The sequence below is a fragment of the Dryas octopetala genome, chromosome 2 (genome assembly GCF_963921425.1).
Source record: "Dryas octopetala chromosome 2, drDryOcto1.1, whole genome shotgun sequence".
Taxonomy (NCBI): Eukaryota; Viridiplantae; Streptophyta; class Magnoliopsida; order Rosales; family Rosaceae; genus Dryas; species Dryas octopetala.
In genome coordinates, this window is record NC_141367.1 from 3,693,696 (window position 1) to 3,765,384 (window position 71,689).

General features: G+C 36.9%; 2 protein-coding genes and 1 pseudogene across 2 annotated transcripts; 2 read left to right on the plus strand and 1 right to left on the minus strand.

Annotated features, from left to right (window-relative positions):
* Positions 1-2,795: 2,795 nt before the first annotated feature.
* Positions 2,796-23,825, minus strand: LOC147292558 (putative acyl-activating enzyme 16, chloroplastic). Its single transcript, XM_086231300.1, has 18 exons — positions 23,429-23,825; positions 22,483-22,674; positions 20,737-20,851; positions 15,333-15,420; positions 14,519-14,724; positions 12,872-12,990; positions 12,321-12,470; positions 11,993-12,060; positions 11,127-11,232; positions 8,383-8,541; positions 7,831-7,884; positions 7,671-7,751; positions 6,690-6,827; positions 5,314-5,473; positions 3,850-3,929; positions 3,555-3,700; positions 3,308-3,365; positions 2,796-3,228 (listed from the first exon to the last, which is right to left on the minus strand). The coding sequence occupies exons 1-18, from the start codon at positions 23,654-23,656 to the stop codon at positions 3,136-3,138; spliced, it is 2,241 nt and encodes a 746-aa protein (XP_086087426.1). The 5' UTR covers positions 23,657-23,825; the 3' UTR covers positions 2,796-3,135.
* Positions 23,826-26,205: 2,380 nt separating this feature from the next.
* LOC147292559 (uncharacterized) lies at positions 26,206-26,701 on the plus strand (annotated as a pseudogene).
* Positions 26,702-43,920: 17,219 nt separating this feature from the next.
* Positions 43,921-46,460, plus strand: LOC147292560 (uncharacterized). Its single transcript, XM_086230880.1, has one exon. The coding sequence runs from the start codon at positions 43,921-43,923 to the stop codon at positions 46,432-46,434; it is 2,514 nt and encodes an 837-aa protein (XP_086087006.1). The 3' UTR covers positions 46,435-46,460.
* Positions 46,461-71,689: the final 25,229 nt, after the last annotated feature.

A 71,689-nucleotide genomic window follows, 5' to 3' on the forward strand; every position in this document is an offset into this window, starting at 1 on the left:
TTAGTTAATAATATATATGTTTCGCTTGTAATGTGTTTCCAAATGAGCTATGCAATATATGTTTCTTTATGTTACTTATATTGTATAAATTATTTATGTTCATGAAAATGAGTCATCCGGATAATAATACAGATACTAATATTAATCCTACTAAGAATACTGAAAATTTGGTAAATGATCATACTTCACTGTGAAAGTATGTTAAGAGGCTTGGAAAAATGGAAACGGAGGAGTCAACACTATGTTTTTTAATTTTCTAGAGTTTGGATGTTTTAAATTTGGATGATCTTTTTAATGATGAATTTGAATTTTTATGTTATTTAAAGTATGTTTTAAATTATTCATATTTTTATTATTATATATTAATATATATTTTTAAAGGTTCATTGATTTTAACTACTAAATTTTAATAACTTTTTAGTTTAAGTATCCAAATTAAATAGCATTTTAGATTAGGTACTAGTTGAAAAGTCAAACAAAATAATAAAGTAAAAGGTATTAGAATTTACAAATATTACATCACATGCCACTACAATAAAAAAAATAAAAATAATATTACATCACAAATATTATATTAATTTATACTATATTGTATTTAAAAAAAAATTAAGCCGGTCACAACTTAATTGTGACTGTCTTGGTAAATTAAAAGAGACAACTCACACCACTATACTATGTATTATTTTGAGTAAAAATATTGTTTTGACCTCTATTTATACTATATTATAGTATAATTTATCTAAAAAAAAATTCAATTAAGCCACAACTTAATTAGATATGACTGTCGTTCAGTCACAACTAAATGTGAGTGTCGTACAGTCACAACTAAATGTGAAATTGAGACTATATTAGCAAATTTTTAAGATAATATAAAAGCCAAGGGCAATTTTGTCAAAACCTTATAAATTTTAACTAACAACCATCATAAGGGCAAAAATGTCAAATGGAAAAGGCTCAAATCAAAAGGGCTAACATGTTTGTGACCTAATCTAAAAAACTAGATTTAAATTTAGTAGTTCAATTGAAATATTATATAGTGTTCATGCTATACTAAAAAATTATTAGGATTTGATATTTAATCCTAATTTTCTATATTTTTAATTGTCGTATCCATGACGTATTGTGTCCTAATTTTTAGAAATTTGTCCTAAAACCGTGTCGTATTGCGTATCCATATCCATATCCATATCCGTATCCGTTCTTCATAGGCAGAAACACATGAAGTTTGGTGAATGATCCCTTGTTGTTGGTATAAACAATGAGTGAATTCATTGCTTAAACTTGAATGAATACAACGGATTTATACGAGAGCAACAGAGTCTCATGTTACCAACAAAATTCTCAGCAACTCTATCAGCTAGAACCTATCCTCATCGCAATCTATATCTTATCCCTATAATATGACTGAGAATACAAAATTAAACTCGAATAACCAACACCAATCCTAGCCGCCAATAAACCCCCTCAAACGTTGCAAGTAGGCGAACGGAATGCGAAGTTTGGAACAAAAAACTCGAAAGCCTTGTGCTACAAAGTCTTAGTTAAAAGATCGGAAACTTGAGGAGCAGCTGACACATATTGGCTAACAAGATTACCAAGAGCAACCTTCTCACGAAAAGATGGCAATCAATATCAACATGTCAAGCACAACCATGAAAAACGGGGTTGATAGTCATATAGAGAGCAGATATTTTATCACTGCACATTTTTGGCCCCGTTTCAACCATGGAAGGTTTCTCCATGTATACTAGTTCCGTTAAATAGCCATTTAAAAGGCATTTTTGATGTCAAGCCGACGAATATCCCATTTATTTTCCAAAGCCAAAGAAAGAACAATACCGAATGATGGTTGGTTTGATTACATGAGAGAAGGTCTTTACGAAATCAAGACCAGGAATATGACTTTAACTGGGTGCCGAAAACCCATTTACATCGCACAATATTTGTTTGATTAGCCACCAATGCTTCAAGTTCTTTCATAGGAGCAAAGCCATCCAGGACCAGGATGTTTCATATCAGACTTAACAGACTTGGGATTTGGTTTCACTATGTGGTCCTTAGATTGTGTAACAACGGCACGAGTGGGGCGGACAAACTGCTGTGGAGGTGAAAGCGAGGGCAAGCAAGAACGAGAAGCTAAAGAAGACTTGGCATGGTCAATGGGAAAGACCAAAGGAGAGGAAGGCGATGAAACTCCACAAGGACCAGAAGGCTGCGAAACACCAAATCTGGACAAAGAGGCAGCGTGGGGTGGTCAGAATGAATTGCCTCATCATAGTTAACAAGGCAAAAACTTTTTCACAACCTGAAACAGGCTTACCTATCACTGCAAGATCATCATAGATACCTTTGAAGGTGAGAATAAGTGGACAATGATGACTCTCCCCTCTTATGCATGTGCAGCTTTTGCTGCAAATAGAACTCCCTTTCTTTGGGAATCTTGAGCAAAGGCATGAGACAAAGTGTCCCAAATCTCCTATGCGGTCTCTTGATTTTATTTTATTTTTTCTATTTCTTAATAAGATATTGTATGAATCTTTATACAATTATAAGATTTCACTAATGCTTTTTCTAGTATCTAGATCAAGTGAATTTTATTTGATGGGAGGTGTATGAGTGATGAATTTGGTTCATAATTAAAAAGTTTTTAGTTTTTGATTCATCAATGTGTTTATCCAAACATAACTTGATTAAAAAATCAGATTAGTAAGAAGTAATCAAACATGATTCACTAACAACATTGTATTAAGATTGATTACTACTAGACATAAACTCAAAATGACATGACACGAAATGGCAGGTTTGGTGCTCAACTGCTGCCGCACAATAATCCCTCACCTGTATTATTAACATACACATACAAGATTATACTAAGTATTACAAATATTACATATACACATACAATGATACAAGATTATAGCCAGTAACTTAAATAAACAGGGGGTTTTAAGTCTTAAGCTGGCCATGTACCTAGGCCATGGTACACTTTCCTTCATTTTTCCCTCGTGGCATTTTTTTTATTTAAGAGAAACCAAGGAACTCACATAAACAACACTTATTTTAAGTGCAATACTAATTTTATATAAATTACATGCAAGCATTTTATAGTGCTTCTATGAATTCCTGCAAAGAGGTTTACTTGTACAGACTCTCTATTTGCTCTTTGTACAGTGCCACAACTCTGTCCCTTCGAATTTTCATAGTTGGAGTCATTAAACCACCATCAATCTGCAATCAAAAGGCATAATTAATCACCCAACCAGTCACATCTCTAACTTCAATGCCAAAATGGGCATGGATATTTTACCGCAAAGGGCTCATCCACAATCAAGATTGGCCCAATTTGAAATGAACACCCTGAAGTCCTGCATGAATAGAAGGAAAGTTATAAGAAAAATAAAACATTATAAACTCTAGTGCAATGACCTAAAGTCTGTTATTGTTCCTTGAAAGCATCAGAAGTCACACATTCAGCTTGTTGAGCCAAATTGTGAAATGCACAGTCACGCAAATCCATCCAATATATCCAGAATAATTCAAGAAAGAAATCTTACCATTTTCTCAATTCTTCATATAGCAAGTTTGTCATTTTATCCTTACTTAGGTCAGAGGCATTAGCATCTACAATAGACAAGTTTTTGGCTGCAAGTAAAGCCTCATCTTTGTTTGGAACAATTATTGCCCCAAGGCGCCGTTGATCCTGCATATATGAGTGCCACCAGATACATAAAATCAGTATATCTCCTCTTAAAAGTGGCAGACTATTGACAACTACAATTCTGGACAGTCCAAGCAGAAAAAGAAAAAGGAAAAAAAAAAAAAAATGAAAGTAAGATGCTGAAACTCAACCTGGCCAACGACAACAATTTGTTGAATTAGACTACTTCTCATGGCAGCTTCCTCAAGCTCTACTGGTTCAACATTTTCACCTAGCTTTTCCAACAAATTAAGTTAAAGAACAACCAAAAATGGCAACAAGCGGGTGTTAATAGGGAAAAAAAAGTAAGAAAGTAAGAAAATAAAAAGATGAGAAGAAAAAAATCACAATATTATGAGAGACGCATTCAAATTCTTAAGAGTAGTCTTCAACTAAAGAAACTTTCACTAAAGGACTGTTTTCAGATTTTAGAATATAAAAAAAATACTTGACCCACTTCCAAAGAACTTAAACCTTTGAGAATAGTGGTAAACTAAACAAATTTAATATCAGAATTAGAAAGTTAACAACTAAAAGCTCTTAATTTGAAATATAAATGAATAAAGAGATAAGAGTGTCCTGCAACTTCAAAACGTAAAACTGTAGTCTGGAATAATTTGTTATTGAGCAAACAAAACTTTCCATGTAACATGTCCATTCAATATAAAATGACACTACACACCGCATACATATTACAAGTCGTAAGTTGCAACAATGCTTGACTAACATAATATAAGTTGTAAGTTGTAACAATGCTTGATTATGCAAGGTTATAAAGCACGGGTACATTATCATGAAAATATTAAAGATCTACACAATTATGAGTCCCATAAACCCAAAAGAAACAATGCTGAAAGTTAAATCAAATGGCACCCCTGGAGTTGCCAAAAACATTTACAAAACTTATAAAATAAACGAAGGACAGAGTACATCGTGTACTATAAACACTACATTTTAGAATGAACTAAGTTCTCAGCACACATAAATTCACATGACTGAGACCACTGGAAAGATAATGAATACATATTCCTATATAGCATAACTGTATAAATTGAAACGAGTGGCATACCACCAAGATGCTGGATTTCTTTATTAATAAGAAACAATGATTCAACATCCAAAGAATAAAAAATGAAAAACTTCAGTAGATTTGGTAAGTAATAATAAAGATAATTAATGACATTATCTGGCATGAATTGAAAAAACTAGGTAGATTTGGCATCTAGTGTTAACAAAAATTATATACTTTTGTATATCTTCATTAAATTTTCATGAATTTTACAACAGTGATTCTTAATTTAACAAATTACAAGCTATTCTTTTTATTTCAGCAAAAACAATAAATGCTAGATTTAAATTTCTTTCATGTTAAAATGAGCACTTACCATTACAAGGAAAATAAATGTTTCAAAACATACATTTTAAGCCAAAAAATTTTCCTTAATACACGTATGTTAATATTTTAGTTTTATAACAATAATTGTTTCTTCAAGATTGTGTGAAAGATATTACATAGTCCATGAAACTGAAACCACAACGAGATATTTCAAAGTTGTTACTCGTTAGTGAGAAGATCCATGACGGTGTTGCAGAAGAAAATTAAGCTTTTTGTATACCTGTAGAAAGGACTATAGTGTCCTTTGCCCGTCCTTCAAGCACAACAACACCTCCACAACGATGGCTTCGCCCTGTTGAGTGGTGAGGAGCAATCCAACCAATATCTCCAGTATTTAGCCAACCATCCTTATCTAATACTTGCTCTGTAGCCCCTGGATTCTAGTTCAAACATGAATAGAAAAAGGTCACTTGACATCTTAGGTAAGAAATAAGTATCTTGAATTCTGATTATAATAATTAACAATGAAATTCAAAAGTGCAAAAAATTAGACATAAATCAAATTAAATTAAAAAAAACAATAACTAAGAGATATTCTTCTATTCCAAATATACTTATTCACTATAAGAAGAGAATCTCATTAGATGAAAATGTTAGCATCTATGTGGCATGAGGTTTGTGCGTGTGTAATATGAAAATAAAAAAAACATATTGGGATCATTGCCCTTAAACCAAATTAACACTCTTTGGATGATATCTTAGATGCAAGCAGCAGTACAATGATTGTTCACCAAGATTCAGAGCAAGCACAGTTTCCATGACTCTGCACTTAAAATACATAGCCTATCTGTCCACATTTTCACCAACTCAATGCAGTAAAACCATAAAAGACAATAGTTTATGGGACACGGATAAGTAATATAATAAAGCAAGATGTCTAAGAGAGCAAAATAGGTTGACAGAGTGTGCAAGTATATGGGAGAACGTTATGGTTACTGTCAAAATATAACATCCTAATAGCTTAAGCTTTTGGCAATGATTGTAAACCAACAAATATTATCATGTTATGGGATCCCAAGTGAGGCCCACATGTGAGGGACAGTTCTAAAATATCAAACAATAGTTGAGTCCTGGTGATCAAACACTGTGCTAACCCTGCTTGCACTAGAGATATATCTGGAAGGGACAGATTTGGTTTGAATTACATGCATACATATATGTATCATGTATGCATGTAAATATACAGTACAACACAGAATCTACCTACCATAATATAATGCTAAAACAGTTCAGAACTACAAACAGTAAAAGGGCTGCAGTTTAAAGAATTCCATATGGGTGACTCCGCGACGAGTACTAGAAGACTACCAAAGACATAACAAAGGGTCCTTCAGCTAGATCATCTTTTCAGTGAGGATAAAGACTCTTAAAGAATATCACCCAAACAAAAGAAGACTCTTCCACCTTTTGCAGACTTATAAGTTATAACAAAGCATCTCGATAAGAATGAAGGAAATGAGCTTTAATAAGTTTTGTTCACACTATTACAATACCAAAAGTTGCATGTCATAACCTACTTTCCACTACAAAATTTATTAGCATATCTTTCAACAATTCAAGAATTAGAAAGCTCATTTTGATCAAAAATGATGATACCTTGTAGTATCCTTTCATTACTTGTGGGCCCCTAACTTTTACAATGCCACTTGAACCAGGTGGGAGAACTTCACCAGTTTCAGATTCTACAACTTTGAACTCCGTATGTCGAATTGGATGCCCAACTGAACCAAGAACCTTCAAACAAATAATTTGTGACATTGTCATACAATGTACCACTCTATAGAGAAAAATATATGTTTGACACAAAAAAACAAAGTAGATGGGGAAAAAAAGTCTGTCAGAATAGAACTAAAAAGAGAAGTATAAATTATTAGAGTTTATAATGCTGAAAAAGTGATTCCAATTTCAGAAGACTTGTTCAAGCAGCTAAAATACAATTGAAGATTTGGAATAGATCAATATAACCTAAAAAAATAATGTTAATATATGGTGTTAACTTTCTATTAGCAAGAGGATAAATTCTAGCAATAAAGGAAGTCAGTTCTTGTTTATGGAACAACCTATAATTTAAACAGGATTAGTGAACCTTCACATTTACTATTCATTTCAAAAGCTAAGTTGTTAAGAGACAAACCCACCAGCGTGTATCAAGCACAACTCAACAACACAAACTCACATTCCCCTTGATTTTTATGTCCACACAACTGAACCTATTTTTGCCTTACATGTAAATAATAAAAATGATCAGAAACAGAGTCATCATGACACTGGCATACCATGCTAAATTTAAAACTGATTCTCAAAACTTATGCTGTTAAAAGATAAGTCCAACAATGTATATCAAGAATAACACAAAAACTTTTGTTCAAGGATCAAGGGAAGATATAAAACCAACATAACTTAACCTCTCACTGCTAGAAGATCCCAACCAACAATGTGATGACTGCATGAAGGTGACACTTTCAAACAACTTTTTTTGGTCGGACACCTTTTTGTTATCACATGCACCATCATTGGTGCCATTAACAAACAAGTAGATAATGTACATTTTAGTGTAAATTAGATTGTAATTCTTACATTACATTTTGGCCTCCGAGCAGCACTAACAGGAGAAGTCTCTGTTAAACCATATCCATTCTGTACTTTCACCCCAATTGCCTGCAAGTGTACAACACTAATATGAGATCTGATATCAAAACCTTCTGTTTAGGCAGCAAAATATGTGTGAGAATCTAACCTCAAAAAATTTATCAATATGTGATGGCAAACTACCTCCTCCACTAATGCCAGCCTGCAGGAAGCCAGGGAAAGATCTACTGAGTCCCTTCTTTCCAATGAACAGCATAATATCTAGTTTATCAATGAGATGTACTTAAAAGATCCATTAAAGCAACAAGAGAATATAAATTCTCTTTCAAACCACAGAACTTTTGCAAATGGGAAAACAAAATGTAGAAAATAAGCCGTTCCAAAAAAATTTGAAGAAGTTTTCTGACCAAAAACTAGAAAATATATTAGAAGAAGAAAACACTGATTCTTCAGAATATTTTGTCCTGAGTATTGAGTTGGTTGTGAACTATGATCTACGAAAGCGAACCCACAATACCCAATTTCTCAAAAAGAAAAGTTCTAATTAATGAAGCTGACTACAATAAATAACTTTAAAATACAATGACCTTTCAACATTCCAATGATCTACGAAAGAACACCACGAAATATCCACTTTTCACAAAGTCAAATTCCAATAAAAAGAAGCTGACTACAATAAATAACTTAAAAATAAGACGACCTTTGATATTCCGATAGCAGAATGAATTTTACTATAGACTAGTTTATTTCCCAACATATGCAAAGGCCATAGTATTGCAGCAACAATTCTCGCCCATAACCAATCAGATACTGAAGCAAGATACGAAGGCTGCTTCTGGTTCCTCGTCAAATACATCCCCTATGAACCAAATTGAAATCATCCAGCACAATAAGTTTGGTGGGAAACTAGCTATTAACTAATAACATATTAGACATAATAAGATCAATAATCAAGTGTGAAACCAGTTGTAACAAACTGGTTTCACGTTACAACTGGTTTCACACGGAGAAAGCAATTAAAACAAGAATTAAGCACAAAATTTAGCAGAAGGATTCAAATAAATGCAGTCAAACAAAATGTTTCTATGACAGAATAGTCAAACAAAAGTTTGAAGCAATAAATACTACAAAAGACCCATCTAACTGGTGGGCCACACATTTTTTCATGGTTTCATAAATAGTTTAGTTTATTGTTATTGTTGGAGAGTAAACGTATATTGTAATTACGATTCTAGCGTACCTGATTTCCAAGTTTGTTTAGGTGTATAATATGGTATCAGTATCTGATATCACTTTGTTGTAGGGTTATAATTAATGTGTTTTGTTCCCACTTTTTTCTCAATATGGTATCAGAACATCAGTTCTGAGACCAAATCTTTATTAAAGGAAGATTGTTCCTAGGTTACCGTCCGGCAAACTTCATCCTACTATATATATATGTTTTCATATTATCCTATAGAGTTCTTTTACCTATCGTTCTTTTACTGTCATTTATTTGGTTTTCTTTTTGTTTTTTCTTATGACATCTTCACTGACTATCGTTGGTGTCTCATCATTCTGTTGTGTTTCTGATCGTAGTCCTCTTAGAAAATCCGTTCTCCCCTTACGGTCAGATCTTGTCGGTGTTGGTTGTGCATAGTAGCCATGCTTGTTTCCATGTTTTGATAGCTCCCTAGTTGACAGTTGATTATTGACTGCTTGTGTTTAATTGTTGAATTTCCTAAATTAAGTTTGATTATTGAGTTTTCTTGTAACAACTTAATAACTTAAGGCTTCCTCCAAAAGTGCCAACTCCAGTTGACATTTGGGTTCCTAGGCCTTACTTAAGTATCCTAGATATTCTTTGACGTGTAGCTAATGTGAGACTCAAGAGTATCGCAATCTCCACTTCTTTAGGCCCTGCATACTCGCCAAGGAGGGAGAATACACATATACCAATGAACGAACCTTTCAAATGTAGGACGCAACAATTTACATGTCCATTTATCCATGCTACCTTATAGCGTCACTGGCAGGGAGTCGTCATCACAAGTGTCTCCCCCAAGTCACACATAGGCAATGGGATGAGTCAACTCTAATACCATTTGTAATAACCTAAGATCTCCTCCAAAAGTTCTATCTCCAGTTGACATTTGGATCCTAGGCCTTACTTTAAAACTCTATATCTCTCCAACACATAGTTGTTGTGGGAACCAAAGTATCGCATTGTTGTTCAAAGTTTGTTTGGTTACTGATATTCCTGCACACAAAATTAAAAAATGGTTAATTACAATTTACTCCTTGTACTATAGGTCAGTTTCTGTACCTCACTATCAAAAAGTTACAATATCAACCCTAATGTGCAACGTTACAAATAACAGCCCCCCATTAAGTTTTCTGTCAATTTCTCCGACATGGCACGTGGGACTATTTAAGCCAACGTGGACAACAAATTTATGCCATGTGGACAACGTAAAAGGACATAAAATTTTAAGCACAAAAAGAAACTAACATTTACACTTTTAAAAAGTTGAAAATGAATAAACATAAACAAAATTATTAAGAAAAAAAAAACCTTGATCCCCATAGTCCCCACCTCTCTCCTCCTCCCTCCTTCTTCCCCTTCCTTCTCCCTTATCCCTTCCAAAATCCAGCCCATGGCAGATCTGCCACGACCCACTCCTCTCCTGTCACCCCAATCTCACCCCACCCCACCAGTCCTCCTTAGCACAATCTGTTTTTTTTATTAACTTTTTTATCTTTAATCCTTTTATTTCATTTTCAATTTTTTAATGTGAAAAAGGTTAGCTAGTTTTTTAAAAAAATATATTTTTCCGTTGCCCACATGGTGTAACTTTGTTGTCTGCATCAGCGTAAAATGAGACATGCACATGCCAAGTAGGCAAAACTATAAGACAATTGAACGTTTTGATAGTTAGGGTGAGCATTCTAACCTTTTTGGCAACATCACTCAAATGTTAGGGTGGGCATTCTAACGTTTTAATAGTTAGGTACCAAAGTGAAAATTTTGTTTTGATGCCAAAAAGTGTTGAGGCTCATTCTTGCAGGAAGGCACATGACATGTAAGTGGTTCAAGTGGTGAGGCTCGTGATGCTACCTGAGTTATTTATGAAAACACATGATGCATTCTGCTTCTAGGCACATAATGCCTAAGTTGTTTAAGTAGGCAATAATATTTATATTCAGTTTTCAAAAGGAGCATCTCAATCCCAAAATCTACTTTTTGTGCAAATTTTTTGAAAATTGATTCCCTGTCAATTTGAGGGATTGAAGATGTGGAATATCATATTCAAAGAAGATTCAGGACTTAAAAGTGACAATTATCCATGGCAGCACAAGCACAAATCCAATATATTTTTCTAGTTTTCATTTTATGTGTTTAGTATGTCCCATGAGATAGCAAATAGCTTGATTTAAACAAGACAAAATGCTCAGTGGTTGAACCTCATAAATCCTCTTAAACTCCATGTATGCCAAACTGATCCTTATGAATGTAAGTGCAATAAACTTACGAGCTGTAGAGCTCGTAGAAATCTGTTTCTGAATCCCACTGCAAAGAGAATGTAAATAATTTAAACATAAATAAAAACTAAAGGAAGAAGCTTTGGGAAGGAAATAGTTTATCATACCAAAAAAAATGTTCTAGATATACCAAGCTAAACAGAGGGTTCATGATTTCTTGTTATTATTACAGCATGAAATTTCAAAAATGCATATCCATTTATAATGGTGAGAAACACAGACAAAATACAAAATCTCAGCTTCACTCCAAATAAAAAAGGTATGTTGCTTAGATACGTTATATTCTGTCATTTAACATGCCAAAGTACTACCCACAGAAAGCAGAAAAATAATAAATAAATAACACAAAACAGGTAAAAGGTTACTTCATTTATAAGAAGCTAAACCTTCAAGAAGAAATCTGAAGCAAACTAGTGCCCCAATGTCTTATAAAAGTAAAAAAAAGCCCTCAAGCCAGGTCTGTTAAATTCTTTTGGCTGGTTACCATTCCCCGTTGGTCCTAGATCTATTTTGTTCCATTAAAATTGTCTTTCATCACTAGTGCATTTTTAAGGTTCCAGTAGCATTTTTAAGGTTCCACATTCATAGACAATGAAGATTGACTCAACCAATCTCACAAATATGCAATATTTTATGCATTTGTATAATTTACCCCAAAAAAAGAATCTGGACACATGTTCAAACAAACAAACAAAATAAAAGAAAGAAAAAACGAGAGTTGGCTGGAACACTTTGTAAGAAAAAATAAGAGAGTTGGCAGTAGCATAATCCCCAAGAAAAGGACATACCTGTAAAGCGTCTCATAGACTAAAGGAACTGAAATTACGTAATTTGGTTGATATTGTCGCAAATCATCCTATCAAATGATAATAAAATTAATTAGAACATATATGTTTTTTATTAAAAAATAGAACATACAAAATCATAACCAGAAATCAAATAATTTGATGTGAAATGAATAGTTTTTGCCATTTTATATCACAACCTCCCTATCATGTATACATACTAGAGACATCACATTTTCAGCTCTGGAACTATCATTTCTGAAAAGTTTAATGTAATAAACCAAATAGCATCTTATCATGCATGAAAATCAACAATTCGAAATAGAAATACCTTCAAGTTCCTCACGGTTGTGTATACTTGCTCAACTCCATACGTAAATGTGAAATACTCACAAGCTCGTTCATAGGCATGCCAAGGTGGAAGCATGCTGAGAAATCTGTCTCCAACTTCAGCAGGTACAACATCCCAGAGGTTTTTTATCTATGAACAAAAACAAAGCAAATGACCTCAAAACCGAATTAAGAGTTACTGATTAAGACATGTATTGGCTTCAATTCTAAGAAAATGAAACTGGGGAAGGTCTTCCAAAATGCAATAAATAGTCTGCCAAAAAGGAAAGAAAGGAAGGAGAGGGAACAAAGGAAAAAAATGAATCATGTTGGTTTTAATTCCCTCCTTAGTGGAGGAAAATAAAAAGGCTTGCTACATAGTTGGTGACTTGGTGTGAAGGATGACATAAGTGGAATAATGGCATTAAGTGAATTGTCTCTTAATCTTCCACTCAAACAGAAAAGATAAGATGGCAGTAAATTACTAGATGAAGTGAACATTCTACATATTATTGCTTTGTCAAAAATACCAAGATTATTGAACAAACAAACCTGATGCAACAGATTCCGATGAGTGAGCATGACACCTTTTGGGTTTCCAGTTGTTCCACTTGTATATACTAGTGTAGCAATATCATCTGAGTTGATGGCTTCATACATATAGTATTTCCCTGCAATTAAGCCACATATCCACCAGCCATATTGTAGTCCATTCACAGAAAGACAATTATATAACCACAGATGGATAAGTAGCAGTGCATAGAAACTGGAATTAACAGCACAGCAATTGTCCTGTTAAAGAAATACAGCTATCTAAGGTGCCAAACATCATATGCATTCCCGAAGTATGATCACACTATAATCAACCTTCCATACCACACCCAATTTTTTCCACCCCTGTTTGGTTTTCATTTTACCACACAGATACACATACATAAAAATGTACAAAATTATTGATACATAAAAAACATATACACCTGTAAACTAAGTAAATTCATAGTGATCTATCGATTTTAGACAAACATATATATATATATATATATATATATATATATATATACATATGGTGGGAGACAAATAAAAGAATTTTTGAGGATTATGAGGGAGTACGTAAGGAGAAACATTGGGTGAGGGTTAGATTTTGGGCCTCACTTTGAGCATCTGAATCTTCAGAATTTAGGGATACTTCCTACTGTACTGCTTTAATTCTAATGCATGGCAATGTGTTTGTCTAACAATAGTAGAGAGGCTAGTATACAAAGCTTTATTATCCTGTATTGTGATGTGCGTATTTTGGTGGACTTCTGGTCCACTAAGTATGTACTTTGTTGAGAATCAATTAAATTGTTTGTTCAAAAGAACCAAGAAAAAATATAGATACAGCTATATGCACAGATATCAGGCAAATTATTATTTAGATATGTGGCCTAGATTCACAGTCAAACAACATAACACATTACATTTCTGCAAGAGAACACTACATGTATATGCCAAATCAAGCTTTGGGCCTTGAAGATCATTGCCACCTAACTCAATCATTAAGTTTGTAATTGATGTGAATTCTTTTTATAAGAGTAATTAATGTGATATTAGGCCTAATAAGTGTTGACTAATGTGAATTCATATAAATTAGATTTAAATTGGAAAATAAAATGTTGTCAAAGACTACAAATTCAATGAAGTGAAGATGTTTTTATACATTAAAATTCAAGTTCAATGTCATATATCATATGTGTCAACGGCACATACTGCTTTCACCTTACATGTAATCTATGCTTACCATAAATATACCGCTTTACAAATTTTTCATATTTATTGATGAAAGTACTGATCAGATTAGCATTTTCTTAAGTTTCATTCAAAATTTTCATGTTTTAAGCAAATTTCAGTTGTTTCCGTAATTTTTGTTGATATTTCCATAAATCCAAAGTACCAATGTTTCTACCAACTTCACCATTTTCTTCAACCTTGCTTATATCCAAGAACTTACTACGAATTCTTACTTCATAGTTCCAGCCCAAGTCTATCACGATTTGATTTGTCTAATGCATGCTTTATGATACCAAGTGGCATAAGAACATATAGTTGGAAAAAGAACTTTAGTCCTTGAGTTTGAAACCAGAATTCAGGAAAGGGTTTAAAAAGTATCTTAAAGTTAAAAAATAAATAAATATTAACAAAAATAGATGGATGACATACGTGCATCATTAGAATCAAGCATACTCTTACGACTCTCTCGTCCCAAATCTAGAATCTCCTTATAGTTAAAAGCAGGGATCTTTCCTTCACTGGCCAGGCTTGACTTCTCCCCCCAAAGAAGAATTACAAATTTCATGACAACCTTGGAACAGAATGCTTCTGTAATCCGATTGAACAATTCAGGACTGTCCACAGCAAGTGCAACACTGTAGTAACAATGAGTAAGCTCAAGATTATTCCATGGTGTCATAAAGGAAAAAGAAAAGGAAACATTTTTTTATAAATACATAAATATACACCACATGATATGCACACTTTTGTAGGTCCAAGTGGTTTTTAAGTATCTCAAAGCCATCCTCAAGTTAGAAGGGACAAAAGAAAACTCCTACAAACCGCATAGAATGGGAAAATCAAATTAACATTTATTGTCAAACAGTAATTACTTCAACATTATGCATTAAAATAAATATGTAGAACTATCTAATTCTTTGAGACTCCTCAAATCCATTGTATTCGTGAGTCATACTGTATTCAAGCAAATTAGCACTCATTGATGCTCAATAAGAGATCCAGTGTGCAAGTGGCCTACTATCATAAGGTGCAACTGCACAAATCAACAATAACAATGGGTAGCAAAATGAAACACAATGAGACAAACCATGTTACACATCAAGATTGGAAATGAAATATAGAGATGCATTTAATACAAAACATATGGCATCTCAGTAATCATATATTTATTAAGACAATGGCGGCGGAAATTGACTTGAATAAGCAGAAGAATGCACAATTAAAGGGAAAGATTTCTCCAAACCTTTCGGAATGTTCATATATTTGTAATAACTCTTCTACAGATGACCTTGAACCTCTTACCACATTGATTGCTCCAGTGGCCATTATACCTAAACCAAAATAAAATATGAGAATGAGATTTAAATTTTGGAGATTGAGCTACTACTAATGAGATCTATCAATAAACAAAAATATAAATCTGGAGCAACGCCCACCCTTTGGTTAAGAGCATTTACTCCTACAACTAAAGCCAAAGTTAGAATTCCCCCTCCCCCTTTGGCCTCCCTTGTGAGCAAAAATAAATATCATGTGCTTTAATGAGTTTTTCCCTAGAGTAAAACTGAGCAGCTAAGCATTGTCCAACTTCATACTGAATGTAAAACAGTTTATATCTTACAGTTTCAAGCTTATTCGAAAAATTGATAGTTTTTCGCGAGCCATGTAGATGGTTGAAATGATAGCTATATGCCACACCAAATTAGCATTGCACTCCCCCAACATACTCAATATATTAAAGTTCAGACCCAAGACGTTCAAGTGTATTCTATGAATACAAATTGCTTGCCACATGGATGGGTGGACTGCCAGCTGAACACACCACACAAATTCAGTACGTGGTTTATAAGTTCTAGGGGGGCTTTTCTTGGTTTCTAGTTTCTGTGTTCCTGATGGACTTCTTGTCCATCTTGTTTTGTGATTTCTTTTTTCATTAATAAATTGTTGTTTACTATCAAAAAAAATTTTAAAAGAGAGAGAGAGAGAGAGAGAGAGAGAGAGAGAGAGAGAGAAGTGCAAAATTTACAGAAACTTTTCATGGTTTTCAAGAATAAATATAGAACACTTAGGTGTGTCTTTATTAGCAAAAATTAAAAGGAACAATACTAATTCCTTAGAAATAAGTACATCCAAGTCACACAATATGTTGGAGAAAAAATTAAGGATGTTTACGTAGCCCCTTTTGTATGATGCATTCCCAATTTGCCACCCTGTTGTTTGTAAGGTATTACTATATCCCTCGAGGATTGTTCCGCTATATTTTGCTATCAACATGGATAAGAAATGGACTTAGTCTCCTTTCAAGCATGCATTTTAGTTCATACTCCAATTATCCATAGCAGGATGAGGAGCAATAAACCTGAGGAGAATAAAGTAATGCTTTCTAAGAAATAGGGTGGCCATAGAGAAAATGAGCATACGATAGGGGCTGAAAGTGGGCATATTATGATATACACGTGATCTTTCTCCAACATCACCATTAAACCTCCTTCACTCATAGATATTAAGGCAAACAAGGGATGTAGACAGTAAAGTAGGCATGGGTATTTACACTATCAAGTCATCACTAAGGTAATTTAAAAGGAAAATATTTTTTCTAATAATATTGAATTACAAGAAAAGTGGCCAATACCAAATACATTTAGTAGAAAACATAACAAAAAAAAAAATTCATAATTCAAATGTCAAAGAACAGAAGGAAGTGACAACTAAATATTGGATGAACTGAGGACAATGAACAACTATTCCCAAAACACCATTTCAAGCAATGTGTGAAGTCTTAATGGACTACAACAAAAAGGCTCTGCATTTATGATACTAGTGATCCAAACAACACTTCCTCCACTTGATGCAGGAGCATCTCGTAGGGTTCCATGACTTATTATTATTTTTTAGTAGCTTTTTAATTTTTATTCCTAGCTGGATTTAGAGTCTAGTTTCCTTATCATTAGGTCTTTAAGGTAATTTTACTTTATGTTTTCCTAGTTAATTTAGGTTTATGCTTTCCTAGTTATCTTAGGTTTATGTTTTCCCTATATAAGCTTAAAGCTTAGGTTGTAATAGACAGTTTTTGGCATAATATTATTCAGAGATTTCTGATGTGAGAGCTTCTTTTGGGTTCCTAAACCCTAGAACTCATCTATCTACGTTCCAACTTTGATTCTATAGCTTTATTCTCTCTCTTTTCTACTGTTATTGCTGGATTTTCCTTTCTACTGTGGTTTTTGCCCTATTACTATAGCTGGACAGTAGCCCTATGCTTCTGTCCTGCATCAATTGGTATCAGAGCAAACCCTGGTTGCAAACCCTAGTTCTACACCATGGCTGGACGTGGTAGAAGCCGGGGACAAGGAAACCAAGCTCTACAAACAGAGATGGCAGAGATGTGGTGTATGATCGAAGATCTGTCAAGAGCGGTGGAAACGCTCAGACGACAGGAACGTGCAAAAGCCCGTATGGAGATTCCGGAAGGCGGACGCAACCCCTCGAACATACCGGAAAGTAGTCTTGAGGATGAACATTTTGTGGAAGAAGTGGTGAGTTATGATTATCCAGGTTCTGCTTATGATGGCGTTGAATCTAAGAATCGTGGTTCTCATGAGTTGGATAGCCCTTTTGAAGAAACTTTGGATGACTTGGAAGATGATAGTTCTCTAAATTTAGATCTTCCTCCAGTATTTGATAGTTGTCTAGAAGATGATTGTGAAGCCTGTTATGTTATTTGTTTGGGGCTTGAGAAAACTTTTGACAAAGAATCTAGAGAGAGTAAAGAAAATGTTGGGTCTGAAATTTTTTTGAAGGAAGGGAACCAATATAAATTTGAAGATAAGGTGGTACAGGAAATTCTTGAAGACATCATAGAAGATGAGCCCACAATCCTGAAGTCCCACGACTCTATAGGAAATAATGCTTCTGAATATGTTGATTTCATTGGAGTTGATGCAAGGAACTTCAAGATTGCCAAGAACCTGATCGATTTTGTAAATCAAATGAAAACTGATGTGAAGAAATTATGGAATGCAAGATTGATCATGGACAATAAAGCTAACTATTCAAGAAGGATCAAATATTCCAAATATCTCTTTGTTTGGAAAGGAAGAAATCAATTTCAAGACTATAAGTTCAAGAAGAGTTTATCAAGATTATCCGCAGATGTTGTGAAGACTTACTCGCCGGAGTCGAGTTTTTCCCAACCCGGTGGAGTTGATGCAAGAGCATCTCCTAGGGTTCCAAGACTTATTATTATTTTTTAGTAGCTTTTTAATTTTTATTTCCTAGCAGGATTTAGAGTCTAGTTTCGTTATTTCATTAGGTCTTTTAAGGTAATTTTACTTTATGTTTTCCTAGTTAGTTTAGGTTTATGCTTTTCCTTGTTATCTTAGGTTTATGTTTTCCCTATATAAGCTTAAGGCTTCGGTTCTAATAGACAGTTTTTGGCTTAATATTATTCAGAGATTTCTGATGTGAGAGTTTCTTTTGGGTTCCTAAACCCTAGAACTCATCTTCTACGTTCCAACTTTGATTCTATAGTTTTATTCTCTCTCTTTCTACTGTTATTGCTGGATTTTCCTTTTTACTGTGGTTTTTGCCCTATTACTATAGCTGGACAGCAGCCCTATGCTTCTGTCTTACATCAATTGGTATTAGAGCAAACCCTGGTTGCAAACCCTAGTTCTACACCATGGTTGGACGTGGTAGAGGCGAGGGACAAGGAAACCAAGCTCTACAAACAGAGATGGCAGAGATGTGGCGTATGATCGAAGATCTGTCAAGAGCGGTGGAAACGCTCAGATGACAGGAACGTGCGAAAGCCCGTATGGAGATTCCGGAAGGCGGACGCAACCCTTCAGACATACCAGAAGGTAGTCTTGAGGATGAACGTTTTGTGGAAGAAGTGGTGAGTTATGATTATCCAGGTTCCGCTTATGATGGCGCTGAATCTGAGAATCGTGGTTCTCATGAGTCGGTTAGCCCTTTTGAAGAAACTTTGGATGACTTGGAAGATGATAGTTCTCTAAATTTAGATCTTCCTCCAGTATTTGATAGTTGTCTAGAAGATGATTGTGAAGCTTGTTATGTCATTTGTTTGGGGCTTGAGAAAACTTTTGACAAAAAATCTAGAGAGAGTAAAGAAAATGTTGGGTCTGAAATTTTTTTGAAGGAAGGGAACCAATATAAATTTGAAGATAAGGTGGTACAGGAAATTCTTGAAGACATCATAGAAGATGAGCCCACAATCCTGAAGTCCCACGACTCTATAGGAAATAATGCTTCTGAATATGTTGATTTCATTGGAGTTGATGCAAGGAACTTCAAGATTGCCAAGAACCTGATCGATTTTGTAAATCAAATGAAAACTGATGTGAAGAAATTATGGAATGCAAGATTGATCATGGACAATAAAGCTAACTATTCAAGAAGGATCAAATATTCCAAATATCTCTTTGTTTGGAAAGGAAGAAATCAATTTCAAGGCTATAAGTTCAAGAAGAGTTTATCTAGATTGTCCGCAGAAGTTGTGAAGACTTACTCGCCGGAGTCGAGTTTTTCCCAACCCGGTGGAGTTGATGCAGGAGCATCTCCTAGGGTTCCATGACTTATTATTATTTTTTAGTAGCGTTTTAATTTTTATTCCTAGCTGGATTTAGAGTCTAGTTTCCTTATCATTAGGTCTTTTAAGGTAATTTTACTTTATGTTTTCCTAGTTAGTTTAGGTTGATGCTTTCCTAGTTATCTTAGGTTTATGTTTTCCCTATATAAGCTTAAGGCTTAGGTTGTAATAGACAGTTTTTGGCATAATATTATTCAGAGATTTCTGATGTGAGAGCTTCTTTTGGGTTCCTAAACCCTAGAACTCATCTATCTACGTTCCAACTTTGATTCTATAGCTTTATTCTCTCTCTTTTCTACTGTTATTGCTGGATTTTCCTTTCTACTGTGGTTTTTGCCCTATTACTATAGCTGGACAGCAGCCCTATGCTTCTGTCCTGCATCACCACTTCTCCTCCAAACAACACTTCATTTTTCATCTCTCCAACTCCATATTAGCTCTAAAAATGATCTGAGCATAAACAAAATCAGGGCAAACAAAGACCAAAGACCATAACTTGCAAGCAAACTCACATTGGAAAAATAAGCAATCCATTAATTCCCCATCGCACTAACACATAGAGCATCAAATAAGGCCAATCTTCTATCAATTGATCCTTTTCCTTTCTGATGCAATTCTTTAGGGAACTCTGATAGCCAACACATTTACACAGGAAAAAACTGTTTAACCTCTTTCAACTCCTTGCAAATAGATTTAACCTTAAAGATTTCTCGTAAGTGCTGGACAAAGTTGAGACCAGTAATACAAGTATGCTAGATCCCACAAAGGGTAAAAAGTAGTGCTTTAGAAATGCTTAAGAGCCCAAACCCCAAGTGGCCAAGCCATAAATCATATATAGAGAAGAATACAAGGTGCCATAAAGGATTGATTTAATCACACATTTTTTAGGGCAACAATGAAAAAAAAAAAATATTTATAATAATAATTGACAATAATAACAATAATAATAATGATGTTCATGATATGATGTTCATGATGATAATGATGCCGATGATGATAGAAATAGTGATGGTGATGGTGATGATGATGATTTGCATACCCTGATCTGCAACAAGCCAACGGCATGAATTATCAGCAAAAAGTGCAACTTTTTCTTCAGGCTTTACTCCAACAACTCTTATGCCTTCAGAAAAATCCAAAATATCCTCTTCCAGCTGCAATTTTGAAGAAAACAATTGGATTCAAAAGGAAAGTTACAAATATAGTAATGTCTTATTTTCTTATTAACACTGAAAGACAGATACTCATTTGATTTGTAAAAAGCTAAGCATAGAAATAATATTAAATGAAAAATAAAGCAAAAATGTGAATTAGGAAATCATTAAAATAATTTGATAGAGGCGTCAATTGATGGCCACCCATTACTAATAAGTTATAACTATGGTTAAAATATATACAGCATAATCTATAAAATCAAATGGTTAAAATATGCATTTAAGACTTCAGATAATGGAGCAAAACTACATTCAACAAAGAGTGTGTTTTAAGCAAAGCATGACAAATTAGATTCTCATAACTTTAAATGGTTAGATGAAATGTTATCATCCTAAAGAATTTATCTGTAAAGTCTACATGGCTAAGACCCGCGTGCTGTTTACCTGGTAAAACAAACCCCTCCCACTGAAGAAAAACAAGTCCAGAAATTTTATCTAAATTTGGTATGGTTCCAACTTAGCAACGTAGAGACCTCTTCTAAAATAAACCAAGTTTTATCATCAGATTTCTTTTAATTAGTATGCTACTGGATAGTTAAGTTTTATTTAAATTTAAGGATCAAGTGTATTTGATAATTTCCAAAAGTTCAGAACATAGTAGTAGTGGTCCATGAATTTTCCTTTAAGCATAATTATGTATTGAGTCTTTTTATTAGATTTCAGTAGTTTTGATGGTATTTGTGGTCAAAGTTTCCAACTTTCACAGTTTCTAAAATTGGTCTTCAACTCATACCAGAATTAGAACTTAGAAATACTTGGAAACCTAATCATGTGTCTGTAAAAATTTTGATATAATCAAGAACAAATTCAGCAAAATCTTCAAGCAACTATGCTTCTTTTTTGAGGAGGCAGTTCTAACCCCAGCCATGATCTCCAAAGAAATCTGTGGTAAGAAATATTTCCGTCTAACTCAGCTCTTTTCTATTGTTTATGTATTTATATATATAACTGCAATCCACCCGTATTTTCTTAAGATTCATCATCTAACTATACTTTCAAAACCACAAATTTTTCCCTGCAACTACACCATGTCCTTGAAACTAGATATCGTATGGTAGGCTTGGTAGCTAAGCTAAGTACAAGATCCAGTGACTTCATCAAATTCAGCACACAATCAAGTGTACAACAACATTAAGAAATTAGTCCCTACATTAAGTACTGAAAATATTAAAATCAGTATTACCATTCCGAAATCTTAAAATATTCACTAAAATACAAAAAAAAACAAAAAAAACAAAAAAGGAAAAATTTTTTTTTTTTAAACATTGCAGGCCCACTAAGTATATTGGTTACAAAACAGGAAGTAACCCTCTCTCAATGCATAATACCCCTATCCCTTCTGAAGGGAGAAATTAAACCCCAAGCCCTTTTGTTTTACACTGGGAGAATTTTCAAGTTATGCTACCAGAAAGCACCAGAAAATGATGCTTTGGAGCCCAAGGAATTCCTTCAGAGTAGAGACACTTTTGGATATATAGGCAACTGAATGCAGATTTTGAAAGAGATAAAGGAAAATAGTCATGATAAAACAAATATGAAAGAGATAATCAAAAAAGGAAAAGAAAATTAACCTGATTATAAGTCATTCTTGAAGGTGGGTCATGGTATGGATCCATCAATGCTACACGATCACCATATCTTTCAGCCGAAGATCTCCAAATGTCAGGAACTGCCTGCCACTCACCAGGCACCAAGGCACCATTACCATCTAGTAACGCACTTTCTAGAAATGGTGAATACCTTCTTAGCTGCATTTCCTCTGTCTGTAACAAAATATTTTGGATACAAATATGTCAGTACACTCTAGCTGTGTTTCAATCCTTATATCATACAACTTTAGACTCAAGATAGATGTTAAGAAATCCAAATTTTTTAAGCCTGTTCAAGCTAATAGAAATGAACACAACTTTTTTTAGATGTATAAACCCTATGAGATCATTGCCATAAGACCAGAATGGTCATGATACTTTTGAAAATGGCATGATGAAGTTCATTCACATTTATGTCTTGTTAAAATATATATATCTATGTATATAAACATATAAATTCATGCCCCTTTATTTCACTTTGAAAAACTCAGGAACGATTAATCCCTATATGGAAATGCAATACTTTAAGCAATCAAGCAGACACACAGGTAAGGAAAACAGACCTGGCTAATCATCTCAATACTGAAAACCTAATATAAACATGGTTGAAGCAAGAGATGATGAACACAGGACATTGTTGCCTAGTAACGTATGTCCAGAAGTACATTCTACAATAATGAAAAGTAATATACTAAACCTGATATTAAATGCCTAGGAATCTCAACACAACTATTTCAGAATACTGTCTCGTGCAGCCAAAGAACTCAACTACACATTCTCACCAACACTGACAGAATCACAGATGGGGTAATATTATGAACCAAAGCATATTAAAAAGAGCAGAAAATTACAGATAAACCAATCAAAATAACAAATCATGTTTCCGATGAAAACCTATCGCATTCTCAAAAGGGTGCTGAAGAATCACCTTTGATTGGCAGCAAAACACTCGAAACCCACGATTCAGAGGAAACCCACCTCGCCTTCCATAGCATGTTCTATGAAAGACTTGTCTGCTTCTGAATTGAAGGGCGTGCTCACAATCAAAGATGTTACCCAAGATGAAGTTGGTGGCTAAGGAAATGGTGGCCATTTGATTTGCAGTAGCAGAAGAAGAAACAGCGGAAACTGGGTTTACCACAGTAGCTCCAAACATAGCTCTCTGTTTCAGTATGTGCGTCACTATGCATATATTAAAAAAAGAGATCTTGTCAAAGTGAGAAAAGCAAAGGAAAGACAGCTGATAATGTTTGTCAAAGTTTGATGATTGGGAACTTTGAATTGTCCGCCCATTTATGAGTAGATCAAAATAGCGAGAAGGTGTAGGCGAAGATGATCAAAGTAGAGAAAATGCAAGCGAAACCTGTCAAACTCACCGACCACCACAACGTTAATGTTTGAAGGGAAAAATAATAGCCGTTAGATGGAACTAACGGCATCTAACGGCTGCGATTTGATTGTCAAAACCCCTTATTCCATATTTTATAATGGTGAAAAATGCAGAATGAAAAGCATAATTTCAATGGTGGAGGACTTGTTTGGACATTTGTGGAGTGTAGGACTGTTGCTCCATGAATTGCCATTTTATGTGAAATATTCCTAGGTACTGTCCCGAAGGCTTTCTCTGCTTCGCCATGAAAATATCAAAAACCATATTCAGTTGAGCTATTACATGTATGTTCAGATCATTGGAAAACCTAAAACACATAACATTACAAATTTTTTCTGTTATATTTTTGGATTGTCAAACACCTATAATAGTTAATTTTAAATATTGCAATCTAATAGCTATAACCTTACAGGCATATGTATATAAGAGAAAAGCTCATAAACTTACTCCCCTGTTTCTTGACTATACCAAACACAATAATGAAACATTAATATGGGCCAATGACCATTTTTGATCTAGTAAATGGTATCCAGTTTTCCTTTTGTTGGAGAATGTGTATGTTCAAATCTCATTGACATAATTATTGACTAATATAATCTCAATTTTTCTTTTAGAAAAATATAAATGCATTAAGAGTGTGACCAGGGATGGATCATCATAGTGGGCTAAACGTGCTCCAGCCGACCCTAATATATATATATATATATATTTTTTAAGCTATGTATCTATTCAGCACAGCCCACCCCAATTAAAAAAGACAAAACACTTACACACGTCCAGCCACTGCCCACCTTAATTTTTTGTTTTAAAAAGCTATGTATTAAAGCCCACTGCTCACAACCCACCCAAATTAAAAAGGAGAAAACAAAGAAAGATCACCCCAACATATTGTCGATCATCACAACGACAGAAAAGAGCAAACAGCCAAAACTTTCTTCTCGTCTTTATCGCCGACACGCAATGGCTTGTGGCCCCAATCTCTCTAGTGCTCTGCATCTGCTCTCACGTGTCTTTCTCTGCAAGTGCAACAATCAACATCTTCTCTTACCTCTTGGTATTTATAATTTCTAACTCTATTATATTTCTTTTGTTTTTAAATTTAATTTAGATTTAAATATTTGGGCATTGGAGCTGAATTTAGATTTTTTATTCTATTATTAAGAATTTAATTTAAGGTGTGAATTTAGTCATTTAGGGATTAAGTTATGCATACATTGAGACTCAATTGAATTTACAAAGTATTCTGGAATGTGTATTTTAGTATTTATCAATTTAGGGTTTTCATTTTAGCATATCCTTACACATCATGTTTATAATATATGGTGAATAGGTTTTAGTTTATCATGTCGGAGTCGAATCATCAACAAATTCTGAAGAAAAGAAAAAGTATTCTTTCATATTTTAAGAAAACAAACGATCCTTCTTCATCTACACCAATTTGTGATGAGAAACATCATTCTGAGTTTCAAAGTGAAAGAGTTGAGACTGAAAGAGTCGAGGTTGATTCAAATATTGAGATTATTACTAGTACTCTTGAACGTGATCCAGGATTATGTCAAGCAATATGGCAGTATCCTGTTAATGAACATGATAATGTTCGAAGAGCTTATATTCACTTAGGACCATGTCAACCGAAATTAAAAGATTACCCTTCCTCTTTTGACGGACGACAAATGCACCGATTTCAAGCTTCTTGGTATTCTCAATGGCCTTGGCTTGAGTATACAATTAGTAGTGACAAGGCATTTTGTTTTTCTTACTTCCTTTTTTATACTAACCCGCCTTCTCATCCTACATTTACCATGGATGGGTATCCACATTGAAAAAGGGTTAATGATGGGAAAAAATGTGGTGTTCGTAAGCATATAGGGGCTATAAACTTAACTCATTATCAAAATATGCAGAATTGAGATCTCTTGAAAAACCCCTCTACACATATTGATGTACAGATGAATACACAATCATCAAAACAAGTGGAGCAAAACCGATTGCGTCTTACGTCGACAACAATAGAAGGTGTTAGGCTTCTAGCAAATCAAGGATTGGCTTTTAGAGGTTCTGATGAATCTAGTAGCTCATCCAATCGAGGCAACTTCATTGAACTTGTTAAAATGTTTGCAACATTGAATACTAACATTGTAGATGTTGTCTTAGAGAATGCTCCTCATAATGGAAAGTATATTGCACCCGAAATTCAAAAGGAAATCCTACATATTATGGCTAACAAAGTGAGGAAGAAGATTCGTGAGAAAATTGAGGATAAACCATATTGTATTTTTGTTGATGAATCAATTGATGTATCTAGTAAGGAACAAATGGCTATTATTTTAAAGTTTGTTGATTGTAATGGCCTTATTCAAGAACGATTTTTTGCCATTGGGAGTGTTCCCAACACTACATCCATAACTCTTAAAAATCATATATGCAAGGTGCTTACTAGTTTCAATCTTCAAGTGGAAAATATGTGTGGCCAAAGATATGATGGTGCTAGCAATATGCGTGGCGCATGGAACAGGTTACAAGCATTATTCTTTCAAGATTGCTTATATGCATATTATGTACATTGTTATGCTCATCGCCTTCAACTAGCTTTAAATGCTGCAGCTAGAGGTGTGTCTAATACAAGCTATTTGGCAAGAGGAAATTCAAAATTTGTTAGATGCTAGAAAACTTGAGACAAGTACAGGGAAAAATCAAATGTGTGTTTTGTCATGAGCAGGAGCTACTTGTTGGGGGTCTCATTTTCGTTCTAGTAAAAGCTTGATTAAGTTATTTGCTTCAACTAGTACAATGTTCAAAGAATGCTTTTAAATGGAATCAACGAAGATATGCGTGGGGAAGCCAATAGTCTTCTTAATTGGATGACATCTTTTGATTTTTTGTTTAACTTGCTTTTGTTGAATAAGGTTATGGAAATCATTAACTTTCTTTCTCAAACATTGCAGAACAAATCTCAAGACATTGTACATGCTTTGAATTTTGTTTCAACAACAAAATTATTTCTCCAAGAGTTGAGAGAAAATGGATGGAATACTTTTCTGACAAGTCTGGAATCATTTTGTGAATTACATGAAATCATTATGCCTGATTTGGGTGCTCGTTATAGGGTGGGTACAGGTCGTTCTTGTCAACAAAGGAATTCTATAACAGTTAAACATCATTATCGTGTGAATGTATTTTATGCTGTTATAGATTTTCAGTTGGTGGAGTTAGATACTAGATTTAACCCCCGTGCAGTGGAAGTTCTTACTCTTAGCTCATCATTGGATCCTCGTGATAGTTTCAGATCATTTAAAACTGAACATATATGTGATCTTGCTATGAAGTTCTACCCGCAAGATTTCGCTCATGCTAAGTTAGTTAGTTTAAGAATGGAATGCCTCTTTTATGAGGTAGACATGCGTTCTTATCCCAAGTTCCATAATACATCTTCTATTTCTTATTTATGTCGTCAGTTAGTTGAAACATAGAAGTCAGATTTCTTTCCCATGATATATAGATTGATTTGTCTAGTGTTGACTCTTCATGTTTCTACTGCAACAATGGAGCGAGCATTTTCATCTTTGAAGATTATTAAAACTCGACTTCGAAACAAGATAGAAGATGAGTTTCTTGATGATTGTATGATTCTCCACATTGAAAGAGAGCTTTCGGATACTATAAGTACAGATTTAGTAATTAAAGATTTTTATGTTTTGAAGAAGCGCAGGGCAAGGTTGAATTTGCATAGTCTTATCTTGTATTTGCATTGCATGTTTCATTGTTTTGTTGTTATTTTCTAGTCTATGTTTTTGTATAAATATGCATTTTAAGGAGTAAGGCTCACTATGTCCCCCCCCTAACTAGGTGTATATTTTTTATTTATTAATGAAATTTCATTGTACTGTCGATGTTTTTTTTTAATTTAGCCCCCCCCCCCCCCCGAGTTCTAAATCCTGGCTCCGTCCTTGAGTGTGACACCTTACAAATTTTTTCGTATTTTATTTATGAGTTATTTGACTTTCGGTTATTTTTCTAAACTTTTTCTAGGCTTGTTTTGATTTTTGGTGATTTATTATTTAAATTTTAAAGGTTATTTTGAATTTCTTGAATTTTTATTTGAGATGTTGAAATTTTCACAAAAATTCTAGAGACCAAAAATCAATTTTAAGGTCATAGAAAAATAGTACTCATCGCTACAAGTTCGTAGCATTTTTCGAAGTCCAGATGTATTTTTGGCGAATTTCTGAAGTTGGAAAGAATTTTAAAAATAGGAAATTGCTGACGCAAACTAATGCGCTGACGTGGCGAGATGTAATTGGAGGAACACGTTGACGCTGTAGGGAGGATGCTAGAACGGTGTCGTTTTGATGCAAGGATCTGCGGAGCGGACCCGTTTTCTGATAGGCAACCCGCGCGATCCATTTTCTCTCTCCTCTCGACCCGCGCTTTGACCCGATTCTTTCTGCCCACGAACCATCCGTTTTGTCTCACATAATATCCGCGACGCGACCCACGAGTAAAGCAAGACCCGGTTCGCTGGCAGCCACTAGATCATGTGTTTTAGGCAGATTTTTTATGAAATCTTAGCCATTCATACCTTTTCCGCCCCTAGTAAGTGATCACAGCCCTCAATCTCACTCAAACTTATCTCAACCATCCATTTCTCACCCTAAATGCCTATAAATAGCCCCCTAAGCCCCCATTTTCAGCTGCACCTTCATTTCTTCCATTCTCCCTCTTTCTCTCTCTCTCTAAACTTCTCCTTCTCTCTCTAAAATTTCTCTTAAGGGAATCCTTCCTTTTGTGAAGGGAACAAGCTCTAATTTTGGAGTAGTTCTCATAGTTAAGAAAATTTCTTGATTTTTGGTTAGGTTATTAGTCACCCATTAAATGTGGTGATTAATTTTCACTAATAAAAAATAGTCTTTTCCTTAGGGAGACTCTTTCGGTTTTGGGGCTTGATCCTAAAAAGTGTCGTGGTAAGGTTCCTTAATTCTAGGTTCGGTTATAGTACTAATTAGCCTCTAATTTTTCTATTTTGGAGGTTAATTGTTTCTTAGTAGAGGTTTTGCTAAGAAGGTCTTCAAAAGGTAATTTATCCAACCCAAAATTTTTGTTATTTTGAAAATAAATTTTCATTTATTAACTTAGTTAAGCATGATTAATTATTTCTAAATTTAAGAATTGTTTTAAACCTAATTATTTAATCATTTTTAATTAAGTTAATTAGTTGGAGAGATAATTAGTTTAATTAAGCATGGTTAATTACCTTATTATTTAAATTAAATTGTTTTTCAAATTGTTTAATCATGCTTAGTTAAATTAATTAATTATGTTTGAGACCAAGGAATAAAATTTCGGGTTTCGAGGAAATTTCGATGAAAATTTTGACGGAAATTTCGAAAATTTTTAAATTTTGACAAAAATTTGACGGAAATTGCTATTAAAATACGGAAATTTTGAATGAAACTTTACCATATGTTTATTTATCATATTATCTACTAAATTGATAAAAAATATTGAATAAACCAAATTATATAGTAGGTTTCATGTGATATAAGATGAATATAATGCACGCTGGAGACAAATACTATTAAATAAAATTAGTATAATGAATAAATAAAATTAGTATATTATCTATACTCTATAATATGTACACTAAACCCTATACATTTTATAATCTATATTCTATATTGTTTAGGATATGGTATATGATATTAGGGTTTAAGCTCTTTAGGGTACTTTAAATTATTTTTATATAGAAATATATTAAAGTTTACTAGTTTAGGGTTTAAAACAACTAAATGAAACTCCAAAACGGCCAAACGAAACCCCAAACTATTTTTTTCTTTACAATTAACCCAAAGGCCCCAAACCCCAATCAACCCTAAACCTTTTAATTTTTTTCTCTTTTTTATTTTTTTTTCTTCTTTTTCTTTCCTTCCTTTCCCTTTCCTTTCTTTTCCCCCGAGGCTCCAGCAACTCCCCTGTTTTTTCTTCTTCATTTCTTCTTCATCCTCTCTCTCTGCATCTCCCTCCGTCGTCGCCCCCTGCCCTCGCCCTGTCGCCCACTCGCCCCCATGCCATCGCATCTTTCTCCCCCGATTTCCCCTGTCATCGCATTTCTCTCCCTCGATCTCCCTCTGCCGCCGCCCCTTCTTTCTCCCTCGATCTCCCTCTGCCACTGCTCCATTTTTCTCCAAAAACCTAGCCTTTCAAAACCCAAAACCAGATCTCAAATTCTCACCGCCGAAAATTTTGCCGAAATTTCGACAATTTCGACGAAATCAACCTGAAAATTTAACAAATATGGGTTTCGATTTTGACACCCCAAAAAATCGAAATTTCGCCGAAAACTTCGAAATTTAACACCCTGTTTGAGACCTTAGTTACTTTAATTAATCAACCTAATTAAATATTAAGATCATATCAGTGGTAACCATGCAAATGACATAATGACTAAGGTCAGTCCATGAGCATACGGGTATTGGGTACTGAGTCAGAGCTTCCTCAGTTTCTCGATGCACTAACCTAGTCATGTTGTAGATTCATATATGATCAACCTCTTCGATGGGCATTGGTAACTGAGCCAGAGCTTCCCCAGTTTCCTATGCATTTACCTGGTCATGTTGTACATTCATATCTAATCAACTTCTTTGACCTAAATTAAAATTGGACTTAGGTATGTAGATACCCTTAAGTCTGAGAAACCAAATCATTGGTAGGTTTATGGGAAGTCATGGATTGACTTGACCTAAAAGTCAAGTCAAACCCAAACTTAAACTCTGAGGAGCCTAGCAACTATGCTAGTGCCAAACCTCATAATCTAACAAACTAGAAAAAACTTTGGTTAATTCATGTGACTACGTAAAGCCGAAGTTAGGTTTTAACACCGTAAAATTTGTCGAACTGGGAATTATAATTTCCCGAGCAACGAATCCGGTGAACGAGGAAGAGTTGTAAGTTGGATTTATACTTGTGGGAATCAAGTCGAGTATTTGATTTGATTGCATGGTTTTTATCCATTATTGTGATATTTTATTTGTTGGATGACCTGACATTATTGATGACTTTAAGTTTCGATCTCCTAAACCTGCGAAGACAGTTATACGAATAGACTGGTATATGTTAGTTTTTGGCTTCTAATCTAAAGTCGTTATAACCAGGAATGGATACTCTTGCTACCAGTTCAGTTTTTACTGATAACCCAAATAGGCTGGTAGTTGGCCATTATGAGTTCGATTATCGGGAATGATTCTAAACTTGGAAGCTTTCGAAATGTTTTGTGACATGTGTGAGCATGAAAGTGGTTTCAATAACTAATATTGATTCTCTAGTTTTGTGTTTGTGCATATTTCTAACGTTTTTCATAGGCTAATAAATAGTAAATATTTTCATTACTATTTTTCAACCTAGCCAAGATCCCTTGAGGGTAAGCTATGAACGTATATGATACTTACCTCCTACTGTGCTCCTTGAGTGCAGATCACGTTCTTGTTGACGACTTGGATTGAGGGCGCTGTCTTGCCTCTTGTCAACTCCATTGTCCTATTTGGTTTAGATCCTTTCTTGGGCATGTCAATGTTGTTGCTGATCTTTTGTGACTTTTGTTGTGCTCTTTATGTTTGACTTGTATATAAATTTCGAACATCTATTGTTTATCCTTGGGTTAGTACCATTTTGTAACATGAACATATTTCTGTGTTTCTCAAGGTTACTTTTGTCTTCTCCGTAACCTTGGGGGGTTGGTTTATTTATAAATTATTTATTTTGCTGCCAATAAAAACTCTAATCTAACATGTTTTATTTAAACTCAAAGGGCTTAACCTATTTTTGGAATATTTGGGATTATAATACTCAAGGTATGCGTGTTATAGTCTCGAGTGTTCTCAAGGTAGGTGCCGCTGTGGCGTACCTGAGTTTTGGGGCGTCACAAAAGGATTGCTATATGCACCCCTTTCTCGTTACACATCATTTCACCTTTTTTGTTTTCATAATTTCCCATTTCACACTCTAACATTTCTTAAAACACCTACACGTACTACACAAAAAAACACATAGACCAAGACCCAACCCATCATCTCTACTGGTCAGCCGCCGGACTCGCCGACGCACCTCCTCCTCCTCCTCCTTCTCTCTCTCTCTTTCTCTCTCTCTCTCTCTCTCTCTCTCTCTTTTTCTCTATTTTTCACTCCCTCTCTATTTCTCTATCTTCCTTCTCCCTCTCTTTCTTTCTTTCTTTCTTTCTTTTTCTCTCTCTTTCTTTCTTCTCTCTTTTCACTTTTCCTGCTTGACAAAAAAGGAGGTTGGCCTCCAGATCGAAAGTGAGCCCTCTTCCATTCGACAGGGAGGATGCAAAGACAAGGGGGAAGGCATAGAGAGAAAGAGAAAGAGAGAGAGGGAAAAGGAAAGATAGGGAAAGAGGGAGAGTGGGATGAGAGGTGATGGGGTCTAATCGCCGACGTTGACGACGAGCTCCATGGCAGCGGCATGGAGGGAGGGTTGGGATGGTGGATACTTTTTTTTTTTTTTTTTTTTTTTTTTTCTGTTTTCTTTTTTAATTATGTTTTCTATGGTCTTTTTCTATCAGGGTAAATTTGTTATTTCACAAATTGATAAAAATGAAGGTTAGTACTTTCCTTCCATGAGTAACCACATCCGCATAGCTAGCATAGGTGTGAGGTCCTGGAAAATTTTGATTTTCAAAGGTTTGGAGATCAAAGGTTGTTTTTACAAGTACGTAAAATTTTTATGTGTATTTTTCTGAGTCCCGGAGTGTTTTTGGTTAATTTTCGAAGTTAAGGGAATTTCAAAAATTAAAGTTTATTGGGTGGGAAGATCTTGGCCGTTGATCTATTTTGATCAAATGGCCAAGATGGTGACATGTGGCAGCAACTGGTGGCGAAGGAGGAAGTCACGCGAAGAAAAGAGAACTCGGTGGAACTTTGTGGAAAGCACCACCGAGCGATCGGCATGCCTTGCCGAGTGCTCGGCAGGTCAGCGAGGGCTCGGCGGTATCGCTATAAATAGCCGCCCAGTTTTCTCTTCTATTTCATTCTTCCGCAGATCTCATACTTTCTCTTTGTTCTCTCTCTTCGCTGAGAGTTTTTCTTCGCCCATGGAGGTGGTGAGGTGGTATGGGACACATGGTAGTTTAGGATGCACGGAATCCAGGTGGGTGATACCTTGTCTTGGTCTTATTTATTTTGTGGGTGAACAGTGTATTTATTTTGTGGGTGGACTTTGTGTATTTAATTTGTGGGTTATCCCTTATTTTGGTCTTGTTGTTTATTTTGTGTTATTTAACTGTATTTTCCAGTTAATTGCTTTTGTGCTAGAATTTGGTTTAATTCTAAGATTTGAATCATGTTTGTGATTCGAGAATAATTTTAAGCTTGTTGGCTTGATAGGATAATTGTAAGCGTGAGAACCTAACGAGATTGAGCTAGGTTGATTTTAGTATCCGTTTAATGATATGAACTATTAAGATTAATAGTCGTTATTGATTAGGCTTGTGAATAGCCAGTTGTGATTTATTGGGCTGAGTTGCCTAATTGTGATTTGAGGATATCTGTGATGATCAGGTTAACCAGATTTGAGATTAATGTACCGCTTGGTCAAGATATTATGGTATGACACGACGTGAGAGTAACAAGTGAATTAGGTAGGTTGAGATATCAGTGTGATTGTATGATGTGGCAGGTAGTTTAGACATTATTGTGGGCCATTGTACATGGTTGTTGCCAGATCGTACAAATGTGCATGAGGTATATGTAGCAAGTGGCCCGGTTTACAATCAGAGATAATCCCTCTCTCTACTAGTTCATTTTTACGTTGGATTGATCGTGAGATTGTTGATGTTGGTGATTGGCCAATTTAGATCGGTCATTGTGTTGATTTGGTGATTAGTGCTTTGTTAAGCACATGAACGCTTTAGTAAGAGTGATTGTAGGGGTTGCTTGTTATCGGCTTAGTTCTTACCCTAGCTGAGTTAGTGGTAAGTTTTGGTACTACATTTGATACAGGAACACTTGGAGATATCTGTTTGTGTATAACTTGTAGTCACAGTCTTTTTTTGGTTGTAGGTGTGAATCGTTTCACCTATACGAGCTTGCGAAAACTTACTGGGTTTGTTCTTTAACCCGATGCACCATTCAATGGTGCAGTGGTTGGTTTTGCAAGTTAAGTAAGACTGAGGAAGCAGCGTGGAAGAGATATGACAATTGGTAAATCCATAAGTGGTTTTCTTTTTTATATGTAAAGAGTTTTGTATTTACTTCAGCTCATTAATATTCGAAACAGTTGTACATGGTTACTATTTATTTATGTAACCTTGGGGGTTGGTTTTTAATCAAAGTATTTGATTTATTTTATTCCGCTGCGTAGTTTGCATTTTGATTCAACCCGGTTTTTTGTTTTTAAACTCAACCTTACATTGATTGTTTGGTTCTAGATGCGAGTTGCCGAGCTTGGTAATTCTATCTAGGGCTGAATGGTTAGTGTGGCGCTATAACACACCCGAATCTTCCAACCCGGAGGTTTAGAGCGTCACAATAGGAGACCTCTTGCACGTAAGTGTCATTGTAATTGACTATACAAACTCTATTTTTATTAAATAGATGGTACATGAGATGAAAATAGCTTTATTAATCAACCAATACCTTCAAATGTGATCATAGTTGAAAGGTTGAAACCCACTTTATTTTCTCTATTTTCTGCTACGCTTATAATTGAAAGGTTTTAATCAAAATTATAAAAAATTTACCTATTGTAGATACTCTTAACAATCGAATAGAACTACGCATTGTAGAAAGAGAAACGACAAAATTTGAATGATGTTCGGATTGTTGTTTAATTTCCTAGACACACACCTATAGGCCCGAAAGGTCTAGTGGGTGCTCGACACCCAAAAGACCAAGGCCTAATCGTGGGCTAGGTGACCAAGATAGGCGAGGCTAGGTTTGCCTTAGTTTGGACGTGAGTAGTAGCCTATGATGGGCCATGGGTTGGTACTCATGGATATGAGCGCTTAATGCCACAAAGGCACGAGTGGGCCTTAGTGCGTTGAACGTGCGAGGCTAAGGATAGTTTAGCTTCTGCATTGGTAGAAGGCGTAGGCTTAAGGATCCAAGATAAGGGCTTCGTCATAAGGGGATCTTAGAGGGCCACACCCGCGGGACACCCTGGGAAAATGAAGAGCTCTGGTGATGACCCGGTACTGGTATTGGCCCAGGATTGCACTTGAGGACCTAGGAAAAGGGGTCCCAGGAAGTGAGGTTTGTGGGCAATTAGGGTGGAATAAATAGGCTTTTTGGTTAGAAGGCCTAGCTTGCACGAGAGTTGGCCTAAGAAAAGGCATGTTCTATTAAGGAGTCATGACCTATCCTAAGTTACGACTTACGCGGTAAGCTATTAGGAACCCTAATTCAACATAGACTAAGAGGCCCTCGGCCATAATCAATATAATATAGGGCATGCTAGCCCTTAGGTAAGGGACACAACTCTAAGCTCTCTAAAATACTAGAAAAGAAGGTCTCACTACAACAAAAAGGGGCTTATACCACAGTTGTATTTGCCACTGCCTAAATCCAATGGCAAATAATATGTCATAACCCACAGGTAAATAGTTAGCTATGGTGATTAAGTAAAAAACCACAGACTGACTATAGCAAATAGCTATAAATTAAGCCACTGCCGCATGTGGTTTTTACAATATTGACTACAGTGCCAATGGTATTTAATCTATTGTGTCAGTCATAAGTTCAGCTTTATGACCAAAACACTGTTGCATAGAGAAGTTCCCACGCCTTTTGTCACAGACCCAGTTGCAAATGAGTTCCAAATCAATCCTTTTGTCAAATAATATCCAATGTTCTGACAAAAAATTTTTGCATATAAAATACCCAACGCTTAACTCACTATCCCAATGGGACCTCAAATAATTACTTTCGATAAAAAATTCAAGTTAAAAATAATATTAACCAAAGACACTAAAAATTCAAGTTTTCCCCCCCATAAAAATTCAACCATCTCCATATCCAACCGTAGATCTCCTTGTAGACTCATTTCTCTCTTTCTCCTCAAATCCTATTCTTTATGTACAAATTGTCACTCTCATCTTTTTCTGAGTCTCCCCCTTCTATCACGCAACTTAGCAGAACCAAAGAAAAATATATGAGCTTTACCCTTTCCAAAACCCAACACGCGCCAGAGAGCTTCAAGAAAGAAAGACAAGGGGTTGAGGAAATGAGAAACCCAGAGGCAGTGCATTGCCACCGCTCTGCTAGATATATTCCATGGAGACAGCGCTGGTCCCCAAGGGACCAAAATGCTTCGATCTCCAAAACCCAGTGGAATCGCCACCACCTGACGCTGGGAACCCGGAGAACGCGTGTCACGCGCCTCCCTCTAAAAGACTTTCTGGCGCTACTCTGTCACTTACGGCCGGTGACCTATCGCCCCTCTCTGCGCGCCTTGAACCATCACTTGTTGCTGGTTTTGTTTATGTATAGTATTGTGGCGGTACAAGTTTTCTCATAGTTTTTTTTTTCATTTATGTATTACCTTCTAGATTTACTTGTGTCCACTGCCTACTTATCTTTGGGTCGTTGTAAATCTTCCAGTTTCCCCCCTTAATTTGATTGTTTTATTCAAATATTTTGTGTTTTTTTTTTTTTTGTGAGAAATCTCTTTTGTGTGTTGGTGAATGGATTGTTGATTGAAACATATTGAAGCTTGTACATTGTGAGAAATCTCTTTTATGTTTTGGTGAAAGGGTTGTTGATTGAAACATATTGAAGCTTGAATAATGAAACTAGTTTGGTTATGTGTTTTATTATGTGTGTATTATATGATTGTAATGATGCTTTTGACCATAGATAGAGATCATGGAGTTTTAAGTGGTGTTGGTGAAGGGGTTGTTGGGCCTGGTGTTGTTGGGAAGAAATTTGATGAACCTGACTTATCTGATCGAGTTCCAAATTTCCAAATAATTTTAAAATGTAAAATCTATATGGAAATATATAGATATGGAAATATATAGATATATGGGATAAAAAATTAAAAAGCAATAAGGAGCAATATATCACTGGGTATGGGCTGTGGTATATAAAGCTAACATGACTACTATTGTGCATTTAATGCACAAATGCCGGCCTGCAAATTCGCAAGGAAGTTGTGTCAGGCGAGAAGCAGTGGGGATGTGTGCATAACAAATACCACAGTCAATTTCCGGTGGTATTTGACTTTTCGATACACCCGCAAGCTAGGACCACTGATGTCCTTTCTGTGGTATGTCTGTGGTATATACTCAAAATACCACAGAGGGTCAGTGGTTTTTGTGCAAATACACCACTGATAATGGGGAGTGGTATAAGACCAATTTTCTTGTAGTGTCTGATTATTGACTTAAGCGTGGAAGGGTCCTTGGTGGGTACCACACCGGTGCCCCCTAACACTTAGTGTTCTTTTCTTTGGTAAGTTGGGTAAAAAAAGAGTGAAGCGGACATTGACGTGGAGGTCATAAGTTAGGTTGACCGTGTGTCGAATTTTACGCATCAACACCTACTGTTTCCAACAACTTATAAATTTTAAAACATAATCAAAATCAAGTGCATAGGACTTTTAGTTTGGTGCGGAGACCTTTATTTTTGCTGCACATGTCTTTAGTTTAGTGCGTAGACCCTGCACATCCCACTTTTGACTAATTATGAAAAAACATTTAAATGTTGCAATTTTTTAAATGAAAATAAATTTTTGTTAGTTTTGATTAGAAGAAATCCTAGTTGAAATTCTTTTTTTTTTCTTCTCAAATGACACTATATGACAAGACCGACCCCGAATTCTACCCTGGAACTTAGAGTGATCCTGTAGGCTCCAACACGGATCGGATGTCGGGTCCACTTATCTCAATTTCCTTGTGATCATTATAGAGATGTCAATCTAAGTGGGAATATATTCTACTGAAAATTCAGCGCAGTCATCCATATAAATTGGACTATCCTCACATGCAGAATATGAAGAAAACACTTCTAACTTTCAACAGCCAACCCTATCCACAGCCAAAAGGGTCTCAGACCCACCAAACAAAATCTAGAATAGCTTCACCACTTAAGGTAATTCAGAGCTTACTAATTGGATCTACAATAAACTTATTAATTATGACAATAAATACATTGATCCTAAAGTGTCCACAAATTGGGGATGGATCCGAAAGATGCTACGACTTGGTGTGATCCGACCTCAGCAACTGCTACTACCTGGAGGGGAAACATTAAAACCAAAATTGTGAGAACAACCTCAATGAATGGACAAAAATAAGATTTAAAATATTTGTTTTGAAATCATTTTCCAAATCAGCTCCTTTTCCTTGAGCTTATTTTCTTGGAAAATTCCTAGTTTTAAAACTCATTTTGAAATATATTTTGAAATCTCATAAAATTGTTGATGTGCTTAAGGAACAAGAAAAACATGTGAACATGAAATATTCTTGGATCAAAGAAAAACATTCTATGTAATATTATCATATCAAAAAAATGATTATGCATGCTTGCTTTCACATTAAAATAGCTAAGAGTTTGAAACTTGAATAATATCATTCTTAATTTGAAAAACAGTAAATTTTAAATATAAAGCACAATCATTGATATCACATTATCATCATAATCGGATAAAACAATAAGGAAATTAGCTCATTCAAATAAAATAGTTCAAAACCCTAAATGGTTATCAATCCTTTGTTAATCAAATTATGAAATAGTTGAGTTCTAAATCATGCTTGTCAAGTTATTCTAATTAGGCTTATTTTACGATTTGACACCTATAATTTTGTTTTCCATTTCCAGTTTACCACCTGAAAGTTTTTTTGTTCCAAGTTACTACTTGTAACTTATACCCGTGTCTTATTTTACCTTATTTCGTCAACAGGTCTTGTGAGACCCTGTATTTTTCAAAGATTTATTTTAAATATTTTGAGAATTTATTTTAAGGATTTTGAGAATTTATTTGGAAAATAAAAAGGTTTTAATTTAATTTTAATTTTTGTTTTAAATTGGGCTTGACCAAAAGTTGACTTTTAAAATTGGTGGGCTTTCGTCTTTGACTTTGGGCACGCTGGATAGGTCTCGAGTTCACGAGTTCGTAGACACGAAGCACGCGTAAATTGGAGTTAGGGTTTGGATTTTATAGACGTTCAAAGTGAGGGGCAATTTTGTAAAATGGCATTTAAGGAATTTTAAAAAGAAAAACCAGCTTTTATATTTTTTCATTTTTTTCTCCCTCTCACTGATCCCTCTTCTCTCTCTCTCTGTCTCTCTCTCCCTCCGACTTCACTCTCTCTCTCTCTCTCTCTCTCTCTCTCTTTCGATTTCTTGGTCGTCCGATGGCGGATGGCAGCGAGACCGGTGGCGATGGAATCGTCTCCCTCTTCTCTTCCTCCCAGTGGCCGGCATCAACACAGAAAACCCCAGACCCGAGATACCCAGCGTCAAATTCCGATCGAACCCTCCTCCTTCGGCGATCTGCTATTTCCGGCCACGACACGACCCCGGACCACCTGGGTTGCCTTCCCCTCGTCGCGGCAAGCCTTTCTGTGTCGTTCCCTCACGCCGATGACCACCGTACACGACGGTGCGAAGATCGAGAAGTCGTTCCTTCTCCGGCGATTTTATGGCTTTTCCAGCGACTTTTGGCCGTCGGTCTAGTTGTCAAAAATGATCCCCTAAGTACAAGTAATCTTTCCCCTAAGGTGTTGATTGTTAATTTTGTGAAATTTGTGAAGTTTGATTTTAGGGGTTTAAACCCATTTCGGGTTCCCTTTGATTTCGATTTTGGAAAATGATTTTGGATGGTTTTTAGACAATTCTCACCCATAAGAACCTATAATTGTCATTTGGAATTGAAAATTTTAGGAAATTATTGATTTTAGATTGTGCCGCCGCTACCACCGTCGGCTCCGCCACTTGTAGCGGTGAGTTGGATGGTTTTTCGTATTGTTCAACTTCCCTAGGATCTTAGTAGCTTAATTCTAGGTTCGGTGACTTTTTGGGGTGTTTTTTGTGTGTTGTTTATGGTCGGGCAGCCACCGTGTGTGGTGGTTGGCCGCTCGTTTCGGTTGTTTAACAGCCAGTTGTAAAATCTATTTTATATTGTTAGTTCTCTGGTCTTAACAAGTATGTTGGTTCGGGAGAATTCGTAACCCGATGCCATTTCGATTATTGAACCCGAAATCCGAAACCTGAAACCTTAGTTTGGTATTTTACCGACAAGGGCATTCGTATTCATTTCACTAAATCTAATCGATTTAGTTTTGAGATAACGTTTGAGTAAACCCTAGACTTTCGATTAAGTCCTAAGGGTAGTTTGGTCATTTTACGTAACCCTCGAGAAACGGAACGGAACGGTTGTACGATTAGACGATGGATATCATTTGGTGGTGATCGTGTGGTACGAGCTAAGTGGAGCTTTGCTTGGAATCCAAGTGGGTGATTCCTGGTTTCAGACTTGTGGATTTGTTATTAGACATTTGTTGTCTAATTTGTGTGATTTGGTGAATTGTTATTATTCAAATTATGTTATGAATTTCATTATCATTATTGGGATTCTCTGTTGTTAAGTTGATAATTGTGGCCGGAGGTTAATTTACCATCTTAGTAAGATAAAAATGAATTGGATAAGACACTTAATAACCGGATTATTAAAAGAGTTGTTTCGTGTACTTGTTAATAAATTAAAATAAGTTAGGACATACTTTAGAGACTCCACATAATCTCTTGGCTGATTGTGGTGTGACTCTACTCTCATAATTTGGAAATTATAATTTGATTAAGTAACGGTTGATAATGACATTGACAATTACTGGTTGATCACTGATTGTGAGATGTTGATTAATAAAAATGAATTAGGGCATTCTCTAGTGAGTTCTCATAATCTGTTTGATTATTGTGAGATTCTACTGTATATCATAATTGGACAAAATAGTTACTCGGTAAAGACAAATAATGTCTATTAGAGAACTATTGTTTATATGCGTCTTTGTTGAGCGATATGAGCCAAGACACAAAGTTTGTGTCAAGTTTGGCAGAAATATAAATTGATATATGATTTATTTGAGAATAGTTTATGCTGATAATTGATTGGTTTGTTGCTTATTTTGCATAATGAATTGACATGGCAACTGAGCATGATAATCAATAAATATTAATTGTTTTTATTTTGGCTCATTAAATTGTATTTCTTTAAATATTAACTTCCGCAAGTCAAATATATTTTTAATAAATTCTGGTTTTAAATTTAAAACGGCTTACGTATTTTTGGAAATTTGAGAATACAATGCCAGACAGTTATGGGTTTTATTCTTGAAATCCTTAAAGTACGTGCCGCACGTGCCCGAGGTTCGGGGCGTGACAGGTCCATCAAAAATACTAACATGACAGGGGCAATTTGGTTATTTCACACCCATTGCCATTCTAGATCACTTTTCTTTCACATGGCGCACTGGGCAGCACATGTGTTTTTGTGGGGCCCACCAGTGTGAAGAAAGAAAAAAAAATGTTTTGCAAAACCCAAAAAATCAAAAATCCTCCACCTCCCTAACTACCTGCCATTAACACCCATAAACCATTTGACAAAACCAAAAAAAAAAAAAACAAATTTGTGAGGCTTGTCTTTCGTCTTCCTTGTTGGGCCGCACGTGTGGCATTGATATAGGTGTACAACAAGTGGGCAATTGAACAGAGAGGTGAAGTGAAAGCCATGCTAATGCCTTTGGAAGAAGATGCCTTTGGAAGGTGTCATTCAGTTCGAGAAGCCCAATTCATTTGCTCATTTCAGAAAATAGGGGTAATTTTAATGAATTTAAGAACACTCAATTCCATAATTTGTCTATATTTATGTTTATTTTTTGAAATTTGTGGGTTTGGGTTGCTATGTTTCAGTCTTGTAGTATTGCTTATTGATAAGGAAGAAAAGTGATCTAGAATGGAGATGAGTGCGAAATAACCAAATTGTCCATGCCATGTCGGCATTTTTGATGGACCTAATGACTGAAGTGACAGAATAAGGTAAAATGGGACAAGGGTGTAACAGGTGGTAACTTGGGACAAAAAAGCTTTCAGGTGATAATCTAGGAATGGAAAACAATTATGGGTGACAAATCATGAAATAAGCCTTCTAATTATAACCATAGGTGAAAAAAAATTTATGATGACATGATAAGAGCATGTACAATGGGAAAAAGCTAAAAGCTATGCTAAATGCTATAATTTTTTAGCATTTTGTTATAGCTTTTGTGGTTTTTGCTCCAATTGTATAAAAACTATAATTTTGTGTACAACCAATGTGGGCAAGCCATGTATATAGAATATTGACTCCAATAACCATATGAAGTTTAATTCTCTTTCTTGGTGGACCCACATCTCCAACAATCTCTCTCTTTTCTTTCTTCCTAGCCAATTAACTCCCACCAACCAACACTAATTTTCTCTTTCCTCACATGCTTTTTTTGATGTGGGGCTACAAATTTTTTGGCATCTACAATAGTATTTGCTAATTTTTCACTATATATAGTGAAAAATATATCTTTAGTATAGCAAATGCTAAATATAGCCATGTCATTGTAGTGGATTTTTTATGAATTCCACTATATATGGCATTTAGCATAGCATATAGCCATACCATTGCACATGAACTAAGAATAGAAACTCATTTAACTTTAAGAACATACATATATACCAAACAACAAGGGTAACTTGAACAGTAAACTATTGGATCTTAATACAAGAATTAGGGTTACAAGTCTCAAGCATTTGATATCAAGTTCTCTATTTAATTAGAAAGCATGCTTAGCCAAATTTGTAAACTGAAAATGATAATTAATCCACTTTACATCATGTAAACAACATGGCAATAGTAAAACAATTTCATTACAACATAGTAATAACATGGCAAAGCAAACAATTGCAACACTTAGTGCACAAGTTCAAAAACGGCAACAAGGTCTCTAGAACCTTTATCCATTTATTTATTTGGTCAAGGTTAAACTAGTTCTTATACTGTGATACGAAAACAAAATTTATCAATTCCTTTTATTTGAAAGAAATTCGGGAAAGTAAACTCTTAGTTGACACTTTCTACTGCCTTAGCTTAATCTAAAGCCTCCAATTTGTTAATTGGTCACGGTCCAAGCTAGTAAAACACACTTTGTTAATTCCTTATGGTTGGAAAAAATTTTGGAAAGGTGAAACTCCTATACAAAATTATTTCTTGACTTAACTTAGCCTGTTCGTATGACTAATCATCTCGGCATAACGACAAGTCACACAAGGCCCAACACCATGCTGTTTGGGCCTAGACCCAAAAGACTAAGCCCTTCCTGGGCTCCTAGCCCATGATCCACTAGGCTCCGGCCTCATGGGCTCCGGCCCCCTGGGCCCCGGCCTCTTAGGCTCCGGCCTTCTAAGCTCCAGCCTCCTAGGCCCCGACCCGTGTCAACTCACTCGGATCCTCAAGACCGGTGACACGTGGCGCTCCTACAGTGCAAGACATCACAAGGGACACGTGTCATCACCGGATTGGTTGACACTCTTCCAAAGGTACTATAAAAGAGGTACCTTCTTGTCACAAAAGAACAACTGAAATCATTATTATACTATTCACTCACTCTGCTCTCAGATCTCTCTGAACACTGACTTGAGCGTCGGAGGAGCTTTGGCCGGCACCACACCGGTGCCCTTCCCGCTCACTTTTGTGTACTTGCGCAGGGTGCTCTGGATATCATTCTCTCTCATTCCTCACCAGTCGGACCCCAGCTATCCGTTCCTGCCCCACTTCGACGTGTCATCCGCTCAGTGGTGGGTCAACGGGCCTACGTGGTTCGACTTGACGTTGACTGCTCTACCATTTTTGGGCATCAACAGTTTGGCGCCGTCTGTGGGAAAGTTACAACTTTTCCCCATTGAATTCTCTACCCTCAGTTGAGGTGCAGAAACCTTCCGAGCTTCCGAGCTCCCGAGCTTCCGAGCTCCCTAGCTTCCGAGCTACCGACCCTCACAATGTCTGACGGAGGTCCTATCCTCGACCAAGTTGACAACACCCCGCTGGTTGACAAGCGAGGTAAGAAGACTGCCGAATCTGATCAGGAAGAGTACATCCAGCGTTTGGAGGCTCAGCTCCAACGAGCCCAGGAACAGCTCGACCTCCAAAAAGGTGCAACACAGCTTTATGAGCGACTCCTCCGTGACAGGGAAGGACATACCACTCCCCGGAGTGGTGAGAGGAGGAACCCCCATGACAGGGACGAACACACCGCTCTCCGGAGTGGTGAGATGAGGGATCCCCCCCGAAGGGACCAAAATGTTCCCCGCCAATTGGATGTAGGGCAAGGTAGCCATCCGCCCCCAGGTTTCCAAAAGAGACTTGTCCACCCGGTCAGCCGGGCTCGATCTGGCGAGCATCCTACCCGCTCTGAGGAGTTCCACATTTACCGGGACTGTCGTCATCTGCTCGACGACAACCGCTCTCGGCGAGAAGAGCAGCGGACGAACCGGGGCGAATCCAACCCGCGTCCCCGAGACTTGGAGGAGGAGCAGGGGCGATCCAACCCGCGCCCCCGAGACTTGGAGGAAGAGCAGGCCCCCCGTCCCAAGCGACGACGGGGAGAAGAGCAGGTCCTCTCGGCTGGGCGCCGCGCAGAAAGTAACACTTATATAAGTGAACAAGTCGCTGACTCCGGTAACAGCGGCTCTCTTCCACCAGACCAGCTCCAGCAACTTCTCATGGACATCAGTGAGCGCCTGAAAAGAGTGGAAGGAGGAAGTCGGGGTGGGCACCCATCTTTAGAAACAAGGGAGCTGCCTGGACCTTTCACAGCTCGCATCCTATCCGCTCCTCCGGTTGGCGACGTCCGACCTCCCAAAATCACTCCATACACAGGGAAGGAAGACCCATATGATCACCTCATGAGTTTCAGATCCGCTCTGGAATCTAAAGGTGCTGATGACATTACGAAGTGTCGAATCTTCCCTTCCACCCTCTCTGGCAGTGCAAGGGACTGGTTCTACCAACTTCCTCCGGGCTCGGTTGATTGCTTCAACGAGCTCCGAGAGCTCTTCCTAGGTCAGTATATCATCCAGACCGATAGAATCTACACCACGGATGACCTGACTCGAGTCCGACAGGGCAGCAGGGAATCCCTCCGGGAATACATTACTCGATTTCAGCTAGAGCGATCTCGGTGTCGCGACTGTGATGAGAAGGTAGCCTTCGCCGCCTTCAAGGGTGGTCTCCTGGAGGGGGACTTCTTGTTCGAACTCAACCGCCGCAATCCACGCACCTACAAAGAACTTATGCAAGAGGCCATTGCCTATGCTACTGCGGAATTCAAAACATATGGGAAGAAGCCGCCCACCATGGATCGCCCAAGTACCGACCAGGCCATCATAGTGCCACCCCAGCCCAAGCCCTACTCAGGTAGCCAGCATGGGGGGTCCGGGAAAAAGTTCAGTAAATTCACCAAGAAGCAATTTGGTGATGGTAGAGGTGGAGGACAACGAAGGGAGGAAACCTATCAGACATCCTACGCCTCCAGGTTCAAAGTCTATACAATTCTCAATGTTACTTATACAGAATTGTATCCTCAGATCAAGGACATCCTTCCCAAGCTCCCACCCCGCCCACCACAAACACGGTACCGGGCCAACAAGAACTTCTTTTGCCTTTATCATAATGACCATGGCCATGACACCGAGGCATGCAGAGCCTTTAAAGAGGCAATAGAAACTTTGGTACAGGAAGGAAAATTGGATGGCTTTATAGACAAGGAGGCCACCGAGAAGGCCAAGGCCGAAGGACAACGACGGGGGCGGGTCAATACCATCTATGGGGGCCCGACCCTCGCTGGCAACTCCAACAGAGCTAGGAAGGAATATGCCCGAAGTGCTCAACCATGCTCCGGCGTTATGGCTGTAGACTTCCACCGTAGCAAAAAGACTCCTAAGCTCGGATGGTCGCCCATTTCCTTTGCTGAGGAAGAGGAACGTGATTTGATCTTCCCACACGATGACCCCTTGGTCATCGAAGCCACCATAGCTAATTTTGATGTGGCTCGGATCCTTATCGACTGTGGTAGCTCCGTCAACATCCTCTTCGCCCCAGCCTTCACCGCTCTTGGAATCGACCAGGAGAGGCTTGACCGGTCGATCGCTCCTTTGCTCAGCTTTTCGGGCGACATGGTCACCCCTCTTGGTGGGATCTACCTTCCCCTCACCCTCGGGAGGTATCCTTCGTCCGCTACCACAACTACTCAGTTTTTGGTGGTCGACTGCCCCACAGCTTATAACGTCATCCTGGGACGACCGGCCCTTAACCAATTAAGGGTTATGATCTCCACTCACTTACTTTTGATCAAGTTCCCGACCCCATGTGGAACGGGGGTAGTCAAAGGCAATCAAGTGTCAGCCAGGTCCTGCTATATAACTTCAGTCAAGAAGAAGAAAGAGGTCAAGCCCTCTATGGCTGTTTGTGTCTCCAACACCTGCCCTACCCCAGACGCCCTACAAAACCATTGAGGTCGTCCGTCCAGGCACATACAGGCTCCGCGCCACGACCGGCAAGGAACTCGGCCGCCCTTGGCGCGCCGAGCACCTCCGCTACTTTTACAAGTAGACACATGTTGTACCCCCCGGGGACTTTTTTCAATTTCATCTATGTTATCGCTTTAGTAAATGAGAGTCCTACCATGGACACATTTTTCTTCATTTTTATTCAAAGTGTTAATTGGCTGTATGGACCCCCGGGCCATCAGACATCCGACCCTACCCATACCCGCCCCATGCATTCAAGGGAAGCCAAGTACCATGCATTCCGGGCGCGGCTATGGCAAATGCATTCAAGGGAAACTAAGTACCATGCATTCACGGAAGTCCTACCACGGACACTTTTTTCTTCATTTTTTTCTCAAAGTCTTAATTGGCTGTATGGACCCCCGGGCCATCAGACATCCGACCCTGCCCATATCCGCCCATGCATTCAAGGGAAGCTAAGTACCATGCATTCAGGGCGCGGCTGTGGCACATGCATTCAAGGGAACTTAAGTACCATGCATTCAAGGGAAAATCAATCTCATGCATTCAAGGGAAACTAAGTACCATGCATTCAGAGAAAAATCAATTTCATGCATCCAAGGGAAACTAAGTACCATGCATTCGATAACATTCTGCAATACCATGTATTCAAAAGAAGGGCATCCTACCCCATAACGGGTTGGACACCCTCCAAATCATCCAAATATCATAAAGTACAAACTTAATAATCGAAAGAGTTTGTAATTTGGTACGGGTTACATCCGACCCGACCATATAACTTAAACAAAAATAGGGCGATGGTCCGCCCACCCCTGCCCCCGGGCCATGTTTGCTTCAAACATTTATTTGGGATCCTCTCCCATGTCATGCTCCCCGCCTGTGGATGCTCCATCCTCGGGCTCTCCCCCCTGGGTACCTCCCTCTGGGACGTTGGCATGCCCATCATTACTGCCAGCCCCTAACAGACCACCTGCTTGGCTCGGCTCAGCTCCTCCTCGCACTGCTCCAACTCTTGCCTAGCCTGGTCTGCCTTCTTCCTGGCCTGCAGTAGCTCGGCCTGCAATGCATTGATTAGGCTTCCTGCCCAGGCTCGAGCCCAGGCTTCCGCCCTGCTTACCACCCAGGCTTCCGCGCCGCGCACCCACTCAGGCTTCCGCGCCGCGCACCCACCCAGGCTTCCACGCCGCTGACACCAGCTTCCTCCGAGCTTCCGCCTAGTGCACCACCAGCCCCGGCCCGAGCCCAGGCTTCCGCCCCGCACACCTGCCCATCAAAAAAAAAAAAACCACCAAAAATCAAGATGGGAAGTACTCGGAATACCAAGACAACACTATGGACATATCAAGATCGCTACTGGTTTCCCACCCCTCATATGTGCTCTTCCACCCCCAAATTTACAACATTCACCCTATCACTTTTCACATGCTCAGCCACCAACCAGTTATCAAAGCCAATATTCAAAAAATCAATTCAAGGGGAAGAGCCATGACAACCCATGCCTTACCAGTCTTCCGCGGCTTCAACAGCTCAGACGGGTTCCGACCCACTCATCTTGTTTCCTATGTACCTGGCAAAAAACACAACAATACCCAATAAATTACAAAGTCCAAAATGTAGGCGTGTGGCCTACCCAGGGCTCGGCAAGGTTCATACCCATTGCCCCTCCACCTGCCTCTACTCACATTATCCACAAATTCACAAATAGAATTCCAAGGTCCGCCTCAGGCTGGACGACCACAACTTCTCAAAGTTCTCAATTTTTTCAAAGGCACAATCAATATATCAAGTGGGTAGACAAACTTTTATTTGAATTACCTACCTCAAAGTAGGAAAATCAAGCAGCCCACCGCAACGAGCACCACCTCCACCCGACCCCCCTGCACAACGCGGCTGCACCCGAGCCCACTGCTGCAAGCAACCCGAGCCCATTGCGAGCAGCCCACTGCTCCGAGCCGAGCAGTCCACCACCCCCGCGCCAAGGCACACAGCCGACCTCTCCGACGTCCGCGCACACAGGCCCGGCCCGAGCCCAACCTCCACCTCCAATCCGAGCCGCGCAGCTCTCCCCTCCAACCCGCGCCGACCCGAGAAGATCAGCCCACGTTCCGACCCGAGCAGAACCGCTGCGACAGAACACCCGAGCCGAGCACCGCCCACTGCGCGATCCGAAACCCAGCAACCGCGCCGCCCCGAGCCGCGACAGAGCCCGAGCCGAGCAGCCCCTGCACCGCGCCTTGCAGCCCCTGCAGACCCGAGCCTCTCTCTCCGACCCGAGCCTCTCTCTCTCCGACCCGAGCTCGACGAGCAGACCACCCCGCGCACCCGAGCCTTTTCCTGCTCTGCTCCGACCCGGGCACCACCCCTCAACCCGAGCCCGACGTCCAGCCTCTCTCCTGCTCCTCCGCTCCGCGCCGCCGACCCGAGATGACCCAGCCCCTCCTGCTCCTTCAAACCCGAGCAGCCCCCTCCTTTTTGGATCCGCCCCCTCTATTTAGTTCACTCCAGTTTCAACCACAAAAAAAAGAGGGCAGCCCCTATATTCGGTTGTTTTAAAAAAAAAACAAAAACAAAAAAACAAAAAAAGGGGGGGGGGAGCCTATATTCGGAACTTTCAAAAAAAAAAAAAAAAAAAAAGGGGCAACTCTCTCTCCTAAAATAGTCACAAAAAAAAAGGGGGGAGAGATGAGGGTGTGGAATCCTTTATATTAGGGCTCTACCATTTAATTCCAGATTCTCATTTACAAAGGGCGACATCCCACCATTAAAATCGGATGAGATTCACTGGGATTACACGAAGCGTCTACTGCTCGGAGTACAGGGTGATCAGAAACCCAAAAAAAAAAAAAAAAAAAAAAAAATGATGATACAGGGTCTACTGCTCGGAATACAGGGTGATCAGAAATTCAAAAACCAAAAAAAGTATCATCTGCAACCCCCAAGCTTTCCTGCAGTACAGCTTTTCTTGCTAAGGAACTTGGGGGACTTCTAGACAATAGCTTAAGCAGGAACAAGTGTGTGGTTACTTGTCGTTCTGCTCGGACTCTTTTGTGTACAAAGTTCCCAACCAAGAAGTATCTTTTGCTCGGAAACTTGGGGGACTTCTGTTCGTATGACTAATCATCTCGGCATAACGACAAGTCACACAAGGCCCAACACCATGCTGTTTGGGCCTAGACCCAAAAGACTAAGCCCTTCCTGGGCTCCTAGCCCATGATCCACTAGGCTCCGGCTTCATGGGCTCCGGCCCCCTGGGCCCCGGCCTCTTAGGCTCCGGCCTTCTAAGCTCCAGCCTCCTAGGCCCCGACCCGTGTCAACTCACTCGGATCCTCAAGACCGGTGACACGTGGCGCTCCTACAGTGCAAGACATCACAAGGGACACGTGTCATCACCGGATTGGTTGACACTCTTCCAAAGGTACTATAAAAGAGGTACCTTCTTGTCACAAAAGAACAACTGAAATCATTATTATACTATTCACTCACTCTGCTCTCAGATCTCTCTGAACACTGACTTGAGCGTCGGAGGAGCTTTGGCCGGCACCACACCGGTGCCCTTCCCGCTCACTTTTGTGTACTTGCGCAGGGTGCTCTGGATATCATTCTCTCTCATTCCTCACCAGTCGGACCCCAGCTATCCGTTCCTGCCCCACTTCGACGTGTCATCCGCTCAGTGGTGGGTCAACGGGCCTACGTGGTTCGACTTGACGTTGACTGCTCTACCATTTTTGGGCATCAACATAGCCTAAGTCCCTCAAATTACAAGCACAGATACAAATAAAATACACATAGGAAATCATAATTTGGTTGGCCGACTTCCCCAACCTTTTGGCAGTAGATTCTCCAAAAGAAAATTGTAGTCCACACATTGAAACCCTAGATAAAAGCACAACAAACAAGCAAATGTCACGAAAAGCCCATAGCTTAACACTTAGAAAGTGGCAAGGTACCAAATTGTGAAAATGTGTAATAAATAGGATAAAAATCATTTGGCCTTCAAATTTGTTTCAAAATACTCACAAGAGGTTTAAAAATCAGAGATAAAGAACTTAGAAATTATTTGAGCTCAACAGATTTAGCAAAACTATAGAAAAAGTCAAATCGGACACATTGGCAGTTTGGGGGAAATTCTAAATAGCTCTCACTCAAACATTTTTATAAACTTTTGTAAAAAATCAATGACTTCAGAATTCTCTAGTACAAAAGTAGACACTTTATGACACAAATTCAAAAAATATTGGATAAAAATATCATTCGAAAATAGATGTAAACATTGAGACATTCACATGCAAGCTGACTGCCAATTGAGTAGGCATGCAGGTAGAGCATGATACCTACTTTGATTTTTAGAAAATTCATTTATAGACCAATAACTACGAAACTTTTCAGTCTAAACGTAGACATATCAATCTTGGTTTTCAAAAATTCCCAAGTGCGTTGAAGATATAGAAGTCCTTAAACTAATCTATTTAGTTTAATAAAAAATCAGAGTTCTCAATTTCTCAAAACATAGGGTCAGTTTTTTAATAAAAAATCGGAGTCCTCAATTTCTCAAAACACATGGTCAGTTTAAGAAAATCATAATAAATCCATTTTAACTTCAATCCACATGATTCTTGTCTCAAAATAGTCCAATTCTAATATACATGACATTATTAAAATTCTTTTTTTAAAAAAACATTTCAGCATAAACTTTTGTGAAAACATTGTTGATCCACATGTCATGAATAAACATTTCATCGAATACTTGTTACACCCCTTTCACTGACATATATTTTTAATAATAGTTTCATTACTTCTAGTCAAGATTCAATCTCATTATTTTAATTTTTTGTTGTCATTTTTGTATATCAAAGCGTATAGCATGTAGGAATAGGCCCTATTAGGATTTTTTAATTTTTTCAGTTAGAATATGCCCTATATTCCATCTAGATTCATAACCCTAGTATGAATCCAGGTTTTATGCAATAGACTTAGGCCTTGATAATTGTGTGTGTGTGTGTGTGTATAAAAGTTTTCAATGCTGGTTTTTAACATAAAAAAATTCGCATTTGGCAAACACACTTTCACTAGATCCTCTTCTAGAGGAAGGCTACAGCATAAATGTCCAAGAAATATGAAGATTCCCTTGGGAATCTTTAACCTGCAGACTTAAAGTAACATACTAATACAACACAGTAAGGTGGACTGATACATGTGAGGATTGACTACAACACAGTAATTAATGAACTAAAGTAATAGCATATATACATCACTATCAACACCAACAGTCTTTAATGTATTGAAGAGAATCTTGACTCTACAACCAAACAAAACAAAAACCAGTTATATTTTGATTACCTGATGCTTGCCCAAACAAACTTTAACTCTTACCTTCACCTAACAACCACTAGGTGCGCAGTTCTTAAGAGAAGAAAGTAAAGGAGCAAATAAAGTTCTGTATCCCAATGAAGCAACATGTCTCTTATATAAAGAACATGTATATGGCCAGTCTTATGGCTTAGGGATGTAGCCCAAAATAATTCCACTCATCTTTTATTTTAAATATCAATTTTTTTGTTAAAGTAATAATATATTCTCATCACTTTTACAACATTTGGAAGTAAAACATTTGGGCAAATGGATTAATTACACTCACTTTTAACTTTTAGACATGGCGCCAAGTGGGTAATTCTTCCACGACCCCCCAAAATAAGGCTATAAAAAAAGACTTTAGAAAGGAACTTCGCGGCACGCCACTCCATCTAGCCAAAGGAAATACCTTCATTCAGCTCCGAGCGAGAAAATGATTGGCTTGAAAACAGCAAGAGAAATTTTTCTGAGTCAGAATGGTATATACCCTAAAAGTTTTACTCCCACCACTGTTGTTGCATATCCCTCCACACCAAATAAACCAACAACTAGGTTAATTTGTCTACAAGTACAACAATAGATGTTTTCCACCTTTTCACAATGCACTAAAACAAAACTAAGTACTTATGGCCAAGTTCCTTCTCAACAGTGGCTATGTATATGATGGCATTAAATGGAATCAATCCAGTTACTTTATGCCACTTCGTGAAGTACACCATCACAACCAAACAATAAACAACACCATAATTAAGAAAAGTAATCATCTATCAATAATTTATATTAATTTAGTTTTTAGGCTAACTAGTTCTCTTAAGTAGTAATAAAAGTAACAAAAGTAATAATTTTTTGTTTTGTTTTGTTTTGTTTTTTTTTTTTTTTCAGTTTTTAGGCTGACCAGTTTTCTTAAGTAATAATAAAAGTCACAAAAGTAATAATTTTTCTTTTTTTTTTTAGTTTTAGGCTAACCAGTTTTCTTAAGTAAAATAATAAAGTTTAGGTAGTTTTTTAAAAGTATGTTTTACCTTGACGATCCAATTGAAGCATGTCATGGTTTTGCTAATGTGATGGTGTGGGTTTCACCTTTTGCAAGTTACTTTTTGAATTACTAAAAAACAACACATTAAAGTTAAAACATGGGAAATACTACCCCGTCATACATTACATTACAATATGATCTCACTCTAGCTCATATGATCCATTATATTTCAATGCTACTTCCCTGCTAATATGATCTCACTCTAGCTATTTTATTTAGACTAAAGAGCTAGCATCCAAATGGGTACACCTGAGATCAATATATTTAGCAGGGAAATCACCTAATTTTTTGCATCAGTTGGTGGTTTGCTGCTATGCTCCTTAAGCCACCATGCATAGCCATCTTCCACCTCCCTTAAATACCTCTCATAATCATTGTGGGTACCGTAAAAAAAGTCATTTTCTGGGGATGAAGGTTCAGGCACAGTCCACCTCGCCCTATTTTCCTTCTTCTTATATCGATACCTTCGAACTTCACCCTCGGAAGTACTGTGTAGCAGGTGCTGACTGAGGCTGTTGTGGTGGTCTAGGCTGCTCCACCTCCACCCCATGCACTTCTAATAAGCTGAATCATGAATAACAACCAACAATCATTTCTCAGCTTTGTGCATGCAATAGTTGACTGGACTGATCTATGTTAATGACTTGTCAACTCTATAACAAACCAAACAGTTAAGATTCCTCACGCATAAGGTAAACAGTTCATAGGCTCATGAGACATCTTTTGGAGTTTTAAAAAGGGTTTTCTTTTTCAGTTGATTTGAAGGATTAAAGCTATGTTATGCTGAAATACCTTATCAAAATCCACTTCATTTGTAATCCTACAATCTTGTTTGTTCGTTAGTGGATTTGGATTAGTAAACCTACACTAGTTAGTATGATTTCAGTTAATTTGGATTAACAAATGTATTAGTTTTTGTGATTATAAATTGATTATAATAGTTCGAATTATTAGCATTGAGGCACAATTTCCTAACTGATTTATAAGTAATTGAACAACCAACCATGCTATCCAATGGAGTAGAGATAGTTTTTTCTAAAAATTGCACAGTTTGGAAAAAAGGATGAATTGAACAATTTGTTTTAATGTAAACAAAAAAACCACAGCGTATCGGTGTTGTGATAGACAATGGGGATAGAGAGAGACATAACAAACAAAGAAATGCACATAACCTGTACATATAAGGCTTAACATTTCATTACCCTTCAAAGAAATATATAGCATTTAATAGAAAACATACATAACAAAACATTTTGAGTTTGCACTAAATTGTAGACTACATCTTGTTTATTAATTCTTAAAATTGCAATAGAACGGCAGAGATTATAGGTACTCTGAAAAGGCCATATCATATATATATATATATATAAATATATATATTCTCCAGTTCTTTGCCCAAACAGAGGATATAAGGGAATGTCTTGTCTCTTTCACTTGATTTGCTTTTCCTTCTTCACTAGTTGAAAATGACCAACCCAACGGATTACAAAAGAAAAACTTACCATCGTCATTCTCCAAAAGTCCCTCTTGTGCAGCTTCAATGACTAGTCTAGGTGAGTCTAACTCCAAGAATTGTACATTAACATACTTTTCATTTTGACCACAGATATGTGGCCTTCGCTTTCTTGGCCTTGAACTCCACAAACAAGTTGTCAACTATTCAACTCTCTGAAATCTTATCAAATGAACAAATTGGATATTAGCCAATAGCTTTAAGTTGTACGAAGGGATTTAAACCGACCAGAAGAAGAATGTTTGAAGTTGTGGGGCTGCTCCATCTGCTACAGTCTGTTTACAAAACATGTTATCGGAAGGATATGTTTAGCCATAAAATAATGTATCATGCATTTTTTTTAAATAAAAATAAAAAATAAATAAATGTCCACTTGCACATAATGACTAAATTTCATGCTCAATTTCTGTACCTAAAGACAAGCATAAGACACTATCACAGTGATGATTTGCATTTATGATTTAACAGAAACAAGATTTTGAGCCTAACTATACTGAATATTTTAATTGATGGTCATAACATGCAAACAACTAATTTTGCATCCAAAAAAAAAAAGGGTTTTTAACTAAGAAATTTGAAGAAAATCTTGGTTAGTAATTATATAGTAACATATCAATTTCACAATGCCTCATTTGTAATTTTCGCCTTAGAGCTCATTTTGTATCAATTTGTGTTTGGTAAATTTTGTAGGATACATTCTAAGATTACTGCTCTGTTTCCATTTATTCGATCTGGTAGTTCATAATGGCCAATGGTTCTTTGGTCTAAGTCTTGATCCACACAAATGTGACAAAGTATCTAAACTTTAAGGTTGTTGATGGTAGCTTTGTGTATAACAAAAATAAGGTACATATATATGATATATGTCTACATAATAGGAATTTATTCCGAGTTTCTAATATCAAATTAAATCTCTTACATTCAAGAAAATCAAAGAGGGCATCTTCATCTTTAAGGGCATATGGATTATGTCTCCCTCCATTTCAATTACTTTTTAATTATGATCTTCCAAATCTTTCTCTTAATGAATTCAATTTATTTACAAATTTCCCTCCAACCAAGATTTTTGCATTAGGAGCCTTTCTCTTTACTAATGCATAATTTACACTTTCTTAAATGGTGAATATGCATTAAAGCAGTACTAATAGTCATCAAAACATGCCAACTTGATGCATCACCCTTTGCCTAAGATACATAGAACTAAACTTGTTAAGACTTGCTTAATTTTTACTAGTCATACAACAATTATTTTTTAGTTACAATTGGCAGAAAGCTGTTCAAATCCCACTGCCATTTATCACATGGGTTGAATTATATAGCTAGTTCATAATTCCAAATGTGCATTTCACATAAAAACAAATTTCAGCAAAAAACAAATTAATTTCACAGTTCAATAATTAAATAAAAGCATAATATATAACAATAGAGTTTAGAGAAGAACCTGATACTCATAGTTAATATTATTCTTAGTACCAGAATCACAGCATCTCTTGCTGCAATGGTGAGAATATCTGTACAAGAGACAATTCCGGGGCACTCTGATTCAACCTTGTTTTTTATCTTATCAACAATTCTGAAACCTTTTAAAGTGTGTATGTTGGTAGAAGCTTTCTTCTCTCCATTTAGTGTGATTATGTCGTCTAGAAAAACTAACCCATCACAGCCCTGCATCCATGATTCAAGAAACCAAATGTGATTCTATTAAGCTTTATAAAATTCTACACTATTGACTAGACTACAGTAGCAACTTGAAATTATAGCCAATTAAAACAAATATATATCATATAGTCTTAACAAGTGTTGCAAGATATGAAACAGTACTAATGAGTAACTGAGCAATGAATAAAATTGTGGAAGTCATGGAAAAGCAAGCAGACTATCAAGCACATACTACACATTCCATTTCTTTCTTTACAATCTCAAACAAAGTGGGACATGCAGATGCATAATAGTCCAGTGTTAGTACAGAGTCACTTGCATGTAAACTGGTGTTCAAAATGGAGAAAACTACAAGCATGAATTGCAGAGTGAGGGTCCAGTTAATAACTCCAAATGTGCATTTCACATAAAAACAAATTTCTGCCACAAACAAATTTCAGCCAAAAACAAATTTCACAGGTCAATAATTAAATAAAAGCATAATGACAATAGAGTTTGGGGAAGAACTTGGGCAAGTCAGAGAAAGCAGTGTTCCTTGGTTATATTGCACCGAACACAGTCACCCTCCCAGATAGTACAAGGAATTGCTGAAAACAACCAATTTACAATCCATAAATTCCATCAGTTGTGAACAGATAAAGTTTCTGGTATGATAGAGCTACACACACAATAAGCAACTAGTTTATGAACCAATAATGATCTGTTGATGCTATTAACAAACCTTACCCATGAAATAGTTGCCAAATCAAACCCACACTGCCAGACGCCTGCAATTAGTTCCTTCATCAGTTACAAGGTGGGCGGCGGCTCATATTGGTGGTAGCATAAGTTGCTATGAATTTATCTTCTCACTAACCATGTATTGGAATGAAATTTGGTTGTTTAACAGGGAAACAAAAAGGGGATCGATCTGAAAACAATGGTTAGGAAGGAGAGAGGTTGTCATAAAACATAAGGTTACCAATTCACCAACAGATAGATATTAGCTGGGCCAACATATCAATAGCCAAAATAATGACATATTTACAACTTTAACCCTCACATAAACCATTTTTCACTTTAGTTATAACTGTTGTAACTATGTTTTAGTGGAATTAGGTGGCTCATGTCAGCCACAGTAAATATTGCACTGTTTGGGAAATAACATAAACTAACTTAAACATTAGTTTATGATATTAGTTGGCTTTGATAGGTATTGGAGTAGTGAATGTGAGCTCCTAAGATGCATGTCCAAAACTACAAAGCTACGTACATGGGACTTGTGGGGTAGAAATGATATTAACAAAGTGAAGGGGTATGTTAGAGGTCTTCAATATATCTTTCGGTTTCACCAAAGTCTTGGACAAAGCCACTAGCAACGAATTCTCTTCTTCTGTTAATCTGCCTGCAAATGAATGCCCTTCAATATATTGTGAATTGACATGGTTATGCACTCCAAATACAACCTCCAACTCCCATTGATCACCACATCTAGTGTTCACTGCCTTCAACAAGAATGGATCACCACATTTCTTTGAACGAGTATCCATAGAGTCATCGGAAAGTGGTTGCTTATGGCTAGCAGCATCATATGTTTGACCGCCTGAATCTGACTTGGTTGACTTTCTTGACCTATTTGCCTCATATTTACCATTTCTCTCAAAAGAAAATTTGATCCAAGGTCTCTTACCACGAACCCTGCCTGCATCAGACCTTCTAATGACAATTATCATGTTATTCTTATTTCCTTGTGAACGAATCCAACTAACCATTGAATCCTTACTTTGAAACACCTATACATGACAATTATATTATTTATAGGTTGAAGATGGTGGGTGGAAGAGAGTGGAGTGTTGTTTGAAATGGTGGTATACATGGGTGGACCAGCTAGTGGGATTGTTTAAAGCAACAATCTATGTCAACGTGACCAAATATGTTTTGGGCTCCATCATTATCTACACCATTACAAACTTTCTTATTCAACGTACCAACTAAGCCCATCAAGCAACTAACTAAATTTGTCTCTCTTATTCTTCCATTTTTATTTGCATCAAAAATTTAACTAATATATTTGACTTATTTTACTATAAAATAAAACTCAGTAGAAAAAAAAAAAAAAAATTGATTCGAATAATGGTCATATATTTCGAGACGGAAATTGCTAAGAGTAATATTTAATATTTATTTTAGATTAGACAGTTTTGTGATATATTTTTTTTGGGTCAAACATTTTTGGACTGAAATTACTAAATCCAAAATGATATAGGATGGGTTAGATCCAAGTCTAGTCAAGTCGAGATATGACATATATTGGCTTGATCTGAGTTTGATGAATTTAAGATCTGACTTGTTCATATGGTTTTGACGAAATTACAGTCAATTAGAGTCGAAAAAGTTGAAATTGCGATCGATATTTCGGTCAATTTGGGTTTACACTTCAGTGCTGCAGCACATTATTATCGACCTATTTAATTTTTACATTTTCATCTTTAAACACACTATTAGATATGGATTTTTTGTTCATCATGTTCATCTTCTCCCAATATTGATGTTTTCTAAATTTGATGGTTGACATTTTTGTCGATTTCTAGTCGACATTGTGCTCAATTTTTTGTCAAACAAAATGGTGTTACAACCAGTTTATCTTGTCATCATATATGTTCATCATATTCAAAGATTTTTCATATGTTTATCTTTGAACACATTTTAGATATGAATTTTTTGTCCATCAGATTCATCATGTTCATCTTCTCCCACTTTTTTATATATTTTTATTAAATTTGATTTTTTGGTCGATATTTGTCGACAACTTTGTTGACTTAAAAGGATATTTTTGTCCAAAAAATGGCAAATGGGTTAGAATTATTAGTTTTGAAAAAAGAGGGTTAAAAGAATAAGAGTGGAAATAAAGTGAGTTATTTAATAAATTTATCCAAATAAATATCGATGTTAATGGAAATATATATCGAAGATACTAAAGTACAAAAATGTCGACTAAAATATCATAATATGTCGATAAATTATAGGCTTAATTATTCTATGTCACGCCCCGAAACTCGGAACATAACTTAAGTGGTGGATTTATTTAGTAAAATGAAAAACAATACTCTTAACCTCTATTAAAAGTTGATCTCACTTTTTTAAACTAAAATAAATATTTCTAAACAACAAAACTTACTATTTGAGGAAAAGAAATGTGATTTAAAAAAATGACGGAGTTTCATTTGTTTTTCAAATATTTTTCCAAAATTTATAACCCTTAGAAAGGATCAATATTTCTTAAGATTTCCTTTATACATAACACAATATTTTACATCTTACACTGTTCAAAACATCCACCACATAATAGCAGTACCAAAACCACATCAGGTTAACATCCATACTATTTAGCTAGCTTTACATAACATGGTTTTATATATACATCTCAAAATAAGCTAGCTTTTAACATATACAGGTCTTATAACTTTTCTTCCAAAGACATATCACATAAGCTTAGCAAAAGAAAGTGGAGCTTGACATTTCATCTCTTCAGGATAACTCAAGAATTTAACTAATCTCACCTCATGTGCTCGTCCTGAAATAATAACATTAAAGGGATGAGCTCCCCAAGCTCAGTAGGTACAACAAAACCATCCATTGTAACCAAGATTCTATCTTAGCATGCATTTAGGATGTAAACACATTTATAAATTTAATTAGTTTCAAGAAAAGCTATGAAGAGAGTAAAATGAAACATCCATATTTATAACAACAACCAAAAAAACCAACTAAGAACTACACTCACAAACATTTAAGGAGAGAGGAGAAATATAATTTCAAGTGTTTCAAATCAAACAAGATAAACTGATCTAACAGAATTAGATAACAGGCTTATGATAGAGATTTTATTTTCATTTGTTAATGCCCAATGCCGTATTCATGAGCTTCCATCATCGGTCACAACGACCACCTCGAATTTTGGCCACCGAGTACACCCCGCACAAGTGGACCCTGATTAGGTTTTGGGTCTTTCACCCTAGGGAGACACAATCCCTTCTTAAACCACTCATCGGGCATAACATCTTCACATTCAATCCAAGTTCCATAATTTTCTTATTTATCCTCACATAATCAATATTCTTACTTCCAAACAAACTTAATTCAACTAATTACTCAAATATGTGTATACTAATTTGTGTCAAAGAAAGACAAATCTCAACCTATGTACAGAACATTAGTATTTAATAACCTCAAAATAAAGCAAATTCCACCCTCAAAATACAAACAAAATACTTCCCAAATTAACCCAAAAGAGTGAAAGCTTGAGATTGTATGAAAACGACTCATAAAACTAATATCCAAACTACAATTATAAATGTGTTTCATATATGTGTATATATATATATAGGCCCCTTTAAGTGTGAGATCCTATAAATAATTTTATTTGTGGGATTCCTCATAGGGCTCACTCCATATAATAATTCAACGATCCGAACCGTCTATTTTTTAAGTCTCTATTCAAAGATCATCCTTGTAAAAAATTAACCAAATCGAAAATCATTTGCCTATCTAACTTTGATCAAACAAATAGACGAACAAAATATTTTTGACAAAACCGTCTATTTGTTTGATCAGAGTTAAATAGGCAAATAATTTTCGATTTGACTAATTTTTTGCAAAGATGATCTATGAATAGAGACTTAAAAAATAGATGGTTCGGATTGTTGAAAAACTACATGGAGTGGGCTCATTCGCCCCATCCCACAAATAAGCTTAAATGTTGGATCCCACACTTGAAGGGTGTATATATATATATATAACAAATATATAAATGGTCAAACCTATAAATGATCTACTTTCACAAAAATAAATCATCCAAAGAAATTACCCAATATTATCAACACTATATAAATGGTCAAACCAAATGAGCAAGTAAACAACTAAGTTAGAGTCAAAGCTATAACATAATTTTGTCTTCCCTACCCCAAGTCTGTAAAATCAACAACTAAGCACCCAAGAAAAAGCTACCAGACCCACAAGTTATTGTCATGCCCCAAACTGGGGTCCCAGCAGAGACACCCACCCCAAGAACCTTAGAATATGATACCATGCCTTAGCATCACTATTTCAAGTTTCTTAAGATGAGTTAAGCCTTTTATTGATGGAAAATGAGTTGGATCAGAGAATAAAGTATACAGTGGAAATCATAAAAATATACTTTAAAATATAATTAAAATAAGCCAACCCAGTAGGATATTTAGAGTTTTACAAAATAACCCTTAGCACAACATAACATCAGTAAAGATCATATTTTTGAAATAAAAAATCCAAAACGAGATACCAACGGAAGATTAGAAAGATATTCTGAGTAATTTACAAACTGGATAAAACGATAAGTAATAAAACGGGTAGAAACCCCAACAAAACAACACGTTAAAGATGAAGAAGATCTGAGGATGTCCAACAAGATATACGAGTGTCTTACCCAACCGATTAATCAAGATCGTCAACCGAAACGTTATTTGCGATCACAGGTAAAAAGCAAAACAAACATCGTAGGGGTAAGTATCACATACAATATAGCCAGTGATAAAACAGTTCATAAAGATTCACAAAAAAACCAATATCAAAGTTTAAAAGTTGAAATCCACGAAACCTTTGATGATGAGCATGCAACTTCTTTAAAACATTTATGAGATCCCAAAGTATCATTACCTGATGATCAATCACTAATGGCTAACTACACTTACTGCATCCATACTCAGTAATGTAGCGAGAGTATCTTTTACCATGATAGTACCCCTTAAGCTAGCCTCCCCAGAAGGACAAATCTACTAGCTCGTCCGTTCGTACCCCTTCCAGAAGTTTAAGGAATCGAAACTCAAGGTCATCGTTTTTTGTGACCCTTTACTCTCAGATCATCATTAACAACAAAACCACGCAACATTGCTTACAAAAACAATGCAGAGTTCACAAGAAACGTATTTATTATCATACATACATGCACTAAAACAGTCTCAATAGTCAGGGTGTGAGAATCCGCCTACTTAAAGTCTAAGCTTAACTTCTCTGTACTTCCACAGTGTCAATGTCCTTAAATACTTCTTTGGGAAACTGGAAATCCAAATCCGACAGAATACTGACTTTAGTTAACAGTAAAATCGACATAGTTTCGGCATGACCTTTCCTTTCGGTCATGTCTTCCCAGAAAATCTCATAAACTAGTCTACTAAGACTAAGTCTATGTATTTTTGGGACTTAGGGTTTCTACTTAAAGTTCGATTTTATTTATAAGTCTGAAAGTTAACCAATTAAAGTCTAACAACATGACCATATCAGTACGGGGAGATTGGGGGATCAATCCCAATATCCTTAAGCCGGCAGAGCAACCACAGATGATACTGACCTCGACATTACATGTTCGGTGACTTTAATAGGGTGACCTCTATTCATTATTAGATTGATTAATTAACGAGTAACTAGTCATGCAAACAAAGTAATTTAATCAAACTTAAACTTTATTCGCATGCTTCTTAGTAAAACTAATTCCTTTTAGTAATAGCAATTCTATATCCAATTCTATTTACATAATTAATTGATTATAATTAATCTCACTTAATCAACTAATTATATAATTAAATCTAATTTAAACATGATTAATTAATTTAATAAATACAACTTAGCTCATTAATCATGCATAATTAAATCCAACTTTTAGACATGATTAATTAATTTAATAAAATCAACTTTAACTAATTAATCATGCATAAAACCTTAAAGAGAAAGTATATAGATTAAATACCTGGTTGTAAACCTTCTTAGCTTAATCTCCACAAATAGAATTGCTAAAACAAAAATTAAATTCTAATAAGTAATTAGCCTTAAAATAAAATAACTTAACCGAGCTCAAGAGTCTTACCCAAAGACCTTACCAAGGCGAGCAGAAAATTTTGTAGAGTTTCCCCACAATTTGCCAAAATTATTTGTTTAAGGTGTTTTTTGGTACAAAATCCTTAAAGACATCCAAGGAGACAACCCAAACAAATATTTTAAATTTAAAAGACTCTCAAAAAGTGGTTTGTTTCAAGAAAACATTGGAAAAATCAGAAAGTTTTCAGCCAAATGAGTGGAGTGAAAGAAAGGGGGTGGTTCTTTATTTATAGGCTTGAAAAAGTGGGAAAAACAAGCTAATTTTCGATGTAGGATTGCAAAAAATCAAACCGGGTCGAGGGAATCGAACCGGATCGACGCGCGAGTCTAGCTAAGAGAGAAAACAGAGCAAGTCAGGCGGAGCGGACGAGTCCCGCGGGTGGGCTGGACGCTGGGAGAAACGGCACGTTGTTCGGGAGGGTGTGGTCCAGATTGTCTATCATCGGCATCGTTTGCACGTGGGTGCTGAGGATCTCGCTCACACCGAAACTCACGTGTGAGTGTTCGCATGCAAGCGCATGTTCTGGAGCCTCCGATCCGATGCGATCGAAGGCCAGGATTGCGCCATGTCATCGCCTGAGTTTTTAATTCAATTTTTTTTATTTTCCAAATTCTTCCAACTTAAAAAATCTACCAAAAAAACATCCGAGCATTGAAAGTACCATTTAAACCTAATTAATGATTTAGACCCAATTGCAAACTTAATGAAAGTACTGGACTGAAATTTACAAAATTGAAAGAACGGGACCAAAGTAGAAAGTACAGGGACCAAAAGTGCACGTACTTTGGCCTTTAAATTGTGTAATTTCGTCAAGTTTCACAATCTTTTTCACTAGCCAATCTTTGCTTATATGAAATTTTTTTGATATGAGCACCACATTAGCTTGATTAAGAGTAAGGATGACAAACTTAACAGGACAAGATAATTTAAAGGCGTAGTTTAAGAAACAAAGTAAGTCGAAATGAATTCCAAAAGTAAAGTGAGACATGAGAGGCATAGTTGAAGTATAGGGGAAAGATTTTGTGTCCTATATATTACTGCACAAGATATATGTGTCCTAATATGATGTGACAAACTAATTTAATCAATATTATTATTAAATTGTCACATTAGGTTATTTAATTTCCATGTCATTTTAAGTTAAATACTAAATTACCCATCATACTCAACTCCAATTAAATTCAACTCTTAATTCATATATATTAACTATTTTACTCCTTTACCACTACAAGAAAAAAAGGTTTGGGCGACGAACGTAGTTCCTCTCCCAAAGTCAAATTTCGTCGCCCAAACACGCTTTGTGCGAGGAATGATTAAGTCCGTCGCCCAAATCATGTTTAGGTGACGAAATTGTTCGTCGCCTAAACATATTTAAAAAAAAATTTATTTAAATTATATATTTGAATTTAATATTTAAAAGAAAAATCTTTATTCAAAAACTATATAAAACAAAATTAATAAATTTATATATACAAATATCCATACAAAGTAGGAACAATTTAATATTGTGTACAAATATAATCGGTACATACAATCTCTAATGGCCCCCTATGTCAGTAACATCATCGGCACCGGTAGAAGAGTCTGGCATGGACTGGTCAATGTTCGGTGGCAGCACAAACCCAGGTACAATCCTGGCCAACTGGCCAAACATCTGCTGCATCTGATGCACCTTACTCGTCTGCTCCGCATATGCCGCTCTCGATTGTTCTAGCTAACCCTTCAACAACTGAACTTCAGTGGACAGATTGACTAATTCTGCAGATGGCTGAGACGAAGACCCGGCACTAAGATCACGAACCCGACCCGCTTTCATTCCGCGTATCTCCTACCACGCCTAACACTTAGTGTCTCCGTCATAATACGAAGACTGGCATCGCAATCGAGGACTGAGATCGACGCCAACGGAGTGTCTGGAGGGTACTGGCTGGCCACCTCCTCCAAATAACTCGCCTTCTTGGCGAGCATCTCTGCCTTCAAAATATTATACACAAGTTAAAAATTAGGAAATCAAATACAACTATTAAAAATTGTGAAATAAAACTAAAATATAAAAAACTAACGTGATTCGCCTTACCTTTGTCATTGTCGGGTCGGCCATAAACATCCCCGTAGTTGTCAAGCTCCAAAAATTGCGAACCAGCCTGAAAAAGAATGTAATGTTGACAAAAACTCAAACAATACTGAGGAATATATATTAAATTAAATAATGGCACACCTGACGATACGACTCCACCCGGTATGAGAAGGGCATGGAACCACCATGATGATCAATCCTTGCGGGTGCTTTCCGGTTCTTAAGATTGGTATTCGACTTCCTCTGTTAAATATTAAACAAATTGTAAATGCATTAGTGCATACACAATAAAGGAATAACATAAGAAAAAATATTTTTGAAGTCTTAAAATGATATAACATACCAAAAATTTCGGGTTATGAAAATGAGTGCACAACCACTGCCACTGATTAAACCGAGATGCCATCTCCGGAGGAAGGCTAGCCAATGTCTCAGCTGCCGATCGAAACATGTCATATTCCCTGTGCAGCTCGTGCTTCCATTGTGTGTAAACTTTTCTCAATAATTTCTCCATATACCTAGCTACATCCGGATCCTCCATCCGAATGTCATAGTTTACCTGAAAAAAAAAATTATTAAATTGTTAGAAATGATAAAATTAATCATTTTGTATTAATCCAAATATACTCACAGAAATGGAGCCCATAATGCTCCTCTTGATGACGTCATCAATCTTTTCCCAACTGTGGAAAAACATGGGGCAGTCGGCACAGATAATCACCCCGACAAAGGAAGCGAAAGTACTATGGACCTCCTTGCTCGGTCGTAGGTAATCTTGCTGAAGAACGATTCGAATCCTCTCGTTCGTCGTGCGCATGATTCGGGACGCCTTCAACCCTCTACTTATCCCCCTCGTGGTTTTGGTACCTAGAAAAGCAAATATAACATTAATTTCACAGTAATCTTATAACATCAAAATAAAATTAAACATAAACACAAGTGTTGTGAAAACATTTTTCTTACTCTCTGATGATGAGGCAGTACGAGTAGATGACGCAACATTGATAATATACACCATAACGGTGACCATGTCGGGCCCTCCGTGCCGACTGAATCACAAACCCCGTACTGGATGAGAGATCTGGGGCTATCGCCGGGGTCGATTTGCCCTGGATTATGAGGTCGGGCTGTACTGCAGGGGCGGACATGGATGCTGAACTGGACCTCTGAGATCCACCCCTGTTTGAGATCAAACTCATCTGCACAATTCAATAAATATTTATGTTAGTCAAAAAGAAAACTAAAGTAATGACTTACTAATCTGAATCACCATTATCACTTACTAATCTGAATCACCACTAGAAATACTCATTTCATCATCATCATCATCATCATCATCGATACCATTATCATCTTCATCTTCATCTTCATCATCATCATCATCGATGAAATCATTAACATCAATTCGGGGGAGTGGCCCAAGATCAATTGATAAGACATCGATCTCAATTAGAGGAACGTCATGTATCTCGACTTGTTGTATGATAACATCATTGTTGTATGGATTGGGTATGGTCGAAGATAAATCCTCTTGATAGGCCACGTCATCCTGATTTTCTTTTTCCGGAATATCCAATATATTTCGATTATAAATCATCTGAGCTACTTTCCAACTCATACCCGCCTTAGGATCATCCAGATAACATACTGGATTCGCCAATGTGGCAAAAATAAATGGATCATTCTCATATCATCGAGTGTTTGTGTTCACAGATATTAAGTCATAATCGAGTTTAATATTGTTGTTCCTATTCGGGTCTGTATTAAACCAATGACACTTAAATAACACAACTTGAAAGCGATGCGAGTACAACACTTGATGTACATTCGTCAGCTTGCCGTAGAAATCTATCGTGCCAGTCTCCAAGTTCTCTACACAAACCCCGCTATTTTGAGTGCTCAAGATGTCATCTCGTTCTACAGTTAAAAACTTAACTTCATTCACATTACATCCGGAAAACGTTTCAACCCATTGAATGCCACTCGCCAAACTCATTAACTCCTTGTATAATGGTGAATTATCATCAGTCAGCTTTTCCATCTGTTAAAAAACAATGTAATTAATATATTACAAAAAAACATACAAACACATGAACGAACTAATTATTATTGTCAGTAATCACTTACATGTTTGACAGGACCGCCCCCGGATTCCACCCTGAAACCCGGAGAGGTCCTGCGGGAATCCAAATTCAAGGAAAAATTCTACCGAAAATTCGGCAAAACCTCCTCTGAAAATGGACTAACCTAGAAATTCCAAAACCTGTTAAAAAGCACTTCTAAACCGCAACCACCTCTACCACAACCAAAAATAAGATCTCAAGCCCACCACAAGTAATACAACTCCAATCAGAGCATATCTAATCCACTATACAATTATATCTCATTTTATTTATTTCAAGGGAAACCTTAAATCCTAATATATCTATAAGCTGGAGACGAGAACTCGAATGCCTCGACGTGGTACGGTCCGACCTCGGTGATCGCTACTACCTGGGGGGAACATCAAAAACAAAATGTGAGAAAAACTCTCAGTGAGTGGACAGTTAAATGGAAATGAAAATCAAAGATTAAATATCTTTTCAAAAAAACCCTTTTACACACGTTTAACTTTAAAACCTTATGATGTCCTTTGAAATCCCCCAGTTTTTAAAACCATTTCCCAGTAAAATAATAAAATTCGAAGCTGAAAATCCAAGTTCTCAAACTGAAATCGATACTGTCAGTATAAATAAATAACTTGAGCTGAAAACTTTCTTCTTAAACATTCTCAATATATTGAAAATCAATAAAACTGTTCAACTGAAACCGTCTTACTTAAAAACCTTTGCTGCCATAAACTCATCACTTAAAACACTTAACAATTGAAAACACACACCAGTCAGTTACCCGGAGAATCTGTCATACATGCGCAGAGCCGAGAATTTGTCATACGCATGCAGAGCCGAAATTTCTGTCTTACATGTGCAAAGCCGAGGATCTGTCATACGCATGCAGAGCCATAATTTCTGTCTTACGTGCACGCAGAGCGGCCCCCAAAGGGCGAAGCATCCCGACACACGGCCCAAAGCCTATATGTGTGCCGTGATGGGTCCCAAAGACCTATTTATCTGATAACCTGGAGGGTACTGAAAAGGTGGTTTTAAAACTATTTCTCATAACCAAATAAAATCTCTTTTTCCACTAATAGAAAATAACTTTATAGCATTCTCAGAACTTTTAATCCTCAAACCAAAATATATAAACACAACTAGTAAAATAGTACTCGATAAATTACGTTCCAATACATAAAACCAAATCAAAACGTTTGACCATAAATAAAAATATGCAATAATCCGTGCGTATATATATAAAACAAGAAACTAGATAAAATCTCATATTTGATTTTCAAATGATTAATTAGGCAAATAACCACATAAAACCATAATCAATTTAAAATCAAGATCAAACTCACAAATCATCATATTTGGATAAAACTCATTATAATAATCATGACTTAAATCTCAAAGTTCATGAAAAATCATTTCAAAGAAAACAAAATCTAACTCACTACTCATAAATCAATTACTCAAGATATAAAATATGAACAAATCCATGAAATAAATAAAAACGTTCAAGAAACCAAGTCCGCTCACTGTCTGCTCCGAACTATACCGAAACCTTTCCGAAATTGATTCCTACTCACGACCCCTTACTTGTTTGTCATTCCTACTCACAGTCTATTGTATAATAATTGCTTAATCCTCGCTTAATCCTTTAGTCTCAATCCTCGTCAATTCCTTCCCATGGTCTAAATCCTATACTTAGCTTCCTCTAACATAAAGCATCAAATCACACAAAACTGACAATTATTTAACGGTACTCTACATTAAAAGTCCGATACGTTTCACTCACAATTTAACTACGTAAAAGAGCGAAGTACCCTTCACGGTGCCATTGCTCGGATACCAAATCCAGCAGCATAACGGCATCGGGAATGAGATTTTCTAAGCCCATGTACCTGTTAAGATCAGACAACCAACAATATACACTATATTCTTTAACTAGCTGTTAAACAACCGAAACGAGCGGCCAACCACCACACACGGTGGCTGCCCGGCCATAAACAACACACAAAAATAACCCCAGATAGTCACCGAACCTAGAATTAAGCTACTAGAACCCTAAGGAAGTGGAAAAAATATGAGAAACCATCCAACCCGCCGCCATGAGGGGCGGGGCCAACAGTGGCAGCAGCGGCACAAAACTAGGAATACCCAAATTCAACTCTAAATAATTCTAATTGCATAATAAAACCTTCAATTGCACAAAAACAATTCAAATTCAAGTCCAATTTCAAGAAATTCGAAATATAACAAACACCCTAAAATCAAATTTTCAATTTCTCAAAATTGGGAAAACACACCTTAAGGGAAAGATAGCCCGTACCTGGAGGGTCAATTTTCGTAACTGAGTCGATGGCCAAATCTCGCCGGAAATGCCGGAATCGACGGCGGAAGCCGACGGCTGCGTCGGGCTTCTCGAGCTCATTGCTCCGTCATGGGGCATCATCGGAGCATGGGAGCACCATGATTGAACTCGCCATGGCGAGAGGATCAAGACCCAGTGGGTCCGGTGTCCCGTCGTCGCAGGAAAAATGAGATCGCCGGCGGTGAGCTGTGTTTTCTCTCGACTGTTCCTGCACGTGGAAGGGCTCGCCGGTGCAAGGGAGACGCGAGGGAGGATGGCCGGCAGCTAGGGGTCACGTTAGTGGCCTTCGGCCGTCGTGGGTTGGCCGGCGATGGTGAGTTCTCACCGGAGCTGGACGTGCGCAGAGGAAAGAGAAGGCCGAGGGAGAGAGTCGGGGAAAGAGAAATAAAAAGGGGAGAGAGAATGTTCTAGAGAGAGAGAGATCCTTAAAAAAAATCTGATTTTGAAATTTTTAAAACCCAATTTGTCAATTTTACAAAATTGCCCCTCGCTTCAAACGCCTATATCTCTCTAACCGTAACTCGAAATGATGCGTGCTACGTGTCTATGAACTCGTGAGCTCGAAACCTATCCAACGAACCCAAAGTCAAAATCGAAAGCCCATTTATTTTAAAAGTCAACTTTGGGTCAAGCCCCAAATTAAAACAAAAATAATAATAATAAAAAACTTTTAAATCCAAACCCTTTTTATTTTTTAAATAAATCTCAAATCTTTAAAATACAATTCAACATCCTTTAAAAACCTCTTAAAAACCATAGTTAAATAAAAATTTAAATTTCTAGTGAAATTTGGGTCGGGTCGTTACATGTTCCTTAAACTATTTAGGAAACAATTCCCGATGCTTTTTTTGTACACGTTCCCTGTCCCATCTTGGATAGTCGCGATTCATTAGTTCATCATGCTCAATGCGTAAAGAGTCAACTTCTTCGCAATTGTTGAGTATAATCCAATGAGCCACCTCCATATCGTGTTTCGAGAATTCAACAGCTGGTTTAGGGGCTTCGCTAAATGGTCATGTAATTTGAGAAAACACAGAAAGTGTCTCATTTTTTTCACCATTGTCGTCGTTGCGTTGGGACCGATTGAATGACGTCTGAACACTGCTGAGATACATTGCACAGTATGTGATGTATTTATTTACAATGTATGCCTCTGCTATGGAGCCTTCGGGGCGTGCCCTGTTTCGGATGTACCTTTTGTAATTAACCAACATTCTGCAAATGTAAGTACATAGTGAGAAAACTTTTATGAGTAACATAGAGCTAAACTTGGAGAATAGTAACAAAAACGTTTAGGAATTGTTACTTTTCTATTGGGTACATCCACCGATAACTGACCAGCCCAGTAAGAATTGCCTCTTGCGGTAAATGTATCATCAAATGAATCATTATATCAAAAAAGGCCGGTGGAAATATTTGTTCAAATTTGCATAGGATGTACACAATCTCATCTTTCAATTTTGACATGTCCGACACAAGCAACATCTTAGCGCATATATGCTGAAAGAACCTTGACAACCCAACAATCGGTTCAACCACATCTTCGGGCAAAAATTTTCAAATACCCACCGGAAGCAGACGTTGCAATAAAATATGACAATCATGACTTTTCAGGCCCAAAATTTTTCCAGAGTCGATTTTCACATTTCGTGAGATATTGGCCGCGTATCCATCTGGAAATTTGACCGATGCAAGAAACTTTAAGAATTCTTTCTTATCCCCAGGCTTCACGGTATAAAATGGATGTTTCTTTATCATTTTATCACCCTTCTTCGTTAACCACAAATGTTTCTTAATGCTCATTTCTTGCATATCTTGTCGAGCCTTAATTGTGTCCTTTGATTTTCCCTCAATGCACAAAATTGTCCCCACCAAACTTTCGCACACGTTCTTCTCAATATGCATTATATTAAGATTGTGCCTGATTTTCAACTTGTACCAATACTCCAACTCGAAGAATATCGACTTGTTCGTCCAATTTAGATATGCAGGTGACCTTAGCATATTTCGTTCTTTGTTAGAGGGATGTTTACCAATCTGGCCAAATTCTAAGTTATTCAACTGCCTCAAGATGTCATCACCAGATAATTCTTTAGGTTTCACGCCCATCTCTTTTTTTCCGTCAAAGGCCTCCTTACTGTGATGCCATTTATGATCCCCAGCAACCATTTTCGATGGCCCATATAACATACTTTACCACTGTGCCAAGCGGAAGTTATATCCTTATTACAAGTAGGACATGTCATA

Bases quoted from the DNA above. Each gene is read 5' to 3' on its own strand.
- LOC147292558 (XM_086231300.1), bottom strand. From the start codon at position 23,656: ATGTTTGGAGCTACTGTGGTAAACCCAGTTTCCGCTGTTTCTTCTTCT. The intron at 14,725-15,332 runs GTTTGGAGAAAT...TTGTTACTACAG, and splicing joins ATATATGAACATTCCGAAAG to TGTTGCACTTGCTGTGGACA. The intron at 12,061-12,320 runs GTATTTCTATTT...ATCATTTGATAG, and splicing joins CAACCGTGAGGAACTTGAAG to GATGATTTGCGACAATATCA.
- LOC147292560 (XM_086230880.1), top strand. From the start codon at position 43,921: ATGTCTGACGGAGGTCCTATCCTCGACCAAGTTGACAACACCCCGCTG.